The sequence below is a fragment of the Triturus cristatus genome, chromosome 12 (genome assembly GCF_964204655.1).
Source record: "Triturus cristatus chromosome 12, aTriCri1.1, whole genome shotgun sequence".
NCBI classification, from domain to species: Eukaryota; Metazoa; Chordata; class Amphibia; order Caudata; family Salamandridae; genus Triturus; species Triturus cristatus.
The window spans coordinates 227,085,449-227,157,537 of record NC_140595.1 but is presented as its reverse complement, the minus strand read 5'-3'; the positions used below and the strand labels follow the sequence as shown (position 1 = coordinate 227,157,537).

The following is a 72,089-nucleotide window of genomic DNA, read 5'->3' as shown; positions in this document are numbered from 1 at the left end:
TGCATTTATGGCTTCTGTCGATTTCTTTGCACCTGTCATTTCCTGTAGTCACCCAGCCACCACTGCTGGGTGAATCCATTTACCTGTGGTGTCCACTAATTTTCTTGTGTCTGTTTAATTTACTTGGGCTTCACCATCACTGCTTCTGGGTGGATGCTGGTGTCCCGTGAATTTGTGGTGTCCACCAATTCCCTTAAGTTACTTCTATGCCACTGCATGCTTGAGTCCTCACACAGTAAACTTTAATTGGCTGTATAATGCCCATTGTTGTTGGTTGACTCCCTGCCAATCCTGGACTGACCTCTCAGAATATATACCATGACTTGTTTTTTTACGGCCTATTGCAACATACCTCTCTTCTACCACTTCTGGGCGGAACAGTCAGAGCCTACTCAGTGGATGGTTGTATAAAGGCAACTCCATTGTTGCTCATTGGCAGACTCTGTAGAGCATGCACTTTAACAGTCTGTATCATGCCTAGTCCCATGGGTTGATTCCTGATACTCCTGAGTGGACTCTTCAGACCCTAAGCTACTGCTCTGGTAAAAAATACTCATATCATCAATCATGTAATGAGGTTTTGGAAGATTGCCATGCAGAGACTAAGTAAAGTGCAATTACGTTTATATAACTTCTCTTCAAGCTGCAGCACCTCTGTAAGAACTAACCAACCAGGACAACTATCTTGAATGCTCTAACATTTAGCTGTCGAAGTTCACGCCATGAGTTGAATAATAATTTCTCATTCACAGGTCCCTATGACCCCTGCAGAGAACATACAATGCACAGTTCAATAATACTGAACCCCATGGGTTTCTCCCAGGTACACACAAATGGGCTCTCGGGGCTTATCCTATGGCTAGTTGCAAAATGCTTGCCCCTCTGTTGTTACACAGTGGATTCACCAGAGAAAGGTTGGTTATATAACACATGTTCAGGTCAATGAAGTCCCATGTAAGGCTCAGCACACACAACAGTCGTGTGTGTGTAGAGTTGGCCATCTGTGACATGGAGTCAAATCCAGAGCTGAGTCCCATGGTCCAGAGGTGTACACTATGGGCGATATGTACAATGATGTGGCAGAGCGTGTAGTTAGCCTCCTTGGCTTAATGACACGCTCCGCCACTTCGGAAACGCAAGGCTGCACCATATTTACAAGAATATGGTGAAGCCTTGCGTTTACCCCTACGATGGCGCTAAGATCAACAACTTAGCGCCAATGCTGGCACCCTTGCACCAGAGTGCAGGGGTGTCTGTGTGCAGGGGAGTATTGGTTATGTGTAGGAAGGTGTCCCTTCCTGCACATAAATAATCCTAAAATGCAATTTTGTAACTTTCATGTGTGCTGCTTCATGCAGTACACATGAAAGTTACAATACGGCATTTAAAAAAAAGGTTTGGTCATGTATAAGAAGGGACACTTTCCTGTACATAAACAAACCATGGCATTTTGATTTTCCCATGTGTACTGCACAAGGCAGCACATATGGAAAAAGCAAAAACGAGGCGAAATGCATGCATTTTTCCTTGTTTCGCCAACTTAAGACCAGGAGTTTGCTGGTTTTAATTGTGGCGCTGCCTTCTATGTACGCCACCCTTGTGCATAGGAGGCAGCATCATATACAATGAGTGTTGCAATGGAACGCCCACCACAACACCCACTGCACGCCCCTCTCACATTAACCATAGTGTGAAAGGTTGCCTTATGTACAAGGCAGCGTTAAGCCAGGTATACATAAGGTGCAGCCCCTATTGCCACAACAACGTCCGTAAAAGTAACGTTGTGGTGGTGATAGGGGCTTGTACATATGCCCCTATGTGTGTCCTTTTTTCCGGAAAATGACTACGGTCATATCATAGGGCTGAAGAGGACTGCCACTGGTGGCAGAATGTTGATCTTAGCAGTAGGACAGGTCTTTTACTTGTCACTTGCACAGGGAGAATGGCCTACTAGCCTCTCCTGTTTAAACTGTCAGTGCCCTGCAACTGGGTCCTTTTCAACACTGGTATGGGATATGAATGTTGCATAGTTGTTTAACATGTTCATATATGGCAGAGTAAAAATAGCATATTAGATGTTGTGTTTAACTGCTGCAACAGGGAATCCATTTTTAATTGTTTGGGCAAGAGTGGTACACAAGATGAAGTTGAGAAGAGAATGCCAGATAGCAAAGTAGATTGCTGTGCCATTCCAAAGTATTATTGAGGTCCTATGTAGTGGACTAGATTCTGAGATGGTATGGATAGGAGACAGATGGCCTCTTTAAAGTGAAGGAACTGCCCTCTCCCTTTACCTGTCTCATTTTTCCCTAAAAGGTGTTTCCATTAACAGGTTAAGTGCTAGTTGAGACCAGAAGCTTTGCCTGCTTTGTACCTTTGTTTCGGTATACCCTGACAGGCCACCCCTTCTTCCTGCTAACAATATGAGACAAAAACTGTGGATGAATCAGTCTCGGAGGAATGTGAAAACACCAGGACCTTACTGAAACCAGTCCCAGAGCTAGACCACAGGAAACCACAAATTCCAAGGGGCAAATTCACTAAGAACTTGTGCTGTCCTTGAGTTATGCATGTTGTTGCAACACAATGCAAATCTTTAAATGGGATATACAAAGCCACTCAAGAATCTATTTGCGACGGTCTGCATGACTTTGTACAGAAATGTAACACAACTCAGTGGCTTGTAGTAGGCGCTCCATGGGTGGAGCATGGGAGTTCCTCTGCATCCACCAATTGAATTTGTCACAATCCTAGATTTACTAAAGGCAATAAACCAGGGAAAGCGTCAAAATGATGCACCTACCACAGAGAGGTGCAAGGAGGATAGAAATCTTTATTTCTCCTCAATACCTTCATAAAGAGAGGAAAGTGCCTCTATCCCTTCCTACACAAAAACAATACTGCCTGTAACGCATGTGCCATTGCAACATGGGGTAAGGATACTTGCATTGGTGCTAGGCATCACATAGTGCACAGTGCTATATGAGAGCGGAATTGCACCATATCATAGTGGATTTGGTTCATTTATGCACGCTCCCTTTCACAAATGAAATGCAACAAGTTGCCTTGTGGCATGGCATTGCATGAAATATTAGTAAATCTGCCACCCAAGTACGAAACTAAAGATTGAGTCAGGATTTCTCATCAGCCAAGTACAGTGGTCCCACTCATTGGGCACCCAGACATAACTTTGTAAACCAGGGGCCATATTACAGAATACAGCGTGCTCTCTTTGTTTGCGCCAGGTGCACCTTTCAAAAGCTGCTCCTTGTGCAAACAAGGAGAGTGCGCTGTATTTTATTTAATGCCCTGCCCCCAGGGAGAGTTTGATGTCATGCTGCCCTGGGGGAAGCACATTCAAGTGAGGTACAGAGTGGCTTTGAAGCAGCCACCCGTGTTCCACTGCAGGTGGAAACCCGCCTACACTTTTAAGAGGGATTAGAGATCTTCTTGCAGGCGGGTGCAGTGAGTCACTTTGCCCCCCCCCCCCCCAAGGACTGTGATCAGGGGGCGCACTGACAGCGCACCACCTTTTAGGTGGCGCACTCTCAGTGCACCTCCTGACAGCTTTTATGCCACTGCACCCATGTCTATAATATGGCACAGGCACAGAGGCAAAGGGAACACCCTTTGTTGATAGAGTTGGCATTATATGTGCGCCAGCTCTATCTGTACTACAGAAAGGGCTGCAAAAGCATCTGTAGCCCTTTCTATAATACCAAAGTGCCCTAGGGCAGCACAAAGCTGACGCACATGCCTGTTGCGCCCCATGGCCCTTTTCATAATATTGCCCCAGGCTTGAGTTCACTGTTTGCCAGCTCCCCTTGCCAAATTAAGACCTGAAACCTGGGAAAGATTTCATCTTGTCAGAAACTTTCAAGGGAAGGAGCCCATTGACTACCAGAGAGTCGATTAGAAGTTCCGGTGCATGAAAGGAATGCTGCCTAGAAGAGGAGGACTTGAGGACCTGGATAAGAAGCATAGAAGATGAGATCATTGCGCTCCATGGAAGGCCCTGCGTTACCAGTCTCTGAAGAGTGGTATTGTGCCCTTTTCCCTCCAGACCATGCCCAAAGCAGAGTGCCTTGCTCATCAAGAAGTTGGAGCATTTGTGTCAACGGGACACTCTATAGTATTACAACCCCACAGTTGGTGGTTTATCAAGCGATTTCCACATCACCTAGACAACTTTGCACCTAGAGGTTTTACTGCCGCAATCAGTGGTACATCAAGCCACCTCTTAAGCACCTCACCATCTGGACACCGAAAAAAGGCTTGTTATCATGGTTTGAAGCCATACTGAAAAATGACCTGTGCCTCTCACAGATTTGGTGCTGTGTATTGAACGTATGCGAAGTTGCTGGATCCTCTTGACCGAGTCACCAGGCTCTCTGCTTTGGGTGGTAGGTTTTAGATTGGATCTGAGGAAGCACCCCGATGGATAACCTACCTTCTCTGATCACTGAGAGCAGGGAATGATTGCTCCCCATATTCACTGAGCCATCTTATCTCTCCCATTCAGAGAGCATATGCCTACAAAGTAGCGACTGGAGCAGGATAGCAGCAACATCATCCAGGCAAGGGCAAAGTCAGTGCTAAACTTTCCTGGAGGCCAAGACTGGCAAGAAGAACAATGTAGCTCCCTCCTCTTCAGGCAAGAGTGAGCCAGGCTGCAGGAACTTCATTATAGGTACTATGCACAGATTGTGAAGAAAGGTTAGGGCAACTGGTAGTCTACCGGGGCACCACTTACCTAGAACACGCTTTTACTCAAAATGTTGGAGAGTTGCCTGAGAGAAAAGAGAGCATTCTTCACTGTTGCCATCCCCTTAGGACATTTAACTAAACTGCCCAGTACCACTGGGACCAATGAGGCCATATCTGTGTGTTTCCCAGAAGAGTGATTATTCCCCAGATAGCACTGTGCCCATTCAGATGGCTTTCTGTCCTTTTATGTACAGTAATGTATTGAGTGTGTTGAGTTAAAATACGTTACCCTCTCAAGACGAAGCACTGATTGGGCACGGATTTTGTGTCTAAGGTCATTTGCTTTACTGAGTTCTGAGTATCTATCCCACACCACCTCCATGATTAAGACTTGGACTGCTTGAATGTGTTACCCTGAAGGTAAAGGGGTGTACTTGTGAGAGACCTGTTTCTTGTGCTCAGTTTTGGGCCCAATAGTAAGGTAAAGCCACAGGACACAGATGGTAAAAGGCTTCTTTGATTGTTTCAGTTTGAGCCAAGTAACCTCAGGCTCTTGAAAAAGTTACCACAATGCCCATTCTCTTGGGTGCTGCCAGCCACTCATGATGGACTCTCCAAAGTATATACCGTGGCCGGTTTCATAATTTCCTGCTCCCATGAGCTGCTTGTTGTCACCCCTGGATGGACACATCGGAACAAGTGCCATACATTTTTGTGTAATGCACCCTTGTCACTTATGGGTGTACTCCTCAGAGCATATATGTGGTAGGTCATATAATGGTTGTTAATCTGTCACTCTGGGAATCTTATAAGAGCATATTCTATAGCTGGTTGTATAATGGGATATTCCTATGGATTGTTCTTTGTGACTCCTGATTGGACTCCTCACAACATACACCATGAATGGCTGTGCAGTTTGTATAATGTTCTATTCCCTTGGGCTGCTATCTGAAAACACATATAGGTAGACTCGTCTGAGCAAGTGCAATGGTTGGCTTTTATAATGGCCATTCCTCAGGGTCGTTCTCTGCAAAACCTGGGTAGATGCCTCAAGCATATTACCTACTGGCGGTCGCCAGTAGGTAGTTATAGTTAGGACCACGTTTCCATAGGAAAACCTCAACATTCTATTTTGAATAACTTTGGCGCCGGTCGACGAATCCTCGCGAATTTCTCAAAATAGGTGGGGCGCTACGCTCCGCTCCTACCCTGAAAGTCTCGGGGGGATCCGTCAAGCGGGGGCTGAGATAAAAGGGGGGTCCCAAAACGCGTTTTTCCCATGCATTTTTCCATAGGACCTTTAGAACGAGCTACAGCCCGAACGGCTGAACAGAATTACTCAAAATTTGGCAGAGAGGTAGTCCCTAGGTCAAGGAAGTGCCTTTTGTAGGTTTGGTGTAAATCTGTTCAGTAGATTCTGAGAAAATAGCCTTTAAATCAATATATATATCTGAGCCCGCTTACGGTACGCTTACCGTACGCTTACGGTAAGCGTACGGTGACGTGCGCGAGCGCGATTCTGATTGGCTCTTAGATCTTAGTAAACATTCGAATCGGCCGAAACCAGGAAGCGGCGGCCGCCATTTTGTGTATTTCACTCTGAAAAAAAAGAGTGAAAACAAGGAAAGGGGGCAATGAGGAGAGTTACAGACCCCCTAACAATTGTAAGGGGGTCAAAGAAGGACAGAAAAGTACAAAAAAAACATTTATTGATTTTAAAAAAAATCACGGGGTACGCGTACGGTAAGCTTACGGTAAGCGTACGGTAAAAAAAAAAAAAATAAATAAATGAAAAGCAGATTTAAGAGTTTAGAAATTAGGGAGCTCTAAAAAGAGCTGTTGTGTTTATGGAGTCATTTTTTTAGTGGTACCTACAAGTAAGTACCGATGCAGAGTCTAAGGTTCATGAGGAAGACTCTGTTCCCTTCATCATTGAAGTGTACACCATCTCCTCTATAAATGTCTTGCATGTCGTAACGCAAGTTGTTGTGGTAAATGGCACCCATACCATAGTCACGGAGGAAAGCAGAAACAGATTTGTTGACGTGCTTTCTTGCTTTGTCAATCTGAGGACAGAAATGATTGGACCAGTTCCATTTTTGCCTTTGGCATATGTTGGAAAACACAAAGGCAGTTTTAGGGAAAAGTGTAAACAGTTGTGCAAAGGTGTCCTTCATAAGCATTTCCAGACCTACCCCAGTCAAAGTGCCTAGGTCATTGCCACCACAGTGCACTATTATGAGGTCAGGGTGTTGGATTTGAATGAAGGATTTCACCAATGGCATCAATTGGTGCCACTTTAACCCTCTCTGACCAATCCATTTAATGTCTACATTTGGCAAAGCAAGGTCTCTCACCATATCTGTTTTCTCTGCAAACTTTTCACTCCAGAAGACATAGCTGTGCCCTACAATCCACACTGTGAACATCTTCAAAGGAGAACTGGATGCACTCAGGAGGTGTCTTTCAGTAGAATGGCAATATGAAAAGAAAGACAGTTTGGAAATGGAGGCATACATATTTTTTTTTATAAAAAAAAGAACTGATTGGCTGTTTCATACCATTCCAGAATAAAAACTAGGCTGTATGTGAAAATTAATAGAAGCATGTTTTGTATTGGTACAAAAAAATGTGTAACCAAAGAACAGTACTATGGATTTGCTGTTAGGTTTGAAAAGTCAAGCACTCTTGCTCTGTGGAATTGAAACATTGTGTGTCGAACTTCTGACCTAACTGCACACAGCAGTGTTCCATGAGCTGTTGCTATGGTAGCAGGCAGAAGTCAAGTTGGGGGAAGGGTACTAGGCAGAAGTCAAGTTGGGGGCAGGGTACTTTTGGAAAAGGGTTGGTTTTCAACCAATAGAAATGTGTCATTACATTTGAAAAAAAGGGGGAAGCACTGAGATTTGAAACTTACATGTATATGTGTGGAAAAATAGAGGGAAAGTTTGCCATTATCTGGTTCTGCTGAGAGGAGAGAGGTGAACACAACAGAGATCCTGGCTCTGATAATCTGCTGTTTGAGTGTCACATTTCTTTCACAACTAACTAATTTTAAAGGTGAGTTTACAGTTTGAGAGGGGATGTATGTGGTAACTTAAGAAATGAATAATAGAAATGGGAATTGTTTTTGTTGTAGTTACACATGGTGGTTTCATAATGTGTCAGTCTGTAAAAGTGATTTTCACTTGGCCTGAAAAAAAAAGAGCAGTAAGTGTGCTTTCAAATTGGCAAAAAAAATTCGTTTTGGCACTAATGTGAAAACATGACTCTGTGTGCATAGAAGAATTATAGGCAGAGATTTATTGCGTCTTGCTCTGGTGATTTCACAGTTGCAGTAGATGGAAAAGAGGAGCGAATTTTTGGGGGAAGAAGCAGAGGCTTAGCACACACCCATGTGCTTGCCATGTATAGTCATGCACAGTAATTAGAAGCGAGTGGGGTTTTCAGGTTTAAGTCTGTAATGCAAATACATTCAGCATCACTAAGGCTGGTTGCCCCTGCTGGAGTGTAGGCAGTCACAGAGAATACACACGGTGGTGGTCTGAAAAAAAAACAGCTTGGACATGTGCATTTAAATAAATTTAAAAAAAAGGTTTCAGAATGTGTCAGTCTGTAAAAGTGATTTCAAATTGTAAAAAGAGATTTTCACTTGGCCCGAAAAAAAAAAGAGCAGTAAGTGTGCTTTCAAATTGGCAAAGAAATTTCGTTTTGGCACTAATGTGAAAACATGACTCTGTGTGCATAGAAGAATTATAGGCAGAGATTTATTGCGTCTTGCTCTGGTGATTTCACAGTTGCAGTAGATGGAAAGGGGGAGCGATTTTTTGGGGGAAGAAGCAGAGGCTTAGCACACACCCATGTGCTTGCCATGTATAGTCATGCACAGTAATTAGAAGCGAGTGGGGTTTTCAGGTTTAAGTCTGTAATGCAAATACATTCAGCATCACTAAGGCTGGTTGCCCCTGCTGGAGTGTAGGCAGTCACAGAGAATACACACGGTGGTGGTCTGAAAAAAAAACAGCTTGGACATGTGCATTTAAATAAATTTAAAAAAAAGGATTCAGAATGTGTCAGTCTGTAAAAGTGATTTCAAATTGTAAAAAGAGATTTTCACTTGGCCCGAAAAAAAAAGAGCAGTAAGTGTGCTTTCAAATTGGCAAAGAAATTTCGTTTTGGCACTAATGTGAAAACATGACTCTGTGTGCATAGAAGAATTATAGGCAGAGATTTATTGCGTCTTGCTCTGGTGATTTCACAGTTGCAGTAGATGGAAAAGAGGAGCGAATTTTTGGGGGAAGAAGCAGAGGCTTAGCACACACCCATGTGCTTGCCATGTATAGTCATGCACAGTAATTAGAAGCGAGTGGGGTTTTCAGGTTTAAGTCTGTAATGCAAATACATTCAGCATCACTAAGGCTGGTTGCCCCTGCTGGAGTGTAGGCAGTCACAGAGAATACACACGGTGGTGGTCTGAAAAAAAACCAGCTTGGACATGTGGATTTAAATAAATTTAAAAAAAAGGATTCAGAATGTGTCAGTCTGTAAAAGTGATTTCAAATTGTAAAAAGAGATTTTCACTTGGCCCGAAAAAAAAAGAGCAGTAAGTGTGCTTTCAAATTGGCAAAGAAATTTCGTTTTGGCACTAATGTGAAAACATGACTCTGTGTGCATAGAAGAATTATAGGCAGAGATTTATTGCGTCTTGCTCTGGTGATTTCACAGTTGCAGTAGATGGAAAGGGGGAGCGAATTTTTGGGGGAAGAAGCAGAGGCTTAGCACACACCCATGTGCTTGCCATGTATAGTCATGCACAGTAATTAGAAGCGAGTGGGGTTTTCAGGTTTAAGTCTGTAATGCAAATACATTCAGCATCACTAAGGCTGGTTGCCCCTGCTGGAGTGTAGGCAGTCACAGAGAATACACACGGTGGTGGTCTGAAAAAAAAACAGCTTGGACATGTGCATTTAAATAAATTTAAAAAAAAGGTTTCAGAATGTGTCAGTCTGTAAAAGTGATTTCAAATTGTAAAAAGAGATTTTCACTTGGCCCGAAAAAAAAAGAGCAGTAAGTGTGCTTTCAAATTGGCAAAGAAATTTCGTTTTGGCACTAATGTGAAAACATGACTCTGTGTGCATAGAAGAATTATAGGCAGAGATTTATTGTGTCTTGCTCTGGTGATTTCACAGTTGCAGTAGATGGAAAAGAGGAGCGAATTTTTGAGGGAAGAAGCAGAGGCTTAGCACACACCCATGTGCTTGCCATGTATAGTCATGCACAGTAATTAGAAGCGAGTGGGGTTTTCAGGTTTAAGTCTGTAATGCAAATACATTCAGCATCACTAAGGCTGGTTGCCCCTGCTGGAGTGTAGGCAGTCACAGAGAATACACACGGTGGTGGTCTGAAAAAAAAACAGCTTGGACATGTGCATTTAAATAAATTTAAAAAAAAGGTTTCAGAATGTGTCAGTCTGTAAAAGTGATTTCAAATTGTAAAAAGAGATTTTCACTTGGCCCGAAAAAAAAAGAGCAGTAAGTGTGCTTTCAAATTGGCAAAGAAATTTCGTTTTGGCACTAATGTGAAAACATGACTCTGTGTGCATAGAAGAATTATAGGCAGAGATTTATTGTGTCTTGCTCTGGTGATTTCACAGTTGCAGTAGATGGAAAAGAGGAGCGAATTTTTGGGGGAAGAAGCAGAGGCTTAGCACACACCCATGTGCTTGCCATGTATAGTCATGCACAGTAATTAGAAGCGAGTGGGGTTTTCAGGTTTAAGTCTGTAATGCAAATACATTCAGCATCACTAAGGCTGGTTGCCCCTGCTGGAGTGTAGGCAGTCACAGAGAATACACATGGTGGTGGTCTGAAAAAACAGCTTGGTTTCATAATGTGACAGTTTGTAAAAGAGATTTTCACTTGCCCAAAAAAAAGAGCAGTTTGTGTGCATTCAAATTGGCAAAGAAATTTCGTTTTGTGACTATTGTGAAAAGAAATGTAGTAATATATTTAAATACAATAAAGGATTTTTTTTTTAGTTTTTTTCAGGTATTACTGAAGAACAGTGAACAAAATTTAAGATGCCTACAAAATCTCGAGTTCAAAAAACGCTAAAAAAAAAACTATATTTGAAGACAACTGGAGGACCAAAGTTAGTAGAAGATGCTGATGTTGGGAAAAAGAAAAAATCTTCTGGTAAGCAAAAAAAACAATTTCTAAACAAAATATTCAAAACAAAGAAAAATGTACAAAATGTCTGTTCTCGGAAAAATGTAACAAAACATAGTGAACAGCAAAAAATTGAGAATTTAGTTAATGCAAATATACCTTCTGCAATTGAAAAGTTTAACATAAACAGAAAAACAGCATTTAAAGAGATACGTAGAAAAATGTTTCAGAGAAGAGTTATGTCCAATTTGATAAAGGATATAAAGAAATATAAGCAAAAGGCTAAATATTACAAGAGAAAAAAAGAAATTGAAGCCATTGCAGCAAAAGCATTAGAATTAAAAAGGAAACTATTCATATTAATTTTGAATAGGATGCGTACATTAGATAAAATGGTTAATGTACTGAAATCACAAAGCAAAAGCAAAAGAGTAGTGAACAGAACAAACTTTTGTAAAGTGTTTTTAGGAAAGTGGATGCATAGTTCAAGTAGTGAACCTTTTTTTAATGAAGAGAGCTATTTTCAAAGTAATAGTTTGCTGCATGCAGTTGACACCAGAGGTCGTTCATACGAAGTAAAAAATGGTTGCATAATGGAGAAGGAGATAATGGTTCCAAGAGATGAGGTACAAGTGATGGCAGATGAGGCAATGGGGACACGTCCTAAAGCCCCAGTGTACACTTGGAATTGTAGTAGTATTTGCACTGTGCGTCAGGAATCTATTGACAGATTTCGAGAGTTTCTAAGAGAATATAGTAAAAAAAGTGTAAAACAAAAGATTAAGGTGCTTCAAAGTCTGGATCCATGCAGAGTGAGAGAGAATACTGGTTTGCAGGGTCATTCTCTTGCTTGTCTATCTAGAAAAGTGTGCAATAGTGTTTTCCATCATTTTAGGATGCTGGCTGTTCATCATACTGAAATGAGAAAGTTTGTGAGACGGTTGTATTTTGCCAAAAGTCCAGCAATAAAGTTAAATGAATTGAATAGGGCTCTGTTCCGAGGAACGGTATCAGATGTAGAGAAGGTTGTTGATGAAATTCAGTTTTGTTACTTTGGTCCTGAACAAAACAGTGCAGAGAAGGACACAGTAAATGAGGCAGAAGTGGAAGAGAATGTAGAACCTTGTGTAAGTAAGACATTTAATGATCACATAACAAAATTTGCAATAATCTCTAATGAAAGACCAAATGTTACTTGTATTTGTTGCCGCAGAACTCATTATAGAAAACAAACTAGGAATGTTGATCTCTACAGAAAGAGTGAAAATGAAGATAATTATAAGTGGATGGATTTTGCCACATATATATTTCTTGAAAATTGTTTTGAATTGGGTGAAGATCAGCGTATTTGTAAATACTGCTACAACAAGTTAGAGGAAAATAGAATGCCGACCAGAGCTGTACATAATAATTTAGAATTGGATGCTATTCCTGCTGAACTTTCTGAATTAAATACATATGAGTCTATACTCATTCAATGTGTTCATCCGTTCCAGACCATAGTACGTATGGAGCCCAAAACTGGTAAATTACCTCCTTCAGATTTACTGAGAGGTTTAAAAGGTAGAGTGGTGTATTTGCCCTTGGATTTGAAAAAAAATATGGAAACTATTGATGCGGATACTTTGGAAACTGAACCATTAATTATTCTGGTTAATGGTGTACCTACAAAGAATAAGAAGATTTGGCAGGAGCTGGTAGATGTGCGGAAAGTACAAAGAGCAAATTTGTATTTGAAAAAAAATAACAAATGGTATGAATCAATTTATATAGAAGAAGAAGAAGAAGAAGAAGATTTACAAGGAGACACAGAAACACCAACTGGACAAATTGAAAAAGTGGACAAGTCAAAGGAAGAAGAAATTTATGAACATTTTAGCATACATCCTCTCCATTCGAAAGAAGTTATGGGAGACAATATTGATCTCTTTCAGATGAAGAAAGCAAAAGGAAATCCCGTGAGTGTATGGGAGGAGAGCTTGGAAGCTCGATGTTTTCCCCAGCTGTTTCCTAAAGGAAAAGGAGGACGATACGATGAACGTCCAGAACAGATTCCAGCTTCAGAGTATCGAACTACAAGACTATATGCTGAAGATCCCAGATTTCGACAAAGTATTCCTTATTTGTTCCATCTTTTATTTGAAAGCGACTTGTCTGCACTGTCTTATGCAGTAAATCACATTTTAAAAAGTGGAGTACATTTACAAAATGTGTCTGCTAAGGATTTTATGGAGAAAGTGCAGCACCGAGATGATCATTTGGAAACACAACTGATCAATCTGATGGCTTGTCAGCGTGGGACAAATGAATATTGGTACCGACGCCATGGTGAACTAAAATGCATGTTACGCAATTTAGGAACACCAACATGGTTCCTTACCCTAAGCTGTGCCGAGTACGCTTGGGATGATTTACTGGATTTTCTACGAGAGGCCAATTCAAACATTAAAAACATCGAATACAAGACAGCAGGAGAACTGTGCTCATTGGATCCGGTTAATGTTTGCAGATATTTCAATCATAGATTTGAGGCTATGATGTCCTTCATCTGCAATAAAAAAAATCCACCCCTTGGAGAAGTAGTGGATTTCTTTTGGAGAAAAGAGTACCAGGCAAGAGGTGCTCCTCATATTCATATGCTGCTGTGGATCAAGGATGCCCCAAAGTTTGGAACAGATACTGATGAAGCAGTGTTATCTTACATTGAAGAATATGCAACATGTGCTATACCTAAAAGCACAGAAGAGAACAAGTTAAAGGAGCAAGTTCTACGTTTCCAAAGTCATCGGTGTGGAAAATACTGTCGACGGAAATACAAGAGCAAAGAAAAATACTACACTAAATGTCGATTTGGATTTCCTAGACCTGTTCTTACAAATGGAAGAGTCAACAGTTTTATGTCAGCTGTGAGACATACTATCACAAGAAAATCACCTAAGAATACCTACAACCTTAAAAGAAAAGAAGAATCAAAAAATATAAATGACTACAACCCAGTCATTTTATCCATGTGGAACGCTAACATGGATATACAGTATGTTGCTGACAATTCCATTGCTGTTGCTCGATATGTAACGTCTTACATTACGAAATCAGAAAAAACAGAATTGAAGGAAATGTGGGAAGAGATTTCTCACGAGAAGACTGTCAGTAAGAAGCTGTACAGTTTCAGTTTGAAGATGTTATCGCATCGAGAAATTGGATCCTACGAATGTTCAGATAGGTTATCTTCTGCAAGTCTCTACTCGAAGTCAAGAAGAATAATTTGGGCAAGTTTAGGCCTTGCAGCAATGAGAAATCGGGTACTGAAATCTGTTGGAGAAATTGAATATTTGGCTGAGAATGACCCAGAAAGTACAGACATATTGAAAACAAACATGTTGGACACATATTATCCCAAGAGAAGTCATCATCTGGAGAACATGTGTCTCTATGAAGTGTTACAGAACTACATTTATTCACGGAAAGCTGCAGAAGACATCAACAGTGGAAAATATAAAGTTGTTGGTGAAGAAGGATGTTTGGTGAAGCAAACCAAAGGAAGTTTGATAAATCACCGGAAGCTGAGTTGCGACACTACCGACAAGAAAGAATTTTACTACTTGGCTCTTTTACAGTTGTTTAAACCATGGCGTACAGAGGATGAACTACTGGGAGAATTCCAGAGCTATGAAGATTCTTTTAATGCTTGCAAAGACAGCATACAATGCAGTACATTCTCAACTTATCTGCAAATGTTAAATGAAGAAATTGAACAGGAAACTACAATTGCAGCAGAAATAGCTAGAGACAGTTCTCAGGACAGCCAAAGTTCAGGAACACACAGTCAAGATCCCCTAGGACAACCAATCGTTGAAAATGAAGCATCAATAGCCATGAATGAAGTGGAAACGGCTATGAATCAAGCTCAAGAAGAATTTATAGACTTAGAAAATTTGGAAAGACAACTGAATCAAGAGCAGCAACAAATTTATGAAGAGATCAAAAACAAAATTGATCACGGATTTCTACATATCAAAAAAGAGTGCTCATGCACATCATTTCATCCAATCAGGATGTATGTAAGCGGACAAGCTGGCACTGGAAAAAGTTTCCTAATTAAAGTCATCAGAAGCTACCTAAAGCAAAAAACGGATTCTACTTTGTCTTGTGTGGTTACTGCTCCAACTGGGTTAGCAGCATATAACATAAAAGGAATCACCTTACATCGTTTGCTAATGTTACCAGTGGAGCATGAGAACAAAATACAATTCAACAAGCTAACTGGAGAAGCATCCTTGGAAGTTTCACGAGTATTGAAGAAGATGCAAGTTCTCATTATTGATGAGGTGAGCATGGTATCAAACTTAATGCTTGCCTTTGTGCATTTAAGAATGCAGCAAATTTTGAAGACAGACTATGACGTGTTATTTGGTGGAAAACACGTCATAGTTTTTGGGGATCTTTTGCAACTTACTCCAGTTAAAGGACAACCAGTGTTTAATACTGTGACACATGAAGACACAAAGAAGTCATTGGGAAGCATTGGAAATACAAATATTTGGTCCTTCTTTGAGTACAAGGAACTTACAACTAATATGAGGCAAGCAAACGATGAAGAATATGGAAGTATTCTGAAAGATATCAGGATTGGACTACTCACAGATGTTGGGAAAAAAGCATTACAGAGTCGGCTGCTACATAATTTATTTCCAAAGGAAGAAATAGTTGCAGAGAAAATATACAAGAATATTGCAGAAAACAAAAGTGTCATCTGCTTAATGCCAACTCTACGTGAATGCTCAATATTTAATGAGGAGCTTTTGAAATTGGAAAAGGAAGACATCAGGAAATTGGAAGCAGTGGACAAAATTGAGGATGGAAGAATTACAGTCACAGTAACAGGCAAACTGAAAAATAAATTGGACTCACTAGAGAAGAACATCTCCAAAACAGCAGGATTAGAAAAAAATCTTTATGTTTGCATGAACTGTAGAGTGTTTTTAAGGAGAAATTTGGATGTTGAGAAAGGCTTAGTGAATGGAGCGATGGGAAGAGTTGTGGGTTTTATTAATTATCAGAAAAAAGAAGGAATTGAATGTTTACAGATAAAATTTGATCAGATAGAGGAAGTTAAAGACATTTGTCGTTGTTCAGTTCGTTTCATGCTTGTGAAAGACTTATATGTACGTAGGAAGCAGTTTCCGTTTTCACTAGCATATGCTGTAACTATCCACAAGTCTCAAGGATTGACTGTAGATTGTGCATTTGTGAACATTGGTTCAACTGTGTTCAAAGAAGGTATGGCATATGTAGCTTTGTCACGAGTCAAAACATTATCAGGTTTATTCATGATAGACTTTGATGACTCAAAAGTTAGTGCTGATACAAACTGTGTAAAGGAGTATAATAGATTAAGAAGAAGCTATGCTCCTCATTTAGGTCAGTATCCTGTGTTGGAGAAACGTGTAGTTTCTCGTAAAAGGAGAAATGAGAATATCTGTAATGAAGATATAGAGAAGAGGAAAAAAAAGAGGAGTGATGTAATTGCAAACAAAAAGAAAAAGGACAATGAAGAACAGGTTGTAGGATGTCATTTTGAAAATAGCTCTGGTGTCAACTGCTACGCTAATGTAGTGCTGAATGTTGCATTTTATCTGGAAAGTTTGCAAGAGCAGATAATAGTAAATCAGGGAAAAAGATTCTGTTCAGAGCTCAGTCTCCTTTTTCAAAAGCTGAGTAAAGATAAAACTCAAATAGAAAGTGCTACTGATATTAGAAAACTTTTAGATGTATGTTCAGGACGAACACAGTTTTCTCAAAATGAACAGCAAGATGCACACGAATTTTTGATGTATTTTCTTCAGGTAGTGGAAGAAGAAGGAGTTCCCATTGACATTTTTTTTGGTCTCTCTTATAAATGGGAACATAGTTGTGATAATTGTTATAATATATGTGGCTCTATTGTTGATAATGAAAGGTTTATTTATTTGACATTGCCAGAGAGTAAAACAGTCACTTTTGCAAAATTAGTTAAAGATGCTAATCATAGCATGAAATGTGGTGAGTGTAATTCTGACATGTTATCAACATTAATTTTAAGGGAATACGGACAGTATGTAATTTTAATGATGCAACGATGTAGAGCTGATGGATCAAAATTGGATACTTTAATAAAGAAGTTTACAGGACAGCAATTATCAATTTCAGGAAAAACTTTTGTAACTGTTGCAATAATTTTCCATGATGGACCTACTGTTACTTCTGGACATTACACAGTTTATCTAAAATGTGAAAAAGGCTGGACACTGTGTAATGATTCCCAATTGATTTTCAAACAACGTTTGCCTTTTGATTTAGCAAATTCCTATCTAATCTTCCTGAAACCTAAATTTTAGAGAGATTTGGCAAGATCTGGACAAAATAATTTTACCATTTTACTGGATTACCATTGCAATTTTGTAGAAAAAAGATTTTTAAAATTATCATTTGGCCTAAAGGAAAGATAACCAATTGTAATGTGGACTTTTTTAAATTTTAATGCAATTTTCAAAAACCAATAATTTAGAGATAATCGGTAACTTCTGCACATTTTAAATTATGGAATGCTATTGGACTGCCATTGGAAATTTTTTCAAAAATGATTTAAAAAATTACTATTTGGCCATGTGGAAAAGTAAGCAATTCTATTATGGACTAAATAAATTATTCAAAAAATTTTCGTGAACCAAAATGTTACAGAGAATTGGTGAGATCTGGACAGATTAAACTTTAGAATTTTAATGGTTTTCCCTTGGAAATTTATTCCAGGAAAAAAAAAAAAATACTATTTGGCCTAAAGGAAATAAAATCAGATGTATTTTGGAGTTATTTGAGATATAATATTGTGATTATACTTCTGAAACAAACATATCAGACGGTATTTTAAAGAAAAAAGTATTGTTTTTAGATGATATTTTTTTAGAATAATATGCATTTCTGTAATGATAAGTTTAAGTGAGAAGAGATTCTGGGCTTTTTTAATACAATCTTTGTGATTGTTAATTTTTTTTGCCCGCTGTAAAATGATGAATGCAATTGCTTTCACAATTAATAGTGAAATGCAATATATTCTGAAAACAGCAAAAATAAGGCAAAAATATTTTTGGGTAAAAAATGTAAATATGTGTACTGTATTATAAAATGGATAAAAAATATTAATACTTTTTTCTTTATTTTCAGATCGATATAGAAAATTTTCGGAAACTACAACCATTTTAAAAACTATTTTTTAAAAAAACAAATGAATAAATATTTTTTTGAGTGAGTATGGTAAGTTAAAAATAAAAATTGTAGTCTCTCAAGGACTTTGTAATGTGATAAATGATTTTTAGTGTTTTTTTTAAAAAAATAAAAAAAAGGTACGCTTACCGTACGCGTACGGTAAAAAAAAAAAAAAAAGTTTTAAAAAAAAAAGAAAAAAAAAGATGAAAGATAAGGTTGGCTCTTAAAAGAACCGTTGTGTTCATGCAGGGACAGAGGAAAGAAAGATTGGGAATATTAGACGGTACGACAAGTGTGCTGATCTATTTTACTGTTCACCAGGGAAACACTGGTCTCCCTATAAGTAATTAGATCGTGACAAGTGGCGCACCGTACTTCAACCCTCGCAAACCGAGGGTTAATTTCCAGAGGGCCAGCAAAAGGAGATTCTCCCCCCACAGATGAAGGGCTCACCTGACCTGCAGAAGAAGGAGTCTGCCCTGCAGGTGATGGTCCAGGCTGAGCTGCTGTGGATGTACTGGCTCGTCTTTCTGAAGAGTTACCTCCAAAAAGATGACCATGTGTCCTTCTGTGTACATCCTGGAGGTGTCTCTTCATGGTGTGATTCCCAAAGGAATACTTCCTGTTAGGATTACCTCTAGAAAGTACACGCTTACACAGCTTGCAAGTAACTAAGGGTGCATTCACCTTTTGCTGGCCTTCTGGAAAAGTAAAATAATCCCAAACATAAGAAGGCTTTACTTTCCTCGCTCTCTGCCTCAAGACAGTGCTGCTGGTGCTAGCCTCACTCTCAGAAGAGCTCTGCTGTTCTGCCATCGTATCCCAAAGACAAACCAGCTCCTTCTCCCAAGGGATCACAAGCAGAAATGAGGGGAATGGGTGTGGTGTAGGAGAGTTCTAGAACTGAAAGTACTTTCAACCAATCAAAAGTTGTGTTTCATGATCACATGACCTACCGTACGCTTACGGTACGCTTACGGCAAAAAGTACGCGTGCGCGTAAAAAAGACACGCGCTTGCGCGCATGCGCATAACAGTCACTCCCCGGCACTTCCGCGTAACGTGTGCGTATTGCGTAAGCGCGCACGCGTCCCACGCGCAGTACGCGCGGCTACGCAAAGTGCGTAACTATACGCAAGCAGCGTAGATAGATTACGGACGTTGCGTAAACCGTACGCTTACCGTGAGCTTACGGTACGCGTACTAAAAAAAAAAAAAAAAAAAAAAATCTGGAAATAAATTTTACATGTTTATTTTAAAAAATATATATAAAAAAAATATTTAAGGATTTTAAAAATTTAAGCATAGTCTTTATAAAAGATAAGAAAATTAAATTAAAAATATGTTTGAAAAAAATGAAGAATAAAAAAAAAAATAGCATTTAAAAAACCTTGCAAATTCACTGAAAAAACCATGGGTTTCACACACGTTATAGTTAGGAATTAGCATTTAAAAAACCTTGCAAATTCACTGAAAAAACCATGGGTTTCACACACGTTATAGTTAGGAATTAGCATTTAAAAAACCTTAGAAATTCACTGAAAAAACCATAGGTTTCACACACGTTATAGTTAGGAATTAGCATTTAAAAAACCTTAGAAATTCAGTGAAAAAACCATAGGTTTCACACATGTTATAGTTAGCTGGACATTTTACTCGTAAAAAACCAATGAAATTGCCCCGTTATAGTTAGTTCAGCTAACTATAACTCGCGCGCCCGCAATGCACTGCTGATGACGTCACATATTACATCACTCATGACATGGTCAGTGACATCACTCATGACATCACTGATGACATCTCAAATGACATCACTGATGACATCACTGATGACATCATCCTTGTGATAGAGTGGCAGACCTCCTCTCACCTTAATATAAGCTTTGATACACACATTCAAAAATAGAGACTAAAAATTTCAAAACAATGGACATACCAATACCAGTTACAACAACCTCTTCAGTAATTCTAAGATCCACATACACATCCACTCATTCACCAACAGTCCTATACAGTCACTCATACATGTACTCACTCATCATATGTACTCATACATCTATACATCCTGTTACACAATGCCACTCATCCATAGAGTTACTCACACACATAGTCACTCATGCTAATAAAGAATAAAACATACATTTACTTGCATATACAGTAATACACACACCACCTTACTTACTTCTACGGAAACTTACACATACTTAGTCTTTTAAACAATCACTTATAGAAACACATACTTATTCATACAGGAACTCTTTCAATCTCTCCCTCTCACATATACTCACATATATACACCAATAGTCACATATACTAGTTTAAAACATATGTAGTTACTCCTGAAGACACTATTGAGACAGTCATTCACTCACTAACACACCCATACACACACTCATCCACCCATACAGTCCTGCACACATGCTGTCTTCAACACATACAAACAGTGAGTCACTCATTCATGCATCTATGCACTACGTAATACCCCCCACCGTACCATACAGACACTCAGACTGATACTCAAAAAAACAACTAATAACCTATATAGACACCCATGTAGCTACTCACCAACCCATGCAGCCACTTATACACAAAGTGAGAGATACACTTAATCAGTCAGTAACACAATCAATTTTTCAAAAACAAATCATCCATTTAGACACTTATATACCCATTTATTCTTCCATCGACCTTGAGATATACATATATAAAACATATTTAATTTTCAGAAAAACACACATTCACTGGATGATGTCATCAGTGATGTCATTTGAGATGTCATCAGTGATGTCATGAGTGATGTCACTGACCATGTCATGAGTGATGTAATATGTGACGTCATCAGCAGTGCATTGCGGGCGCGCGAGTTATAGTTAGCTGAACTAACTATAACGGGGCAATTTCATTGGTTTTTTACGAGTAAAATGTCCAGCTAACTATAACATGTGTGAAACCTATGGTTTTTTCACTGAATTTCTAAGGTTTTTTAAATGCTAATTCCTAACTATAACGTGTGTGAAACCTATGGTTTTTTCAGTGAATTTCTAAGGTTTTTTAAATGCTAATTCCTAACTATAACGTGTGTGAAACCCATGGTTTTTTCAGTGAATATATATATATATATATATATATACGGAGGCTGGTCGTACACTGGTCATGCTGTCATCGCTGCACAGTGGAGTCACCAAATTATGTCTGGCTTGTTTATTAATAATTGTTATAGGTTGCTCTCTGCCCCTCCTGGGAGGACTTGTAAGGACATATAACATGGCTGGTTTTTCCTCTGTTTCTCCTTTTATGAACTCTGTCAGACTTCATTTGGTGGGTCATGGGAAAGGCACGGACCACTAAACCTCAACTGTGAGGATTTAGGACATTTTCCTCTGCTGTCCCATGGTCACTCCTACTACGGTTCTGGAGACTGGGCCAAGTACAACCCCTACAGCATATGATTCTCAGTGGAGCGCTGCTACAGGCTTCGCAGGGAAGCAGAGTAGGGGTGCTCGAGCACAGAGCTCAACATTCACAGTAACAATACAGTTGATGAATGTCCAGTCCAGGGCTGCTTCTTTAAGAAAAAAAGTACTTTAATATGCACTAGAATTAAATACTACACACCATTACAACAAAAAAGCAATTTAGTGTCATTGGAAGATATCAAGCAGTGCTGCACCTCTCTCCACTATCTCCACAGATCCTTTTCCCTGATCCAGGCTCATGCTTCCCCTCCCCCGGCCTAGGTGATCCTACCTTGTTTAAGGGAAGAGATATTAGTGTGATTATGGCTTAGGTCCAGTAATCACTCTTTAAGTTAATGTGCTTAGGGGCTTATTTACAATAATTTGACACAGGGCAGCGCTGCACGTCAATTTGCTGCGCTGTGTCAAAAGAAAAGGGAAGGAATGTGCCGTATGTATGAAATACGGTGCATTCCTGTCCTCTTCTACTACGCTGGCGCACAAATGGCTGCCAGGCACCAAAGCAGGTTCCCTTGCTCCATGGGGCAAGGGTGTCTGGGTCGAAATCAGGTAGTTTTTGTGGCAGATGGAACAACTTCCTTCACAAAAACAACCCTTACGCCACCCCTCGGGAGGCGTAGGCTTTCGACGCATTTCCAGGTTTACAGCTTGTTGTAAATCTGGGAATGTGCTAAATTTCATGGGTGTTACATGGAAACACCCATCGTAACACCCATAGCACTCCTCCCCATTGCAGTGTGAGGCAATGCAGCGACTTACGCAGCATTGCTTCACACTATATCTACGACGCCATGAAAAGTCACGTGGGGTGGCCTTATAGATATAATTGAGATGCCTGCGCCACCGGAGCATCACTAAAAGTGACACTTCGACAGTGCAGGCCTCTTGATAAATGAGGCCCCTAGTCTTTACTGCTCAGTCTCAGGTTTTAGTCTTAACACACATGGTGGATCAGTCCTCGTTGAATCAGTGCAGTCTCTCTACTCTCTTTTTTCCTCACTTGTACCCTTTCTCCTGAGAGGTGGTGTGCCATCTGGCTGCTTCATTTCTGCACCCCGCAACATCTACTGAGTCTGCACTCTGGTAGTGCCCGTGACACTCCTGGGTCATCACAGTCTCACTTGGACCTCTGATGGATGTCCCAGCAGTCAGGATTCTTAATGACAGTCGCAGATGCAGCCTCTTTCAGCTGTTCGCTATGTAGTCCTGCACGGGCCGAGAGATGCAGCCACCTACAGGCCGAATACTCTTAGCAGCTAAAGCCATGCATGGATCAATTACTTCTGAGCAGATCTAGCCACACATAGACCAGTAACTTCTGACACACGATAACAGCCACAACTGGGCTTCAGCAATTGCAGTTGTGCTCTTGGCCGGCTACTTTCCTCTCTCAACAGGCAGGTGGACTTCTGGGTGATTCAGAATCGACATAGCTCTTCCAGACTCGGGAGATGTCCCCTCACCTGAGTCATCTCTGGAAAACTGGCTGTCAGGCAGACACCAGTTCTGGCAGTACAGCAGTCCTCTGAGTACACTGAGGGGCACTCCCATCCTTGCCCACAGAGGAGTTGGAGGTGGAGCAACAAATAGGTTAGTGAGGTTCCACTTTTATAGTAAAATATCAGACAGGAGATATATATCCACTATCTGAGACTTCAAGACCTGTTTGAGGTGGTTCTTCTTTTACATGTCTCCAGGCAGCTCTCGAGACACAGCCTTTGTGTAGAGTGATGCTGTGATAAATTGGCCTGGTATATGCTGTCCACTAATTAAAGTGGGCACCTGTACCAGTCCAAACAACTCTTATGGTGATTTAAGAGGTCAAAGATAACCTGTGGAAAGCTATCCGAGTGGTAGCAGTGGAGAGCAGCCTTCAGGCTTAGTCTTGAAGGAATGTTAAGCAGCTTGTTATACCGGAATGCAATCTTAGAATATTGGTAAAATGAAAAGGAGAACCACACAGTAGTTATAAAAATATGTATTTACTAATAAAACACTCTCTAGTACAACAAAGTATTTTCTACATGAAGATAATCACAAAGCACACAATACTGTAGCACAGAAACAATAGTAAATAGCACTAATACACAGTGGGCTCCAGGGGGAGACCAAACCATAATTCTAAAATAGTGGTATAAGAACCACGACTCGAGTCAAGACAGTGTCAAGAGGATGTAGAATCGCTGGGACCACAAGGAACCACACAAGGTGAGTAAGTGGGGACCCCACGGAGGACGGGTGCAGTGTGTGAACACGACTGCGTGTTCCGTACAATTCTATGGCGGTTGAAGATTTAAAGTTTAAGGACCCTTCCCAGTGGACTTCGAAGAAACCCGTGGAAGTTATGAGGTTGGAGAGTCACCCCACCCGTGGATACCAAAGTACCAGAGTTGCCATTCCCAGGGAAGCCGGGTGCATAGGTCTGAAGTGGCATCGGAAACCGCTGTCGAACTCAGTGGAGGACTTTGAAGAAGAGCCACTGCTAGAAGGAAGAAAAGTGTCCAATGGAATCCAAAAGTGAATTCTTGTTGAAGAGTACCTGTTAGAAATTGGATTTGTGGTCGGCTAGGGCATGTGCCAAAGTCGGGCAGAAACCACCACTCTAGTCAGGATAAGGGAGTTACACTCCTAAAATAACCCCTGCTCACCCCCTTGGCAGCTTTGCAAGAGCAGTCAGAGTTAGAGGCAGTGTGTAAAGCATTTGCACATAACCAACAGTAATACAGTGTAAGCACTACAAAAGGACACCACACCAGTTTAGAAAAATAGCCAATATTTTTATATACTTAAGAGAAGACCAAAAACGATAAAGATCCACATTACAGTACTTAAAAATATTGAATTATCAAAAATACGCTTAAAAAATAGTTCCTTGATGTCGATTGCTCCGTCCGGGGCTATCACGGCGTCATGAGCAAACAAATCCAAACAGTTGTGGCTGACCGCGGTGTCGCAGGCCAGCTACGGTGTCGGGAAGACCTGCAAACAGTACCTTTTAGAAATGCAGGGATTCGGCGACCTTTCATTGAGCTTCCGAAAGCACGGCATCTGCAGGTGTCGGTTCAGGAGGTCGGTGCAATGCAGGAGTCATCGGGGCCCTCAAAGTCACACGAGTTGCAGATGGATCTCTCTGTTGGAGTCAGGGGTGCTGGCGTCGGTAGGCGTCGGGTGCTGCGGTGCAAAGTGCAGCAGTGCGGCGTGCGGTGCCCTCAGGTCGCGGTGCAAGCAGCGGCTCGGTGGCAGCATCATATGGTGTCATCAGTGAGACCAGGGTCACGCTGCGAGGTGAATGTGGTGCCCGTTGCGGTCCTGGCAGGTCATGGTGCAAGCAGCGTTGTCGTCGTTGCTGAAGCGCTGTCGTCGGCTGATGAACTGGAGTCGATGCCGCCGGCGTCAATAGGCCAAGGCTGCGGTGCAGGATGAGGGTGGTGCATTGTGTAACTTTACGAACGGTGCCCTCGAACCACGGTGCAAGCAGCATCATAGATTTCGGCGTGGAGCGTCCTCATCAGGGATAGTAAGGCGTCGTCGTCAAGCGAGGCGGTGCAGAGTGTGGTGCCCAGAGGTTCGTTGTGCGAGCAGCTGCTCGGTGGCGGTGTCAGTAGACGTCATCGGTGAGACCCGGGTCGCAGTGCCCTCTGCGGTGCCTTCAGGACAGGGAGTCGGCAGCAGCATCGTAGACGTCGTCGGGTTGCTTTTCTTCTGTTGCAGCACAAAACACACAGTCCCCAGTACTGAGGGCAGAAGAGCTTGAATTCATTGCTATTCCTGAGACCTCTTGAACAGGGGGCAAGCTCTACCTCAAGCCCTTGGAGAAACTCTCAAAGTAGATTGCAGAAAGTTCAGTCCAGTCCTTTCACTGCCCAAGACACAAGCCTTGATCTCTTAGGCAGAGAGTGTCTGTGCCCAACCAGAACCAGTTCTGCCTTCTCTGGTGTGACTTCCTGGCAGGAGGTGGAGACGGCATTGTCAGAGGGAGACCAGGCCCTTAGGGATGCAAGGAAATCTCCTCCCCCTTTCCCAATTGCAACCCAGGTCTATTCAGCCCTTTCCTGGCCCACCTAGACTATCTGGAGCCACTCCTGCTCCCCAGCCTTCTGTCATCCAAAACCCAGACAGGCAATCCACATTCCAGCAGAGGCACCCAGGATGACTGAGCAAGAAAATACTTACTTTCTAAAAGTGGTATTTTCAAACACAGAATGTAAAAATCACCTTCACTAAAAGATGCATCTTTAGATTCTAAATTCAGGCATACTAAACTTTATTTTCCCACCTAGTTCCCAGGGCCAGTTATGTTTATAAGATGTTATAAACAAACCTCCCATTCTATCCTAAGGGTAACAGGTAGCCTTGCTATAGTGAAAAACGAAATTGGCAGTAATTCACTATCAGGACATGCCACACACACCAGAGCATGTCCTACCTTTCACATACACTGCACCCTGCCCACAGGGGTACCTTGGGCCTACCTTAGGGGTGACTGACATGTAAGAAAAGGGAAGGTTAGGGTGCACTTCCCAAGTCGACGTAGCAGTACCAGACTGCGCACAGGCTCTGCAATGGCAGGCCAGAGTCACATTTATGGGCTGTTTGTGGGGGTGGCACAATCCAGTACAGGCCCTGGCACACGCAGTGCACTTTACTAGGGACTGACACAAATCAAATAGGCCAATCATGGAAACAACAATCCATAACACATTTTACCATAGGAGCACTTGTACTTTACTACTGATCAGCAGTGAGAAAAGTGCGCAGAAACACTAAGCCAGCACAAACAGAGTCAAAACCGGGAGGTCAGAAAGCAAAAACTCAGGGGGCACACACCAAAAGATGCCAAGTCTAACAGTACCTGAAAGCAGAGATCAGTAGACGAATGCCCACCAATGTTGGGTGCTTCAGGTGCATTGAGGAGGTTCTTGACTCTGCAGCCACCAGGACCAGGGGACATCGAGAATGACCAGGAGCCATATACGAGCTGTCCCTCAAAGGATGTTGAGTACTGAGGGGTTGGTGTCCGGCTGGAGCACCAACAAGCCTTGGAAACGGCAACCCACACAGGAGGTCAAAGAAGGTTATGGTTCAGACCAGCAAGGCTCAGGAGACTCACTAAACATAGGGGAGTCAGGGCAGGCTTGGAGCAACCAGGGGAGCACAAGAAAAGCAAAGTTGACCCTCAAATGGACCCACTGGCCAGAGGCACAGGAGTTGCGAGAGGACCTCAAACGATTTCACAAAGCAGCATCCCACGGAGCACTCGGTGTGGGATGTATGATTAAACAGCTACTACTCAAAGACCGAATGCCTAAACCACAAAGGCTAAACCACGAATAAGCCCAAACCACTACATTCTTAACCACTACTTCCTTAATCACGAAAAATAATCAATTCCCACATTAGACAAATATACTATGTTCTTAAAAAAAGCATGTTTTAAACACAGAAAAAAAGTAATTAAATTAAACATGTCTTTTATAATAAACAATTTTAAGTGAATAATGTTTAAATTAACAAATTATCAATGTAATAATCATTTTTTAGAAATATGGACGAACTTACAAACAGGCAGTAATAAACGTTTGAAAACAATAAAATATAAGTCCTTCATCTCTTTTTACATACAATATTATTTTAGTAATTGCAAAATACATTAGGATGGCCTTCCTGAGAACCTTCAGCTTCTGTCTCATTGGCCAGGGCCGGCAGTGGATTTGACACCAGCTCCCTCTGAAACTGAATATTCTTGAAAATTGTATTTCCATCTACTTTCCTATCTTCGTTGGTGCAGCCACCCACAGGCAGACAAGTAATTAATTACCGCCGGAATGGAGGTCGACTCCTTAACCACTCCTCTCCCTTTGCAACACTCTGAATGCCCTGTATTCTCAAGCTTCTCAATGGGGAATCTTCACTTCTCGCCACTTGGTTCCTGTGCTACAGCTCGCGTGTCCATGCTGTGAACCACTGCCACTTCCCTCCAAACCACGATGCAGCAAAACGAAGATGCACAACTTAACGGCATACAAAACTGGTAGGTACCATACTCATGCCCTTCCTAAATCGTGGATTGCAGTGCCATCTATTGGCCAATTTCATGAGGAGGTCGTTGTTTGTGTACATCGTGGTTTAGGAAGTCGTGGTTCATGGAAAGGTCATTGTTTAAGAATCGTTGTTTACTACACTCGTTAAAAATTCGTTATTAAGGCTGTTTCCCCTCGGTGTGAGGAGGCCTGAGTTCTTTGTAGGAAATGGTGCCAGAGGTTGGGGCTGCTCAGAGCCCAATGCACTTGCTCGGGAACTGCCAACAAGCATATGCACTTGCAAATGATCATGGTGCACAGGGGAATGGGTATTGCAGCCCCCAGGAGGGATTCTGGCCTCAAACTTGGTGAGGGGGCACCTCGGACCTCGAGGGATGTAGAATCTCACCTTCTGTGTTGCTGGAGACTTTGGAGTCCATAGGAGCTCAGTATCAGCAGACCAGCCAGTCCTGATGTGGTGCCTGCGGTTGCAGGGGAGTGACTGCTTCACTCCAAGGGAGATTTTCTCAGTTGTTCTTGATGCTCCACAGGTCCTGAACAGAGCCTGTATGGTGCACAGGCACAGACGATGTTTCAGACTGAGAGGGAGATGAAGTTGGGCCCAAGCGAAGTCCAGAGTGTCCAGACAGTCGAAGTTCAGTGGTGTCTGCTTCAGAATCTTGTCCACATGGAATCTAGGGTCCTACACCCAGGTGAGCCCTTTTGTACCCACGGGAGAGGGTTGGACAGATTCAGGGGATCCTCCCAGGGGATGGTCCGGACAGTGAGGAGGTTACTCCTGTGTCCAGTTTCATGCCAGAGTAGGAGCCAACAGCTCCCAGGACTCGTTTGAACTGGACTATGCGCAGACTTTCCTACAGATGTTTCTAAAAAAAAAGATAGTCCCTAGCCTGGAGCACCCACAACAAAGCGGTGGTATATTTCTGCACCTGAACTTCATCAACCAAAAATAAGGCGTTAATCAGGGAAAGACAAAATGGCAGGTGTTACATAAAGCTTTCCCTCATCTAGCACAAAAGAGTTTACAGTCCTTCTCCTCACCCCTACCATCCACCAAATGGCAATGTTCAGGAACACTAATCAGTAGCTCCTTGCCAAGCAAAAGGCCTAATCAAATTTCTAAAGGAGTTCCTTCTTTCTCTTTTCGGTATCTAAGTCCCCTCTCTCCACTTTCAGAGATGTCAGTAAAAAACTACCACTGCCTGGAAAAACAACCTCATCTCCATCTTGTATTAAGGCTAGAACTGAGGTATCCAAATGCCAAACTCTACAAGCCTCAATTCCTCCAGCTCACTCACACATACCCCATGCGTGTAACATGCAGGCTACACACACATACATACACAGCATACATGCATACATGCAAGATATCAGGGATGGGAAATGGGAGAGTGCATAGAAGCAGAACTTTCCATAAGTAGGCCAATAGGACTCCACTCCAGTGACACAAAACAAAATGTCTGGTCATAACTATGGATTCACAAAACATGGTATGCTGGCACCACTACTCTATTCCACGGTCAGTGAGGGTACGCTTTTTGTGCCCCTCCAGGTCACAGGACAAGTCAAGACTCTTACGTATGACAAGGAATAGGCCTTTATGTGTATTTATTTATTGTTCGGCTGACAGCCTCACAATATACGCGCCTACGAACCTGGTAGCTGACTTTGATGGTCGGGAAGACTACGGACATTACGCTGGCCTGAGGGGAACGGCTGCTCTGCCCCTGTCCTCTGCCTCTGCTCTGCCCCTTGCTGAGCCGTGAGGTGAACGGTAAACCTGCAACGTGCGATCTACATCTCCCAGACGCCCTGACAGCGCGCACACTACCCGCGTCATTGAGACGCCGCCTGGAGCCCTCAAAAGCGGCAAGGGCATACCGCAGCGCGGGACGCGCGCGGGCGTGCCCGGGCGCTGCCCGGGCGAAGCCCGGGCCAAGGGCGGGCCCATCCGCGCCCGTCGGAGCCAGAAGGAGACTGGGCTGGGCCACGCCCCTGTCATCTGCAACATGGGTAAGAGGAAGCTGGCTGCAACTCAGGTACAGGGGGGCTCAAATGCAAAAGTCCCTCGTAAATCCACCTCTATTATTACCTACCTGACTACAGCGGTGGGTGTGTTGAACAATGAAATCGAGGTTGTGGAAAGGGAGTTGGGTCTAACAGCTAGAGAGGGTGTGGACTCACTACAGGTTGAACTGCCATCTATACCATTGGAACCGGAGGTGATCGTAAATAATGGTCCTGGAACTGTCATTGCTCCCTCGGGGATTGCTGGTAGCGATATGGGGGAGCGGGACCGGCTCTTGGAAGTAGCTACTATTGACTTGGCAAAAGGATCCAAACATCAGGCAACCAAGACAGAGGGACCTCGTGCTTCACTTAAAATAAACGGTAAAAAACAAAAGGGGCCTAAACCAAATACAGTAAAACCTAGCCACGGCTTGGACGAAAATATACAAATGGCACTGCGGAATCTGGTCGAAGAGATTTTCTCGTCACGGTTTGAGGCTATTCTGACAAATGTTGCTAAGGATGTCATTGATACCATGAACAAGTGTGTGGCGGACCTACGGTGTAAGTGCGACCGACTAAATGTTATGATTGACTCATTTAAGTCTGACGCTAATCGTCTTTTATTGAATAGTCGGCGGTCCAATTCAGGTCCGAAAACACACCTTAACGCTGATTTGGTTGAAAGTCCCCTACAAAGGAACTGCCTCTTATCTACGGATAATATAAATCAAGAGCCACTAATGAACCATTTGGCTTCTAATGTACGAAATCCTGGTGTTGAATCACACTCGGCTGGGGACAAGAATTTTGGGATTCAACTCGCTGATAGTAAGAAGGTGGCATGCAACACGAATGTAGAGGCCTGTAACAAGAATATAGAGCAATTGGGGAAGTTGCTTTCTCCCAATTCATCCATAATTAATCTACCTCCAGAAGCTACCCCCTTGGTAGTAGTTTTAATGGGGGTCCCTCCTCTACCGGCTGGTGATGTTGAATCCACAGCCGCCCTATTGAGAAAAACTAAGCATTGGTGTGAGCATCATTCCTCAGGTTCAGTGGGGATTTCTGCCAATATTATTATGGCAAGGCGAGTTGGCTGGGTGGGTCATGGCCCCAAACGTGTTACTGGGGACTGCATTATTGTTAATTTTAATAACCAAAATATACCAGGAAGATTGCTATGGAATGCAACGGATCATCTTGGTGGGGCTATTAGAGTTGTGCCCCTGGGGTTTTTCTATCCACCCTCTAGGAGAATCCATGATCCTTTTTTTCCCTCCCATGTGGATAGGCCTGTCCCTCAAGATGGAGTTATTAGCCCACCTAAAGATAGAGTGAGTAAGGTAGTGTTACCACCAGCACAACATTCATCTCTATTACTCACTCCCAGGGATACAGGGCTGTTGTCCTCTAACAGATTTTTCCCCCTTTCTCAGTTGGGTCAAAATGATTGACCATTAGGGATAGGGGCGTCCAGAGACGACTTGATTCCTATGGTTCAAGATTCAGGTGTGATCAATGTAGATCCCATTCGTAATTGCAAAATTATTACGTGGAATATTGCTGGCCTTAATTCTAAGAAACATGATCCCATATGGCTGAACAACATAAAGCAATATGACATTATCGCCCTTCAGGAAACATGGGACATGGAGGACAATTTCTGGTTAGATGGATATAGAACCTTCTCCCTACCGCCACGTCCATCTAAGGCTGGTAGAGCGAAGGGTGGCTTGTTGTTCCTCTTGTCCCTTAACCTTACAGGTTCTCTATCAAGACTAGAGGTTGATTCATCTAATATATTGGCTCTAGAAGTAAACCGTCCCAATAATTTTAATCTGTTATTAATTAACTTCTATAATTCAAGTGAATGTATAGATAAGAATAAGCATTTGGGAATACTGAATGATTTTTTACATGAATATAGGAGAGATCATTCCACTAATTGTTTTATTTTGCTTTTGGGGGATTTTAATATACACTTATGTGAACATGCTTGCCACATAGTAGATAACTTGGTCTATACTATTTCAGAGACCCCGCACTTCGAGCACTCTCCTCGAGGTGTTGCCCTAGAAAAATTTTTGTCTGATTCAGATCTTTTCGAACCCTCTTTTGCTAACTCCTCTGATCGCTATCATACATTCAAGAATGGTGAGACCATTATCGATTACATTTTTCTGACTCACAATCTTCTTGAAAAGGTTATTTTTTATAATGCTATATCATCTTCCTTTAGCGATCATAACCCTGTTCTGCTGGAATTAGCTTCAGATTGCGGGTTTTTGGAATTGAGTAGGAGAACACTTGGCCCTAAAAACCTGGTAACCCGGGATCAAGATAGGAGGCTTAAGTGGATTAAAGTGATACCAACACTATTCTTTACTGATTTATGTGCGAATACCAGGGATCTCATATTATTATGTAATGATCTCCTAACTTCGAAGGATGTAACCTTGGAAGCCTTCGTGGGTATTTGCTCGCAGATTGCTAAAGATCTGACCACTAAATCCAAGGGATATGTCGAATTGTATGAAAAATGGTTTGACCAAAGTTGTTCGCAAGCACATAGTGCCTTAATCTCAGCATTGAAGGCCTCTCCGCAAGATAGGTCTTTGATAGCGAGCCGTAGGAAATTATATAAATTGGCGATCCATAAGAGAAAATCTGAAATTAAAGCAGACACGTGGGATGCCCTGCTATCAGTCGACGTCTTAAAAGATAGTGCCAAGTTCTGGTCAATTGTAAATGACCCCTTTTTTTCAGGCTTGGCTAATAGTGGCCAGGAAACTAATGTTACAGAAGCCCAATGGTTAAATCACTTTGAAGGGATCTATGGCTCTAATGACCCCAATAATTATGAGTTTAATAATTTTCTACAGCAAGGGAGGTCACCTCTTATTTTTGATATTGAGGATATAGAAAAGGCCATAAAGGACACAATGAGTAATAAAGCACCAGGCCCTGATCATGTCCCAGCGGATGTTTACAAACATAATCCTACATTTTGGGCAAAAATTCTGGCCAATGTCTTTAACGCTGTGGCTTTGATTGGGCCTCCTCCATCTTGGTGTCATTCGACAATTATTCCGGTTTTCAAAAAGGGCCAACGGAGTGACCCAAGGTGCTACAGACCTATATCCCTGATTGACTCGGTAGTGAAAATTCTTGGCAAAGTGATTCTTGGAAAGATCACAGCTTGGGCAGAAGATAACAAAATTATAACTAATCTACAATATGGTTTCCGTAAAGGTCGTGGCACTTTAGACCAATGTTTGAATTTGTTTATGTTAATGGGAAAATACACTATGGCCAAGGAGTGCACGTTGAACCTTGCTTTTATGGACTTGTCCTCAGCTTTTGACCTGGTCAACAGGTCAAAGCTGTGGACAATTCTATTGGAGATGGGTCTAGATCCACCTTTGGTCTACTTTTTAGTAGATCTTCATCGTAATCTTACCGCATCGATCAGGTTATCTCGGGATGGTAGTTGTTCCAAGCCCTTCAAATCTAGAAGAGGGGTAAGACAGGGATGCATTATGGCACCTCTGTTATTTACCCTTTATATTAATGCTCTGGACAAAACCCTGGTCAAAGCGTGTTTGGATATTCCGCGTGTAGGAGATACTTTAATTCCAGTTCTCCTATACGCGGATGACGCTGTCTTACTGGCTAGGACGTCGGTAGGTCTACAGTGCCTACTCGATGCTTTTGGTGAATTTATGTCGTCCCTGGACCTAATTGTAAATATAGGCAAATCACATGTCATGGTAATTGGCAGGAGAGCTAAAAAAACAAAAACCTTCACTTGTAATGGAGGACTAGTGTCGTACGTCCCCTCTTTCACCTATCTTGGGGTAGTTTTTGATGAAAAAAGTACTTGGGCCCCTCAACAAAAATTAAAAAAGAACGCGGTAACCAGATCAACTTCTGCTGTTCTTGGTTTTGCGAAACGTTTGGGGGCAAGACCAATGGAGGCCATTTTAAAAATATATTCCTCCAAGTGCTTGGCCATAGCGGGCTATGGCTCCGCGATCTGGGGATATAAACCCCAACCAGATCTTCAGGTGGCTGAAAATAGTTTTCTGCGGAAACTACTCTCATTACCCCAATCTGCCCCCATTTTCTCTTTGCATCAGGAATTAGGTTTGGGATATTTATCCGATACCCTGAGCATGGCTCCGTTACTCTGCTGGCTCAGAGTTTGGCTTAATCCAGACTTGAGTCTCAATCACGAGATACTTAGAGATTGTGTTAAATTGGATAGAGTTGATAAGATTAACTGGTTGGTATATGTTAAAACTATGTTCGCCAAATTGGGACGTCAGGAGTTATATGACCATCCGGAAAACATCAGGAAGGATGATTTGAAATGGGTAAAAAGCAATTTTATAAAACTAAAGACTATGGAAAGGGAAGGGATTGAAATACAAAAACCTTTGGTGAGGGCACATTCCCTATTAAAAACTACTTTGTTAATAGAACCCTATCTGCTTATAGTCACTAAACCATTTCATCGCTGGCTACTGACCAGACTGCGATTCAATCTACTACACCTTATTTTGGGGGATTATCCGACTTGGTCGAAACCCGAGGATGCTGGGTTATGCTCCTGTGATAATTACTCCATCCAAGATACTCTACATTTTGTATTATTTTGCAAACACTATACGGGGGCCCGCAAGAAGTTCTTGGTTCCCTTGCTTAGACAGAAGGGTTTCTTCCAGGCCAAACCTGCCCTACTATATTTACAAATGCTAGCCAATAATTATGAAACTTTTTGTATAGCGTCTTTTCTTGTGGCCGCAGTTAGGGTGAAGGGTAGGATGATAGCCAGTAGGACCTCGTCGATTGATTAAAAAATGGCATGCACTTATGGCACGGTTTTCCTTATGTGATCTTGTCTGTTTATGCACTATAGCTTCTGTATCATGAATTATTTTTAAAACTGGTTTTATGATGAATGTAATAGTGTTATTTATTGTATTTTGTATGTATATATGAATGTATATGTTGTGTGCACTTTTATGATTTTAATTAATCGAATAAAGTGGAATGAAATATAAAAAAAAAACATGCAATATAAGAACAACTCAATAAAAACATGAGCACACCAATCTATCAATAAATTCATTAAGAAAATGTAAGATACAAAGACAATAAAATGCAAGAAAAGTGTCTTTTCATTGAAGGCATACGACCTGAGAAAAAGAACATGTTTGAAATCTTCAGCTACAGTAAAGTGCAAGTGCAATGGGAATGGTACATGTTACCATCAGAGGCTGCCTCCTGGATAAAAAACATATACAACACTGATAGTTAAAAAACATAAAAACAGTTAGGAATTGTCTTTTTTTCAGTTGTAAACAGATTGTCCACACACCTAGGGAGTTAAAGTGCAGTGCATAGAAGTAGTGCAAAATGATTCAACTTATGCATAAAGTTATAATGTGTTCCATAGTAGAGACAACCACCTTCATAAACGTACCTACTTAAACATAATCCTAGAGAGGAGGGTAACTCTTTCAGGCAGGGCCACGTAACCCATAACTATGACGCTACAGAGGTAACCACATTCATATCATCTGGTGTAATACAAACCGCCATTGCTGGTTTATCACATCTGACCCCATAGTGTTTAAGGAGGGGAAAGAGCTACATATTTTTGACAAAACAGCATAAAATGGGTTAGATTATCCAGACCACCAACACTTCAATCACAGCAATCGGATCGGCCATCAAACATATGTATACGTATAAGGAAATCCCTGGTTAGAAGGCTCCCTAGCCGGAATCTTAAGTCCAATGTTCGCTTTAATTCAGGGTATAGCATGTCAAGGTATTCTGAACATGAAAGGCCATAGGTGTTATTGAGGTAATTACTCATAAACGATCCTGGCTTTAGCTCCCAGCATTTTTTTAACTGCATATATTTGTGGTACCGTTCTTTAATCAGAGCTGCAGTGTCCTGTCTAACACTTCCAGGAGCATCCCACAGAGATATCAACTGTAATTCCTTCAACATTAGGAATAGGCCTAGGGCTTACGGTAGGGCCAAAATCCAAAACCAGAATACCAAATACATAGAGTTGGTCACTCAAGGCACGGCAACGTGACTGTACATCATGCAGGGGACATTACCGTCTGATCAAATTCCAAAGCAAAAACTAATCTTAATGGACGATTGCACCTCCCAGGGACTGCACTAAGACTGCTGAGCACTTTCCAAAGTTCCATAATCAATTTAATATGAACTGCGTCGCACCAACCACTCCAAAGATTGTAGGTATCTACATGCGAGACCCCTTCTATAGTCTCACACTTTTCTCACTCTATATAATTTATTGTTTGAATATTACAAATCGTTACAATGGTGGACATACAACAATAAAACATACATCAAAAAATAAATACAGCCCTTAGTCCATTAATAGCATGTCACTGATCTAGGCTTAGCAACAGCTACACGGTTATGCAACATAGTATAAGCAGTTTCTGCCTTACACATAACTCAAAAAAACACTTTTAAAGTTGGCCACCCTGCTCTTGCCCATGTTCTGTCTGTCAATACACTAGCATTTTTCACTAAAGAGTCCTTGCCAAGAATAACACAAACATGCACGACAATGTTTTTGCCAGTTGTGAAAGCAAACTCTGTCACCAAGGTAGCCATTTTACAAACAACAAGATCTTTCTGCAGAACTGGTAGAAGCAGCTAGAAGAAAAAAAGCGGTATCCATTGAAGCCTGATAAAAATCTGAAAAACCATCTCCACGGCTGGAAGGCTTACCGTGTTAACCCTGCTTGTGCTGGTGCCAGCATACTTTATTTAATGAAAAATGTGCGTGACGCTATATCATAAAAAAAATTTCATACTGTGCAAAGGAGTTGTAGGAAAGTGGCTTCAGACTTCCTCAAGTCTCACTCTGTGGAGGTGGGTGATGACTCACTCTGTAATGTCAGGGGCAACACTACCGAAGGTGCAGCATGTGAAGTGACACCAGGGCCAATGATTTTAAAGGTCCTACAATCAATGTGGGTTAAACTGCATTGCAAAACCACTTCAAAGATGGTAGGTATCTGCATGTGCGGTCCCGTCTATAGTTTTACTTTTCTCATTCATCTATGGGGAGGTGCAGCTATATGCTTGGGGCATATTTATCATTAAGTTGCATCGCCTTTGCACCATACAAGGGGGCGCAAGTGCGATGGAACTACTTACTCAGATTTATCAAGCCACGCAAGGCAACCTTGTGTGGCCCTGCATAGCATGATAAATCTAGAGTAACGCATAGCAGTGCAAATCTCTCCATTGCGTTACTTTGCCCCAGGGAGGGGTTCCATGGGTGGAACGTGGGTGTTCCCACACATCCACCCATGCGTTTTGGTGCATTCCCAGATTTACCATTACTGCAGACTTGGGAATGCATCAAAATGCTACTTCTCCCCAGATGAGGCTTAGTGAGGAGAAATATCTTTATTCCCCCTTTATATTCCTCTCTATGGGGCACATTTACAAGCCCCTTGCGCCACTGTTGTGTCACTTTTTGTGATGCATCAGCATCGCAAACCACCAAATCATATTTATGAGGCCGTGCAAAGCTACTTTGTGTGGTTTGGTATGGCCTCATAGATATGGAGTACGGTAAGGCAGCACAAATCTCTGCATTGCCTTACTTTGCGCTTGGGGGGCGTTGCATGGGCATTGCGATGAGTGTTCTCACGGAAGACCCATGGATTTTGACCCATCCCCAGATTTACAAGACCATGTAAACCTGGGAAGCGCCAAAACCTTAAGCCTCCACAGCGAAGTTCTGTGCTGCCATACAAAGAGAAAACACCTCTATGGATTGTTTTATTGCAGGAAGGTGTGCCTTCCTGCACAAAAACAATCCTGCGTGCAATGCAGGCACCTTTGTACCATGATGCAAGGGTGTCTGCGTTGGCACTAGGCAGCCAAAACGGCCCCAATGCAGGGGGAAAGGGCATTGCTGCCCTTTCACTTAGTCGCAGGGCAGCACTGCAAGGTGATTTCCTGTGCTTCCCTATACTAAACCTTCATAAATATGCCCCTAGGTGTGCTGCATTCTGAAAGAGTAAAATGCCTCTGAGGATTGTTTTTGTGCAGGAAGATGCCCCTTCCTTCGCAAACAAAATCCTTCTTATAACGCAGACACCCTTGCACCACAGCGCAAGGGTGCCTGCATGGTTGCTAGGCAGCACATTGTGCACCAGTGCAAGGAAAGGACAGGAATAGAACGTATAATGTTGAATGCAGCGCGTTCCTGCCCTTTCACGCAGAGCAGCAGGTGGCTTGCTGCGTTGCGCTGCGCAAAAGGTTGATAAATGTTTCCCTAGATGCAACACGGTATAATCAGTTTCTGCCATACACATAGCCATACTGCACTAAAGCATTTTCATTCCACCCATACTCTAGCTTCTCATATTCAATTATTCAATGTCCTCTCACTCCTTTTCGATTCAAACTCAGGCACAGGCGCTGCAGCGAAACACGGCAAGAGCACAGTTCTGGTCCTTACACACAACCCATGTCGGACATTCTTCTATACCAGTGATACTCAAAGTACGGCCCGGGGGGCGCTTGCGGCCCTCTTGACCTTTATATGCGCCCCCCCGTGTATAGCAGCACAAGCTGTGGTTTAGTTGCAGAGCACTAATATTTTTTAAAAAATGTTAAATACATGGGCAAGCATTTATTAACCTGCAAATAAAGGCTTGCTCATTTATTTAGCATGTTGTTCGACCTCCTTACACAGTCTCAGACCCTTTCCTGCCACCATGCTGGCATCAGTGCGGCCCTCGGTCACACTACAGACCGTACTTTGTGGCCCCCTCAGCCAATGTTTGTGAGTACCCATGTTCTATACCTTGCACTCTGATCGAATAGCGTGCAACCACTCATCCACAAATGCGCCTCTGCAGCTCATCGGAGGTATAAGGCACTATATAAATAACGTTACAGTACTATACAAATGTACTAGGGAAGCTGTCCCCCAATAATGCAACAAAAAAAGCTGAGATTTGTGTTTTACAGCCAAGAGCTTTCAAGTTCCAGCTTTTAACTACCTTTTCTCTTCTATTCAGTGAAACCCACATCTCTGTCTGTTTCTTCTTCGGGACAGGTTAACGTGAGGTTAAGGAGGCTCGAAACAAATACAGTTTAAAACCTACAAGTAAGCGAGCCTTGGGAATATCTTGGGAACACAAATGCCCCTTGTGCAGTAAACATGATTAAAGGATTTGCGTGTATGTGGAGACCCTAATCCTCGCGCGCGAGCTCGAGGGGCACCGGGTGTGGGGTGTGCGCGGCCCCTTGCGTGGCTCTCGGCCGAATGCCAGGATAACATCACACACTCGTGAATCACGCACAATGTCTGCCTTTCACATGGCTCCCTCTTTCATCATTGCGGGGCCCGTTGCCAAGAACAGCACAAACATGCCCAACAATGTAATGCCGGACGATTTGTTTTCGCCAGTCGCGAAAGCAAACTCTGTCACCAAGGAAGCCGTTCCACAAACGGCAAGATCTCCTGACATACTGCAGAGCTCGAACGAGCAGCTACACGAAGAAGTATTGGGCCTGACATCTGAGATACACTCCCACGGCTGAGGGGTTGGTTGTGGTAACCAAGTGGGTGCAGCTGCACAAAAGGAGTTCGCTGGGGGCATCGGTTCAACCAGTGGCGGAGCACGGAATGATGCCCCACCTCCGATCGAGTCTCACAGAAATTCATTGGCCTTTGAGTGAATGAGACCCCTAAAGCATCGGGGTGTCCCAGGTGGGTTGCCAGGGCTTTAAGTGAACCGGGCCCTGTCGGTGCTCAGCACCGGCGGTTCTGTAAGCAGGTGCTGAGACGGGTCCCTATCGAGCTCTCCATACCTGCCCTCACCCTCCGGGTGATAAAAACATCTTAACTCAGCAGCAGCACCCTTCACTACCTCTGATGTAACTTTAGAGACTCACTCGTTAAAGTTCTTTCAAAGCATCATCATGTCAGAACAGAAGCATTTTCAATATTTTATACAAAAAAAGCCATAGTTGTTGCTTAGTTAACTAACAACCATTGACAAAGCCAATAGGCCTGACTTGTAGGTGTTAAACAACAAGTGGTTCTGTCGGGTAGAAGGTACGTTACTTAATGGTGCTCATAATGCACTTGTGGAAGCTGGTAGCAACCTTTGTATAGCGCCTGTGGAGTAAAACAATTCTCTTTGAAGAAATGGAAACAGAAATCTAAATGCTTTGTACTGTTTCTTTTTATCAGAATTAATTCATTCATAGATAATCACAGTAAAGAGCGGCTGTCAACATAAGATCAATAGTTACATGGATATGTGGTGATCTTGTGACATAGGTGCTCAGTGCTCAACAAGGGTACAATATATACAAGGTGGTTGAGGTTTTTATGTACAGGTGAGGGATAGGCCAGATGATGCTTTCACACCAAAGACTCTTTTCTTTCCTTGTGTGGAGTCTTGGTTAGTCTGGGCCTTGAGTAAGCGTCGACGTTTCAACCCTAAGTGTGCCGCAGTTGGTCGTCACGCAGGGTCTTCATCAGGACAATGTGTCGGAAAGGGGACAGTGACAGCCCTAGGTGGGCCGGACGTGTCTCAGCCAAGGTCGGGGGACACTCGAGGAAATTTCAATGTCGGGTCCAAGCGATTATTGCTCTGCGTTTCGACGATATTCGGTAAGGGAGGTTGGGCAGACGGGCCGAAGTTCCGTCTGTCTGCTGTATACAGTCATGTATGCAGAAGACAAGATACCCCAGAGGACCCTCACCCAGCAATACCAAAGAAGTGCAGGGTGACTAAGGTGTCTAGAAAGAGAACCCTACATGTACTCCCCCTGTCTCCAGGTCTGTGGAGATGGCAGCCCGACACTGTTGTCAAGCAGGGCAGTAACACGGAGAGCAGCTGGCCTGTTTGCCCATGCCCCGCTTTTTGCCGGGCCCCATTACCCACTGCTATGTTTATTCATATCACGAAAGCAGGCCTGGCCAGTAGAAATAAACGTATCTTTGGCAGTAAATTCATGGCGAGGCAAATAACAACCACCACCACTAGATGCCGCCATATACTTACGATGCTTCGAAGTTTGCTCAGAGGCCCTGTATGTTGTTACGGAGCCTGCCCTGCTGCGTACCTTCTGACAGGCCTGAGGCGCAGAGATGGAACAACCTTTCAAGAACTATAACTTATGCTGTAGAAGACTTGCTGGATCAGGTGCACAGGCGGCTGAGGCGTAGATATGAGTGTGACTCCAAGGGCTAGCGGAAGTGGTAAGAACGGAAGCGGAAGGGCTACAGTGCAGATCCAACCCAAACCCGCCTGCAGCAGCCGAGGTCTCGCTTCAGAACGGGGACAAAAGGCTCTTCTTGTCTATTTGATGGCGTTCAGAACCCTTTGGTAAAGAACATTCCCGTTATTCATATATCTATAAATCTTTATGTTGTGCTGTGTGGGCCACAGTGAGGTCACGTGTCTGTTCTTGGCTGGTGTGAACCCGGAGAGGAGAACTGAGGTGGGCGATGAGAGGCCATGAGGTACGGAAGAGCCTAAAATATTAGTAGAGCTACAAACCCGACAGACAGCAGAATTAGTGCTGACTGGAGAACACCTGGCCCTGATGGAAGACATTGAGTTGACCCCTGGCACCACTCCAGATGCTCACAACTGGTACATTTGACTGGATACCGGAGGCCCCTGAGCCTGTGAGGAGCCTGGATTGGCGGGAAACCACCGCAGTGACGGCTGTGGGATGTCCGTCGTGAGCGGCGCCCTTGAGTTACAGCATCTGGCTGCCGCTGCCTGGTGGGTCTCGTCGGCTGGCACCTAGACTGGGCGTCTGCTTTCAATGAATGTGCAGGATTCATTGTCTGCCAGGGAGAGCGGGAAAGAGCCGACACCCGTGAAACCAATGTGGGCACGAGAGAAGGTGACCAGCTTCCGCTCACAACATCTGCCGAGAGCCTTCAGTTGCTGCCCCCGCCGTGTGGGGCTCGAGAGGCGCTGCTCAGCGTTTCTTCTCCAGCATATCTTCTTTTACGTACCTATGCCGACAGCACAGTATTCCTGTTAGTAGCATAGGCAGTGTTTCATTGGCCCTCATGGACGCTGTTCGAATGTTAAAATAAGACAATAATGAGGCTTCAGTGGGCCCCAGGGCCACTGCACCGGTTGTACAAATCTTGGAAGCTACGCCCCTGGATACATTTTGTGAGCGTGTGAATTGCTTCCGGTTTGTGATGAGTCACCCCCCTGCCCTGAACTTGCACAAAACAAACAGCCAAAGGAGACACTTGAGCAAAGACAAGTATGTCAGGAATGCCAAGACGTGCTTGAGACACGCGGCCGTGCCAAAAAATCACCGGTAACTTCAGCAACTCAATTTTAACCAACCAGGAATTCAATTAAAATACAAACAGAAACATGTCTCCAGTAGTCATATGCTAGTAATAACAACAAGCATCTGCAATGCAACAGGTCTCGCATTTGCAAGAGTTTAAGCTATTTCATTGTAAATGGGGGACCCTTAATCACAGAAAACCTTACCTGGACGCCGCCACTTGCCGACTGGGTGAGCTGGGAGAACGCTGATCCGCCTTGTGGCCTCCCCGTGTCCCTGGAGGGATTGACCGCCTTATTGCCATTTAACATCTTGCAGCACCCGCTTCGCGGGTGCCGCTGCGCGGCATTTGGCGTGGGGTCGAGGCTGCAGGGGTGCCGGAGAGCGCCCGGAACGAGGACGGAATATCTGCGGGAGGTATCAGAGGGCGCGTGCTGCAGGGACTCTCTAGACCAGGAGTCCCTGCGCTGCACAGGTGTGCACGGCCGCGCCCCCAGCAAGACACGCCCCCGGCCGACCAAACTTTAAATTGTGAACATTCCCCAAGTGCTGTGGGACCCTTAATCACAGAAAACCTTACCTGGACGCCACCACTTGCCGACTGGGTGAGCTGGGAGAACGCTGATCCGCCTTGTGGCCTCCCCGTGTCCCTGGAGGGATTGACCGCCTTATTGCCATTTAACATCTTGCAGCACCCGCTTCGCGGGTGCCGCTGCGCGGCATTTGGCGTGGGGTCGAGGCTGCAGGGGTGCCGGAGAGCGCCCGGAACGAGGACGGAATATCTGCGGGAGGTACCAGAGGGCGCGTGCTGCAGGGACTCTCTAGACCAGGAGTCCCTGCGCTGCACAGGAGTGCACGGCCGCGCCCCCGGCTGCAACGCCTCCTTTAAGAACAGCGCTTTTCCGCTCAGCGGGACGCCGAGCGAAGCCCGGGCAAAGGGCGGGCCCTCTGTGGCCCTCAGAGGCCAGAGGAGGCTGGACTGGGCCACAAACCCTGGACGGTTACACTTAGCCCCTTAGTGTCCTCACTGATAGGAAATATAGGCCATGAACTGCCGCGAAACCAGAAGTATGGCCGCTGTAGGAGCTAAAAAACTTACCGGAACCTTGGATGATTTTATCACCCGCACTCATGCGCTAATTGACGAGGGTATAACATTAATGGATAGGAGAGTGTCCCAAGACCTGGCCATGGCCAAACGATCCTCCTTGGGTCTTATAGCACAGGCACAGACACCCAACACTGATTCTCGGACAGATATACAGGTCCTAGTACATAGCGCTGGAGAGACTGGGGATCTTGACGCTTTAAACACCTTACAGGATCTGGAGGCTTCTCCCAACCTTCTTTTCCTATCAGAATGTGGAGTGCAACAAAGTGAGTCAAATACCTCTAACAATATATCCGTTACAAAAGAAAGGGGTCGGACAGAAGGGGCTATCCCTAAGCAAACTCGAAAAACCAATAAACCATCTATTCATAAAGGAAAGAAGGTTCGAATTCCCCCTAACCCCCCTAATATGGATAAATTGCCAGTAGCTTTACCCAGTCCCACAGAGGGATCGCATGTTATTAAGAGTGGCTTACCCCTGAGCCTCCCTGACGATACTATTATCGATCATAGCCTGGAGGAAATCCTGGAGTTGACCGGGGATGCGGGCAACTCAGTAAAATCTCCATTACAGGAGGGCTATGGTTCAAGCATGAGTAATACCACTATTTTTAATATGTTAAAAGTACTGCTGGAACCCTTAGAGGCTAGACTACGCTGTCTGGAAACTGTCCTAAAAAACATACATAAGGACATAAGTGCCCCTAGTTTCACCCTGAATAATAGAACTGCCCAGGTTACTATTCCAGCTAAAAAGGTCAATAAGCCTTCGGTGGCTGTTAACAAATCGCTGGAGACTACAAAAATGACCCCCAAGAATTCCAGTAACGCTATAAACCAGGATGGCATCACTATAAAAGCCCCCAGAGCTGACCAAACTCAGAAAACAGATCAATCTCTGACAACAACCAAGAGCAATTCAACCGCTCAGGCTACATTAAGTGATCGCTTATCACAGCCTCTAAATTTTGATGCACCCGACAGAGCCAAGGGCATGGCCCGTAGAAACATCCATCTTCCCCCTGATGCCTGCCCTTACGTGATTATTCTCACTGGCGTCACTGAAATCTCTTCGCCAGAAGTTGAATCGTATCAGGCTCTCAAAAATAAAGTATGTTATTGGCTATCTAAAAATTATCCTCTCCCGCCAAACATACCGTGCAACATTTTAATGATTGAGAGAGCTCCGTGGGTGGGAGGCAACAGAAAAAACCTACAAGGGGACTGTGTAGTGGTCACTTTCGAGAATACTGAGGTTGTAGAGTTCATTTGTAGTAGTGGATCCCCTAGATTCCAGACGAGCACGGTGGTTGCTAGACCTCTGTCTTATTTCTATCTCCCACAAAATCAAGCTGACAATCGATGGAGTTGGTTAAAAGGACCCCATGACAGTAAATTTAGACAAAGATCCAATCCCCCCTGGGAGATACAACCCCATGTGTGGGAGGAGGGGTGGAATGCGGGATGGAACCAGGTAAGGAGTAGAAGAGGTAGACCGCGTCAAGGCGGCCCTCTTGTTGGTTCACATTACAGCCAACCCTATCATTACCAACAGTTTACAAATGGTCTAGATAATCCCTTGCATTTTCCAATAGCCAATCGTTTTGAATGTCTGTCAGCCACAGATTGGGTTGACTGACAAACACAGAGCTCGGAATTTGGTCGGAGCTTCCAGATTATTCCTACTCAACCAATTAAGGCTGTTGCTATGGAGGATTCGATTAAACTAAACCTTTCTTATACCCCTGACACAGACCCAGCGGAGGGTGATCGCCGGGGTGCGCTCACCCCTTCTAATGCAGATTCATCATATTGCAAATTTCTCACCTGGAACGTGGCAGGTTTAAATGTAAAGGCTTTAGACCCCATATGGCAAGGGTTTGTAAAACAATATGACGTCTTGGCAATCCAAGAAACATGGGATACCACTAGAAGTTTCTCATTGGATGGTTTCTGTAGTTTTTCAACCCCAGCAGTCCCAGGAGCGAGAGGGAGAGCAAAGGGTGGCTTACTCACACTATGTTCTCTGAACCTGATGTTATGGCAGCGTATGAGGAAATATGTACAAGGATCTCTAAGAACTTGGAGCTAAGGCCAGGCGCTCTAAGGAACAAGAAGATTTTTAAATGGTTTAACAAGGATTGTTTGCTAAAACACAGTGCCCTGTTGAAAGCATTAAAACATAAACCCAGAGATAGGCCCTTAGTGACTAATCTAAGGAAGGAATACAAAATTGCAGTCACTAATCGCAAAAACCAAATCAAGGAGGAAGCTTGGGATAGTTTACTATCCATTGATGTACTGAGAGATAGCAAAAAGTTTTGGGCCTTGGTGAACCAGCCTTTTTTTTCCGAGGATGGGAAAACTGATATGGACTGCGTGATCGAAGATGGAAGATGGCTAGGCCACTTTAAACAGATTTATGAATCCACAGCATTAACGCCACCAGTCAGTACCCATGCTACACCTCACCTGAAGTTTAACATCACTGAGGTTGAGAGGGCGATTAAAGATACAAGTAAACACAAGGCCCCGGGTCCGGATGGGGTCCCCGCAGATCTCTACATCCAGTATCCGCAATTTTGGTCAAAAATACTAACCAATGTGTTTAATGCGATACCTGCAGCTGGTTTTCCCTCCTCCTGGTCTACCTCTATTATTGTGCCTATTTTCAAGAAAGGGAATAGGGGGGACCCTGCCTGCTATAGACCAATCTCCCTGTTGGACTCTGCCGTTAAGATTCTGGGCAGAGTTATTTTGCAAAGAATGGGGGATTGGCTAGTGGAGAGCGGGACCCTATCGGATCTACAGTACGGTTTCAGAGCACATAGAGGGACCATGGACCAATGTTTAAACCTTCACCTTATTATTAGCAAATACACTGTGGCGAAGGGTGGGCTTCTTTATTTGGGATTTATGGATTTATCTTCTGCTTTCGACTTGGTAAATCGCTCAAAACTTTGGATTATTTTGCGAGACTTGGGTTTGGATAGCACCTTGGTTAACTTTTTGCACGACCTCCACCAAAATCTGTCCGCCTCGGTCAGGGTCACAAGGGAAGGAAGATGCACGGCGAAGTTTAGGTCAGGAAGAGGGGTCAGACAAGGCTGCATTCTGGCCCCTCTCCTCTTTACACTATATATTAATTCCTTGGGGAAATCCCTGAATTCAGCTACCTTGGACATACCGCATATGGGGGGGCTACCTATTCCGGTACTGCTATACGCGGACGATGCCGTTCTTGTAGCTCGGACTGGTACGGGCCTGCAAAGATTATTAGATCATTTTGGTGGTTTCATGGAAGCCTTGGACCTAAAGATCAACACTACTAAATCCCATGTTATGGTTACAGGCTCACGGAGGAAAAACATGAAGATTAGGGCCTTTAGCTGTAACAACTCTCCAATCTCGAGGGTACCCTTTTTTTGTTATTTAGGAGTCACTTTTGATGAGAAAGGAACTTGGGGAGCCCAACTAAAGTTAAAGGAGAATGGTGTAAGCAGATCTACCACAGCTCTTATGCATTTTGCTAAAAGATTGGGTTCGAGACCCATGGAAGCCATGACTCGTATTTATAGAGCCAAATGTGTGGCAATTGCATCATATGGGGCAGATATATGGGGCCACGTTTCAGCCCCAGGCATTCAAATCGTAGAAAACAACTTTATACGAGCCTTGTTATCACTCCCGAAATCATCCCCCACATATTCAATACATAACGAAACAGGCTTGGGTTATGTCACTGATCTCTTAAAAATGTCCCCACTGTTATGTTGGATTAAAACTTGGACAAACGAGGAGATTACATTGAACCACTGCATTCTCAAAGATTGCATGTCTTTGGACAAAGCAGACAGCATACCGTGGCTAGCGTATGTTAGAGCGGCATGCGCTAGGTTAGGACGCCCGGATATGTACTCTTTTCCACAGAACCTTAAAAAAGAAGATGTAAGGTGGGTCAAGCAGCACTTTCGAAATATGTTGGAAGCTGAGAGGGAAACGGTTGAGCTTTGTAAACCAATGGTAAGATCACTTTACCAACTTTCGTCGTCTTTGGCCATGGAACCTTATTTAAAATATGTTACTAAACCATATCATCGTTTTCTACTCATAAGGTTCAGGTTCAACCTGATACACCTTGTGCTTGGCTCGTATACAAAGTGGGGCATCCCAGAAGATTCCCCACCCTGCACCTGCGATTCTTTCTCTACACAGGATACTCTGCACCTAGTGATGCTTTGTGAACATTATTTGGTGGCCCGTAAAAAAATTCTTTTCCCCATCCTGAAAGACTTAAATTTTGCGCAGGTACGGCCGGCTCTATTATATTTACAGATGTTGAACTCGGTACAGGTCACATATGGCGTAGCGTGTTTTTTGGTAGCAGCCACTAGACCAAAGAAAATCAGTCTGGCCACAAAGATCAATCACCAAACCTGACATTTGCAAATATGGTACTCCGTATATCTCTGATATGTTTCTTTTATTTAGGATTTGCAATCACTTTTTAAACTGTTTTATTGAATTTTTAAACCTTGTTTTATGTATTTTGTACTGCTTTTATGGTTTTTAGTAACCGAATAAAGTTCTTTGACTGACTGACAATACCTTTTATGTTTTAAAAACCAGCACATAAATAAAAGGCATTGTCCTTTACAATGCCCCAATAGTTCAAAGTCAAGCAAATACGAGACCTATTGCAATGCAATAGGTCTCGCATTTGCAAGTGTTTGAGGCACCGAGCACATGCTTAAAAGTATCCAGAGCCCTCTGCAAACACCCCGTCACAAACTAAGGATAGTGCAAAGTGTTTATCCAGTAAGTATACTGAACGTCGTGGAAATCAATATACAAACTGAGTCATAATCGGTATATTAGAATACAGACGTGAACACGCTCAGCAGACATCTGCAAACACTTACAAATACAGAGCCGCGTGCACATGTAAAATACTGACTTCCCCTCACACTGGCCACGCCCAGCAGACCCCCGAGTACACTGTCCCTAGTACAATACCCCTGTGTACATTCAATATAAGCCTGTATACAGACACATATTTAATTTAGTTTATGGACTGTTTGAGTACTCACTGTAGATCACCCATGTAGTATACACATTCGCCTGTGTACTCTACATAGATATACAGCCAAACACACAATATACACAGCAGCCTTACATTTAACGCACAGATCCGCTTGCACACTCAACACGCAGGCTCTGTGCACACTCGTTATACAGACGCCCGTGCATAAACTGCATATACTGCGTACGGTGCGCATTTATAACAGGAGTCGCCTCCCTATTTAGTAAACATATCATACTTATAAATAAGTATTGTCAAAATCACCATTGAAACTCAATGTTTGCGCACATACATGCATATGGTGTACAAACGCAAAGATGCCTTCGTACACAGAAGAAGGCGCATACTCTGCACAGGGGTCCCTATCTTGTGACAGGCAGCAAAAGAAACGGGAACAAGCATTGGCATAGCCAATAGGTCTCGCCTTTGGGACCTTATAAGTGTTTAGCCATGCAACACTTGATGTTGTTGCACCAACGATATTGTGCTGGATAACTAAACACTTATAAGGTCCCAAAGGCAAGACCTATTGGCTATGCCAATGCTTGTTATCAAAGGGTGGAGAGGTGTCACTTCCTTTCTCTCACTGGGGCCGGTCCATTAACATATGCATATTGTGCGGGGGCAGGGGGCCGGAACAAAAGTGGCCTCACTTGTATTCTGGGGTGTTTCATCAGTGTAAGTTAATCCGTGCATTTTTTTTACCCCCCTCTTTTTTTTTTAATAAATCTTCGCCGTAGCAGTGTTTTGCAAAGGCAATATGCAAATGTGGGGCACTTTTTTTAGCGTGCCCAGGCCAATTTTTAATCCGAATCCAACCCTGATACTACTGGTTAATATACACAAACTGGCAAGTATGTTGGTGTTCACCAACTATTGTACAGGGACAGCCACTCTGGAATGCCTACAAACCGACTCTAAAGTCAGATTTGTTAGCATGGAAATTCCACTATACTGGCTGCATTTGTGTGAGGAAGTCCCATTTACGAGCAAAAATCCCAGCATCACTGGTGCTATGAAATGAACGAGCTGTACCCCTCACAAGTTTTACTTATTGTGCCAAAAGCTTTGTGGATCGGGCCCTGAGTCACAGCTGTGTGTTAAATTCCAGAAATGACTGAGGGCGGCTTCAGCCTCCTCTCTCCTTCTGTCAAACAGGGTCCGCAAACTGGGTTACCTCAACAGGTTGATAATCAGGAACACATTTCTCTTTTCCTTTTAATCGATAAGAAGCAAAGCGTTGACACAAATGCAGATTTCTTTGGTGGAGCCATAAGATTCTTTTTTTCGCTTTTTCATTGCAGAGGAAATCCAGGGCTGGATAAACAGGTCATTTAAAAGGGGACATTTGTAGGATGAATTTATGATGTATGACCTGTAGATTTCTATTTGCATTTCCGGTTCACTGATCAAGTTTCATAACCCATTGGTTTATTTACTTTTTGGTGTTTCTGTTTGCTACTATCCCGATACAATTTATGGCAATAGTGTTAAATATAGATTGTTTTTGTGCAACAAAGGCTACAATTAACATGCGAGTTCACTGCCTCGTGGTTTACAGAGTTTACTGTAGCATGGTGAAACGGTAACCCTAATGGCTATTTTATTCCTGTTACTTGTGGACTGCACACCTAAATCCGAATCAAGTACTTCATGTTAGCAACATCAGCATTCAGGTGGCATGGCGAATAATCTGCTAGTTCTAAAAGAGTTCATAGAAATATAACATTTGATAACCGGTAGAACTGCCAGGGTCCCATTGCCCAATTTCTAGGCTTGCCTCGCGTCAGATGTTGTCCGTAGAATCCACGTTAAGTATTGTTTTCTCAATAAATGTGCTTCCCTTTGTCCATCCTAACACTAACACGTATTAAATGTATTTGCCGTTATTTTTGTCCTTGTGTGTTTCAGTGGGTATCTTTTCTCTGCATTTCCAAAGTTTTTTCGAAAATGTTTTCGAAAGTTACTTCAGGTCATATGATGACATTTAGTACAAACAATGTGCTGCTGGAACAAAAACAAGCGCGCGTGAAACGCGGGCACCGAAAGTTAAAGTGATCGCGATTGCGATGCACTTAATTACCCGACGGAGAAAAGACAGATGGCGGCTGTGCGCGTTCACACGCACATGCACTCAAGCTTGAGGCCAGCAAAAAGCCTCTGGTAGCACTTTGAAAACCCCCTTGCTAAAAGACGAGCAAGCAGCACATGTGCTGCTCTAGGCTCGACCTAAAAAACCACGCACGCACAGTTCCCATCCAGCGGTGTCTGCTCTCCCTTCAGAAGGAATTCCGGCAAAGACTTGGGTTGACTGCGTGCTATGAGGGTAGAGGGAGGGGAGGTGAGATCCTACGGAGGGAGTGAGCCAGACAGAGCTGGGGGGACCGAGCTACAGCCTTCGGTGGAGGGAAAGAGCCACGCGCGCTACATCCTGTGCCTCACGCCCTTTTGTTGTTGTGGAATCGACATGGAGGGGGGCTGTGAGGCAGCGTCGGCTGACCCGGATAGAGCGGGATCCTAGGGTGCGCATATTAAAAGCCGAACCAAAGCAAGGCGCGCGGATGCTATTATTAAAGCGTCCTGCGCTGCAAAAATAAATATATATCTTTTTTGTTAAGGTAACCCGCATTAAAAAAAAAACACACGGGCGCCATTGTGAGCCCCACATTTAAAAAAGAAGGTGCCATTACCATTGTGCCGCTTGTTTCCAGTCCAGGGAAGACATGGTTTGGCAGTTTGGGCTGGACTGTTCCCATGAGGCACAGGGTCAAGACTGATTTGCATATAACTGTGTCTGAACTGGGGTGGTAAAGTGAGCTAAAGAATGATGATGGATTCAACCCAGATCTGTGACTGGGGGTGAGTGTCTGAAAAGTTTCAGCACTCTGTCCATCATCTCCTTGTGTTTGCTCATGTAAAGCACCCAATATTTTTCAGTCAGGTTGAGGTGGTACTATATAAAAATGCAAAATAAAAAATAGTACTTCAATTTACAGCGGGAGCAGTGGACGGACACTAATTAAGTTAAATCAATCTGTAGTTCGTCCATGCTCCACACAAACACAATGAAGTCACGTAGTAAGTGACGCCTTGCAAGTGCTGCGAATTAGAAGGCAGCAAAGACTAGTGAGTAAGATGCCAATGAATGGTAAGTAATGGGCAGGCTTAAAGCCCCTTTTTAGAGAGTCTTTTTTAGATACAATAGGTCATTTTCAAGTGACAGTACATCTGTGCTGTCTGCAGGCTCGACTTAACTAACATCGGCACCAGCGTCAAGGTAGCACACTGAAACAAATACCCTAGGGTCGCAGACTTCGTGCTATACTGCTATACAAGCACCACTGCCTTTGGAAAGCAGCACAGTATTATGTCAACGTAAAGCACATTTTGAAGTTCCAAACTTCATGCTATAGGGCTGCACAAGTGCACCGACTTTCCAAAACATTCAAGTATGATGTTAACATAGAGGCCATTTTAAAGTTTGGGATAAGACCCATACACTTCAATGGCGTAACGCAAAATGATGAGGCCCCCCTGCAGAATGTGATGAGGGGCCCGATACTCCCATATCTCACAGATATTCATTGGCCTTTTGACTGATTAGGGCTCCTTGAAAGTTTGTACCCTTCCTGCGCCGCAGGGGCAGCAGCAGCCTGTGCAACGCCCCTGATAGACTCTAATAGAACTTGATTGTTCCTTAAAACACATTGGTTACCAGCACAAAGAAGCTAGATCAATCTCTCTCCACAATGTCCCGTGGCAGCTGACACAATTAAGAGGTGGTGAGGCGGGTGACATGGGGCAGGGGTAACGTGGGAGGGGTAATAATTAAAAAAGAAAAAAAACTACTATCTGAACCTGCCGGCCGCCTCCAGTGTCGTGCCTCTGTGAACTTCCTTGTCCCAGCAGGCACTGGGGCAGCGTCACAGACTCCCATCCGATCACCCAAGCTGCTCTCATGCTTGAGAGCAGGATTGGCCCAAGCCGGCTGAGAAGACGCTCCGCCCAGGAAGTCTGTGGGGTTTCTCCAGCCCTTGGAGAAACCTAAGAGCGCATGTGTGTTTGGTCTGCCTGAGACGGCTGTCCAAACACACATGTGCGCTTAGAAGTGCACATAGCACATCTCCTCCCCATTCCCATACCCAGCCCGCCCCTCCCTGCACAAGCTGGCTCAGAGCTGGCAAGTGAAAAATAAATCAATAGTAAAGTATTGTTTTATTTTTCATTTGCTGGCTCTGAGCCAGTGGGACAACGCTCCTCCGCCATTGCAGCGGAGCCACCCCTGTGTCTGCTACTATGTGGTGACAGGTACATCTGTTATGTGGAGTCTGTTCTTTGCAACACCTGCTATTTCATGGTGACAGGCCCAATATGGACATTTCTAGCTGTAATATGAACTGTATTTTACCAGAGCTTTTCAATAGAGTGTTTAAGGCATGAGTGACAGCAACTCCCACACAATTGCTAACATTTTGCTAAGGGTATATCTCATCTTGCAGTTTTAGATTCATGGTATGAAGCATCTTCCCACATCTATAATGGAAAGAATTACAGCACCGCCTCCATTTTTTGGCAACTCTTGGGACAAGGCAATTGAATTGGGAACAGTGGTAATAGGCGTTTGAAGCGTACCTTGACGACATTGATGGGGACATTTCACATGAAAGAAGAAAAAAGCTTTACTTATTTACAACCTAGGCGCGGAAGGTAGAAGTCTGTTGAAAACTGCCATTAGAGGTGGGTAAGGTACAGGTGAAGAGGGGAATACTACCAAAAATGTTGACGCATATGTCTCACTCTTGAAAACTCTGGACAAAACGTTTAATCCCATAAAAATGATGTGATTGAGTGACATCCGTTTTTACAAAAGTGCCTATTCCTGGAGGAACCAACTGAATTACTCTCTGGCTCGTTTGAGAATACTAGCAGCTTGATGCAATTATTGTGATCTCAAGGATGAGATCATGAAAGATTACTATCGACAGATGATCCTGACCTAGAGACTGCATTGAAGTTAGCCAGAAGGATTCAACATTACGAGACCTGTATGAGGGAAATCACCAACAGAGGGCATTGAAGTGAAAGAGGTAAGACAAGTATATAAACAGGTGGATAAACAAAATGCAAAGCCAATTATGGTGAAAACACAGGTGGGGTATGAGAATTCTTCACCCAAAGTGATGCATGAAAATGTCAAGCGTGTACGCTTCCACTGTGGTAGTAATTCACATATGGGGAATGCCATGCAATGCCCAGCCCAAAAGTGAACATACTTCATGTGAGGAAGAACAAGAGAGGTCTGGGAGAAATGTTTTTTTGTTGCAGTACCTCCCTTACACTTTTTGCCTATTTTTGATGAAACTTTGACTGAGTTGTACTGGATCCCTGCTAACCAGGTCCCTAGCACCAGTGTTCCTTCCCTAAAACTGACCCACAATTGGCACAACTTCAGCAACCCCTATAAGTCCATATCAAATGGTACCCCTGGTACCTAGGGGATTGAAAAGGGTTCGCTATGGCTGCGGGACAAATTGTGCCATCCTAGGAACCCCTCACCAAGACCATGCAAACTGCCATTGCAGGCAGCGTGTCTTGGTGCAGAGAAAGCTAAAGAGTCGACATGCACACAGCCCTGTGTGCCATGCCCACAGACACTGCATGAGGTATAGGTAAGTCACCCCTACTGCAGGCCTTATAGCCCTAAGGCAGGGTGCATTATGACCCTACAATAGCTGAGCCATTCCTGGATATTGTAAGTGCAGAGGGAAGCCATAGAGAGTACATGGGCTGGATACTTGTCATCACATGTTTCATAGCTCCATGATGGCTTCACTGTACCCTAAGATGTTTGGTACTAAACATCTCGTCTTCGTAAATACTCGCTGATGCAAGTGTTGGATTAATTAATAAATGCACACAGGAGACCCATTAGAGGACCACAGGAAAACCTACCAAGCACTGGTTTGGTCTCTGACTAGTCTTAGCCAGCCTGCCTCCACCAGACATGCTTCTGACCTTATGGGGTGAGGGCATCTCTCTTCGAGGCCAGGAACAAAGCCTGCTTTGGGCAGAGGTGCCTCACTCCTCCCGCAGGACCGGATGGCTTTCCAAGGCGGGTAGCTTCAAAGGCGATGCTGCCTTTGAAAAGTAACCCAGGCTGTTCCAGCTACCGGAGGATGCCAACCCCCTTTCCTGCTCCACATTTGGCAGGACAGGCGAGAAAATTAGGTAAATAAGGAGGTGGGTCCCCATTCAGCCAGCACCACCCTTAAGGTGGGGTAGGCGATGTGGACACCACTTTTCATTTCTCTCTATCTTGGTTTGAGGAGGAATTAGCTAATTAGGGTCTAGCTAGTGCTCCTTCCCACAGGAAGTGGTCACTTAGAGGGTGTAGACACCCTAAAGGTAGGTAGCCCATTGGCTACTACCTGTCTCCCCCTTTAGTACACCTAAATTGATTGACGTATCTGCTCTGCACCCGGCCCTCCCAGCCTTGGTGATGACGGTCCAGCTATGCTCCTGTGGTCTTGAGGTTTCATGCGACCTGCTCCCTCGAGTGGGACCCCTCAGACTTACTTAAGTACCTTTGTGCAGTGTGATTCCAAGTGGCCCTCTTCTTCGTCGTGCACCAGCTACTAACGACCTCAGCACCCTGAAGAAAAACACTCTTTTGTGAAGTATATGTAATTGAGCAGGTAGCCAATGTAGTGGCAGATTCTGGGATGTAATTTCCCCCTATCGGAGATAAACAAATCTGCAATTTTGGTGCAACTTGAGGAGTTAGAAATCATTGTTTTTGCATATGGAGGCAGGAGGTTAGAAGTCACTGGAAAGTTTGAGGCTGAGTTAACATTTGGGGATAATGTGGCTAAAGGTGTGGTGTTTATGGCCTAAAATTGATTCAATTTACAGAGTAAGGTGAAGATCAAACCTTGCTGATAGACAGTAAGGCTCAGATAATAGACCAATTTAGGCTTCTTCTGCCCGCGTGCCACCTCTCTCTTTCTTTGCTCCCCATCCATGCACACTACTTGTGAACCTCCACACCTGCACAAAGATCAGGTGAAAGGGCTGAGAGGCTATGAAGATGCCCTGGTGGTAGGTGAGTGAGCTCCATTCTAACCCTTTTCCAGGGACGGCTTCTCCGCTAAGGCGGAGGAGCGTCGCCCCACTGTGAGTAGTTAAAAAAGGAAAAACAAATTGATAATAGCGCACGTTATTATAATTTCATTTTTCCGTGGCTCATCTGGTTAGGGGCGGGCTGTAATAGGAAAAGGTGTGGAGTGGTAGGCGCTCACTTAAGTGCGCAGGACTGTTCGGCCAGCCCTCTCGGGCCGACCAAAACAGTCCTGAGCACTTTGCATGTTCTACATCCAGGCTGTACTACAGCCTGGGTGAAGAACATGCCCAGGCCCCCAGTCCCCCTCTGTGCACCAAACCATGGTGCTCAAACCACTTACGACACTGCTCAGCAGCGTCGTGATTGGCTACGGGAGTCTGGAAGCCTGGATGCTTCTTGTTCCTGGTTCCTGCCCCTGAAAGCGGGCGAAGAGGACTGAGAGGTGGCAGCCGGCCTGCAGGTAAGTGTTTTTTTAATGATTTATTTTCTTTTGTTTACCTCTGCCCTGCCGCCGCTCCACCCCCCTTAATTTGCGGCTGCCACTGCCCATTTCCATATGTGAAGAAGGCCTTAGAGCATGGCCTTCCTGCACCGCGCAGTATCCATTTTTCTGCAGGCTCTTTCATGTTTTTCGCCCTCTTATGTGTCACAGGCAGGAAACACTCCAACCTTTTGCCCCTTCCCTAGATCCTCAACTACAAATAAGAAGCTGCTAAGGGAATGACTAGGGATGCAGTTCTCACCCTTTTCTTTCATGTAGACCCTCAGAAGTCTCCTATTTGTTACTGAGAGGCCCAATGAAAATGTCTCTGTCATGTCCTTTCCTTGTTTCCTCTTGGGCCAGCATGGACAGCACCATGATTAGCAAGGGGTAAGCTAAGGGTAGCAGTTGCGACTCCCAAACGATGTCCATGTCTGCCTGGTGGTATAAATGAGGCGTGCATTACTGCTTTGTGCTGGTCTTACCTTTCCTCCCGCAACCTTACATTCTCATAACACATCCTACTCTTCCCCACTCTCTCTGTTCCCCGTCTCCTCGACTGCCCCCTTGCTGCTCTTACATGCAGCTCAACAGAACCACAAAGTGTTAGCACTGTGCCGGCCACCACTACACTACAATGACACAGAAGGTACCTGCTGCATGTTCTGCCTTCCACCCAGACCTGAAATGGCTAGAAGAAACCTCTCACCTAGCCATGCGAAGAGGTGTTGGTAGTAATCTCTTGCCCTGTTCAACACTCTCTTCAGTGCACTGTGGCTACTCATTGCACAACTAAAAATACTTGGGCCCATATTTGTCAACAGTGCACCAGCGCTAGGAATGGACAGGAATGCACTGAATAATGTTATATGGTTGCTGGGAATGGTGTTTGTGATAGGGCTAGGCTTTTTATTGGAAGTAGCAATTAGGGCTTCCTGTGTCATTTATTGCTGGGACCAGGGTTGTTACTAGGGCTAGGGCCTCTATTGGACATAGGGTTTTGAGCCTGATTGGGTGCTTGGACTAGGGCTATGTTTGGCTGTAATGTATTGGTCTCCTATTGGTTCTAGATTTTAGGGCTAGTGTTGTGATTGGATAGTGTTAGGGCTAGGGTTCCCATTGGCTGAAGGGGTCACCTGATTACTAGGGCTATAAAAGGCCAGGCTTAGGGCATCTCAGCCTGGGCGTCGAGGCGAAGGGCGGAGAGGACAAGGGAAGTTGCCTGCTTGAGCCTGTTAAGGGCGGAGAGGACAAGGGCAGTTGCCTGTTTGAGCCTGTTCGAGACTGGCCGGGACCAGGGCCAGAAATGCTGCCCATTTTCTCATTCAGTAGTACCTACCATCCACATCCAAAGCAACACACTCACCACACCAAATGTACACCACACACTTACTGCAAACCAACACTATGCACAAATCCATTTCTCAGCACCCACTACAAAACCACACAAACTACACCCATACACCCTTCTATCCCAGCTACCACCTATTCCGCCATCACCTACAAACAATACACAACTCTATCCTATACCACAAACCAATCCATTCATCACTAACACAACCCCATTCCACACCATACTTAACTACATCCCATCCAGACACACACACCCTGCTCTAATTACTCCTAACAGACCACTTTTTATAACTAACAAACATATAATCAGACATCCATCATTTGTCCAACCAACACCCTCCTCTTCCTTCTACCATAATAACACAAACGCACAACACATTCACTGCGTGGCACCACACTTTTTAACTCTTGCAACAAATCAGTCTAAGACAAACACTCTTACCTCTACTTCATTCCCTCCTACACAAAACATACACTCTACTCATAAACACATCACCACCCCCTCTACCTTACAACCTCTTCTCACAAACAATACCATACAAACAACTCCATTGCATGAAACAACTACACCAGCACCTCTTTTTACTACTTCTCAAAAACAAAACATATCACGCACACCAACACAACAAGATCTTCCAAGCGCAACATCTCATAATACTTACCTCAACAAAATACAAACATACACCCACCTTTTAAACCACACAAAGGAACAAACACCAATGCCAAGCTTTCTCTCTTCCACCACACCTAACACAGATACAGCAACACAGCAACTCTCTTCCGAACGCCTCTCATCCATTGGACAGTTTAGAACCTTACTACATGACCCACATGCTGCACCACCACCCCTGACTCCTACACCTTCCGCTCTAAACGCACGCAAACAAAATAAGTTAAGTGCCACACCTTGCCACACCTCACAACTTCGTTTCCCCATGTCTACTGTACAACAATGTTACACCACGAAAACAACACAGCACACCAACTCACTCTCAAACACAGTCTCCACCACCTACACACGCAGACCCATCAAAATGCCTTCTTAGCATGCTGGATGAGGAACATGATATAGAACAGCTACACGATTCCTATCCTAACACAGCTAATACCAGCAGTAAAAACACACCTGCTACAAACCCACATAATACTAATCACTCTTCTAAACAGTCTCACTATCACCAAAGCCCATTCTCTAAACTGTCTACTAATAAATGCTCGATCCCTCTCTAAAAACAAACATCACATCTACGACCTTCTCACCGATACAAAACCAGACATACTATTCGTAACTGAATCATGGTTGGGAGATGATGTGGCTCCAGTCCTGCATGAAGCCGTTCCTCTATGCTATTAAACAATCACCCAAAATCGTATAGGCAAAAAAGGAGGTGGTCTAGCTGTTGTGTTCAGGCAAACATTACATTTCACTAAAGTTGACGACATCACCATAAAGAAATGTGAGGCTCTTCTCACCAGATGCAACCCTACACTGTCTTCCTCCTGTAACTTCCTGCTCCTTTACAGACCTCCACCTAGCAAGGCGACATTCCCAGACGCACTTCTAGACACAGTTTCAAACCTGATAACAATACACTCCAACCTATGCGTTCTGGGTGACTTCAACATTTGGTTTGACAAACCCAATATGACCCATCCAAAAACAATAATCACTGGCCTGGACGCACTAAACCTGCATCAGATTGTCCACAAACCCACACACATCGCTAGACATGTCCTTGATGTCATTGTTGCTAATATCGAACTAGTTACCTTTCAAACTATAACTCCAGTCACATGGTCAGACCCCCACTTGCTTGCTTTCCAACGTAAAAAAAAAAACACTAAGCGACTCACCTAAAACTACCTTACATCCATCCACCTATCGACCGTGGAACAAACTCAATTTGAAACACTTAGAAACACAACTAACGTCCAGTACAAATCTGGAAACAATAAATTTTGTTAAAAAACTATATGAGTGGCTACAGGAAGCTTTTGACATCCTGATACCACTCAAAACCATACAACAGAACAAAAGAAAACAAGCATAGCCAATAGGTCTCGCCTTTGGGACCTTATAAGTGTTTAGCAATGCAACAGTTGCATAACTAATTACTTATAAGGTCCCAAAAGCGAGACCTATTGGCTATGCCAAGAGGCCGTGCGGCCGCGAAAGTGATCGCGATCAAACATCAGTGCGGCCGCGAAAGTGAAAGTACTCGCGGTAAAGCGCGGCGCGTGTGCCCGCGCACATGCACTGTAGCTCTAGGCTGGCCTGGTAGCACTTTTTGGAGCCCTCTCAATAAGTCTCGCCAGACCAGCGCATGCGCTGGGTCAGGCGAGACCTAAAAAGCGCCTTGGAGAAACATAGAGATAAAAGACATAAAACAACAAATTAGAAAGCTGCAACGTACCAGGCCCAAAACAAACGCCAAACAAGACAAACTTCACCTACAGAAAATTAGCAGATTATACAAGTCAGCTATCAAAAAAGCTAAGAAAAGGTACTATTCAGACAGAATTCAAAATGCTAAATGTGCAAATAAAGAATTCTATAAAATACTCAATGAATTTTGCAAACCAAATTGCTTAGAAGGAACTCGTCCTGTTACTCAAGATTTCACAGACAAACTCTCAAATCATTACACTGACAAAGTAGACACGTTGGACTTAAAACAGAGACAAAGCACTAACCCTTTGACAAAACAACAATCCAAGAATACTCTAACCCAGCCTCCCCGTTCCTTCCAACACATCTCACACGATTAATTTATGGACCTGGTCAAAGCAAGCAGGCCTGTCCACCACAAACTTTCAAGACAATTCTTTTAACAACCTCTGGTGCCATTCCAGTAAGAAGAATCATCAGGGATTCCTTAACTACTGGAATATTTCCAGAAGAACTCAAAAAGTCATACATACGCCCTTTACTGAAGAAAACAAACTTGGACCCTCTGAACCATGACAACTACAGACCCATTACAAATGGACCTTTCCTGGGCAAACTGATAGAAAGAGCAGGGTTCGCCCAGATGTCACAATTCATTGAAGAGAATGACTTATTTTCAGACTTCCAAACAGGTTTCTGTCCGAGAAGAGGCACAGAATCTGCCCTCCTTGCCGTCTGGGATGACCTGAAGAACACAATAGACCACAACGAGGTTGCTGCACTTCTCCTCTTGGACTTCTCGGCTGCCTTTGACACGGTTGACGATGACACCCTGAAGCAAAGACTCTATGAAGCTGGCATAGAGGGGACTGCTCTAGACTGGATCGCGTCCTATCTTCAAAACAGAACTAATGTCATCCATACCCCACCTTTTTCATCCAAACCATACTCAACAAACGCAGGGGTCCCTCAAGGCTATATTATCTCGGCCATGCTTTTCAACATCTACATGAAGTCATTACCGGTACTGATCAATCAATTTCACCTCACATGCTATAACTATGCAAATGACACACAAATACTCCTTCAACTGGAATGCCCAAAGACATTGTAAACTCCCCAATTTTCAGTTGTCTCAGAGCTGTGGATCAGTGGATGACTTGGAGCCACCTCAAATGGAATGCTTCCAAAACGGAAATACTCATGTGTGGCGATTGGAAACATTATGACCCGCTTGCCGCCTGGCCTGATGAACTGGGATTACCACCTAAAGTATCAAAGGAAGTAAGAAACCTCGGAATGACCATGGACTCAGAGCTATCGATGAATGCCCCAGTGGACAAACTAGCAAGATCAAGCTTTGTCACTATAAAAACGCTGTGATGAATTTTCCCTTATTTGGGATTTCCACACACGGTCCAAGCTACCATCTCCTTTGTTCTGTCCAAACTCGATTACGCCAATAGCCTCTACCACGGATCATCATTAATGACCATCAAAAGACTACAAGGAATTTAGAACTCGGCTGCCAGACTACCCTTGCATATCAAACCGCGAGACCACATCTCTCCTGCCTTGAAAGCCCTGCATTGGTTACCGGTTGCCAGAAGATCCACGTTCAAGCTGCTTTATATCACCCACAAAGCAATACATGGAATGGCCACTCTACATCAGGAATAAAATCACCAAACACATTCAACAAAGGAACCTCCACTCTAAAATGGCACCTCGCTTCAAAATCCCAAGATACAAGAAAAAAACCACGGGTAGCACATAGTTCTCTGTTCAAGCAGACAAACTATGGAACTCTTTACCCCCCAACATAAAATCAACGGACAGCCACCTTATCTTCAGAAAACTACTCTTCCCCACATGAGTACCATACGCAAACAGAAATTTACAGCATATTCCTCTGTATATAATCATTTATTTTTACTAAAGATATGTACCTATCTTTGTGTATTGCTTTGTATAAACATGTAGACTAATTATATTTAAAAAAAAAACAATTTAATGTACAATAACACTTGAAAACCAGAGTTTATCTGGTGCATCTTCGGTCTACATGTACTTCTTCCATTGTGCATCTATGTACCTTCCATGTACTTGGATCTGTGTGTTTGTTACTTTCCTCCTGAAAAGCATATCCAATGCACTACCCTATTTCTCATCATGTACCTCTATCAATATCTTTAATCTACATATACCTACCTCCTTTATGCATCTATATACTTTCAATGTACTTATGGATTTTTATATTTATCACTTTCTTCTAATTCAGCATATCCAATGCACTACCCTATTTCTCACCCTATACTTCTCTCTATATATCTTCTAACCCAACTTTCTGACTCATCTCAAACGTCTTTCTACTACTCTTTCCAATGCATTACCCTATCACAATATACATCTATCAATAAATCCTCTACACCCATTCTTTAATTTAAACCCAAACCCCATATCACTACTATGATCCCCAAAATAACCCTTTCTAGACTCTCCCTTACTCTACCCCTCCTTGCATCACACCTCTTTTACTATACCAATCTCTAAAACAAATCTTTCTAAACTCTTCCCTCTGACTCTTCCCCTCCACAACCCCTTTTTACTCATCCAAAGCCTCCTCCTACTGCTATGACTTCCAAAAAACATGTTCATTTGTCAAATTTCATATTTCACTATACTAATTCACCACTAATCCTTTATGGGTCCCAGAGTAGCGTGCTACTCACCAAAAAAGCGCTTCAACACCTCATCAGAGGTAAGCAGGCATTATATAAAAGCAAACCTTTTTCCCTCTTCTAGCCCTCCGCTACTTTTCTCTATCCAACTGAATAACACATCCACCACTCAAACTACTTTCATATCTCACTATACTCATTTTCAACACTAATCCTTTATGGGTTCCAGAGTAGCGTGCTACTCGCCAATAAAGCGCTTCAACACCCCATCAGGGTTTACATGCGCTATATAAATGCAAACCCTTTCCCTTTTCTACCCCTCCCCAACCCATCTCAATCCAAATAACTGACTAACATATCCACCACTCAAATTACTTTCATATTTCAGTATACTAATTCAACACTAATCCTTATGGGTTCCAGAGTAGCGTGCTACTCACCAAAAAAAGCGCTTCAAACCCCATCAGGGGTAGCAAGTGCTATATAAATACAAACCTCTTTTCCTCTACTATCCCACCGCTACCCTTCGCTATCCAAATAACGAAATAACATATCCACCACTCTAATTGCTTCATATTTCACTATAATAATTTTCAACACTAATCCTTTATAGGTTCCGAAATAGCGTGCTACTCACCAGAAAAGCGCTTCAACACCCCTTCAGGGGTAACAAGCGCTATATGAATGCAAACTTTTCTCCCCCTTCTATCCCACCGCTATCCTTCTCACTCCAAATAACTGACTAATATCCACCACTCAAATTACTTTCATATTTCACCATACTAAATCACCACTAATCCTTTATGGGTTTCCGGAGTAGTGTGCTACTGCCCCCCCCAAAAAAAGGCGCTTCAACACCCCATCAGGGGTAACAAGCGCTATATAGATATAAAAAAAAATTCCTCTTCTATCCTTCCGCTATCCTTCCGAATCCAAATAACTGACTAACCTATCCAACACTTTAATTACTTTCATAGTTCACTGTACTAATTCAACAATGATCCATTATGGGTCCTGGAGTAGCTTGCTACTCACTGAAAAAGCGCCTTGATGCCTCGTCAGGGGTAGTAAGCGCTATATAAATGCAATTACAATACAATACAATATACGGTGCATTTCTATAGTGGCATAACCGAAGTCCACTGCAGTCTCCGAGCTCCAGGGGGTCCCTTCAGCACATCACCCTGTACTGATAGCTCCAGACTGAGTCTGTAGTTTGCAGGGGGGGGCTAAAGTTTTGTTACACTAGTTCATTCCTGCCCTTATCCTTTCACGCGGCGCAGCAAGGTGTCTTCCTGCGTTGCGCTGCATGAAAGATTAATAAATCTGCCCCTTGGTTTGAGGAGACGAGGATGGTGACATGATTGAGGGAAGAAGTTCTAGCACTCACTTTCTCAGAGAGTTTGGGCAGAAGTGAAATCTTCATGAAGAAAAAAATCTATGAGCCATATGTATCAAGGTATTTTGAGGTCGCAAACGCTGTGAATCGCAAAAAAACAGTGTTATTTGCAAAATTACGATTACCTAAATTACGAGGCACACAATATGCAAAAAATATTTGCGAAAGTTGCAAAAAGGGTTACGTAAATTGCGAAAATCGCAAAAAGCGATCTCGCAAATTTCAAATTCGCAATCCAGTGTATGAAAAAATCGCAAATAGCGAATCCTCAAAAATCGCTATTTTGCACATGAATTTTACCACCAACTCAAAGCAGGAGGTAACCATGTGCAACCTATTTAAACAGGCCCAATGCCATAGGGCCTCTCCACAAGGGCAGCCCTCTATGTGATAGCCAGGAGGATGCAGATTCAAGCAGCAGCACAGAGAAGAAGGCGACAGCAACAAATCTTCAGAGTGCGCATCACTCTGTTCCAGCAGACTGAGATAGAGATACATGAGAAGTATAGGCTGGACGCAGCAACCATACTGGACTTGATTGCTGAGCTAAAACCAATGCTAAAACACCCAACCCGCAGGACCCAAACCATCCCACCACATGTGCAGGTCCTGTGTTCACTGCACTTACTGGCATCTGGGAACTTCCAGGGCGTGATAGCGACTACAGGAGGGATCTCCCAGAGTTGCCTGTCGCGCTTCTTCCATGCATTTTTGGATGCAATGGTACAGAGGCTACATCATCACATCACATTCCCTGCGACACAACAAGCATTGCAGCAAACCAAACAGGACTTCTACCAGATTGCGCAATTTCCCCATGTCATTGGCTGCATAGATGGTACTCATGTAGCCCTCTCACCCTCCTCAAACAATGAGTATGTATTCAGAAAACGGAAATCATACCATTCCCTTAACATACAGGTCATCATCAGCAACGCAAAACATATCATAACTGATATCGTAGCTAAATACCCTGGCAGTACACATGATTTCCTCATTTTTAGGCACAGTGGGATATACACAAGTCTCACTGGGGGCGGATTTGATGAGGGCTACCTGCTAGGTAAATGCATGTCAAGCACCCATACATACAGTTAAGGGCTGAGGTGAGAGGACAGTGAGTAACGGTATGTCTTTTATCCCGTAGGTGACAGTGCATATGCAGTGCGTGAATTCATCCTAACATCGTACTTCAATCCAGCCAATCCAAGAGAGCGAAGGTACAATTGCGCACATAAGTCCACGTGCTGTGTAATAGAGCGGACATTTTGGATCTTGAAGAGCAGGTTCCGCTGTCTGCATAAAATGGAGGAGCACTACAATATAGCCCTGAAACCTGCTGCAAGATTGTGGCCACATATGCCATGCTGCACAACATTGCTACGAGAAAAGGCATACCTGTGGAACTCAGCGATACAGATTCAGAAGAGGATGAGGAACCAGGTCCACGTTGCAGACCAGCAGGTGGTGTCGGGGCAGCTGCGGGCCGACTGAGATGTGATGAAATAACACAAAACTATTTGTAGGTGAGTAATGATGACACAAAGCATAATATTATTTTTGAATGACTGTGTTTTATTTAACCTTTAGCTTCAGGTAAATATCAGTCACACAGCCTACATACACACTTCATGTGTGGCACAAACTATTGCACATGTCATGTCTACAGTGCATGGATGAAGGGTGAAAAAAAAGTCCATATGCTATGGGTTACTTCACCCATTGGCTTTCTGATGTGGTGACAGTTTATTTTTTGGGTGCACGTCCTGCTGTTGCACGCTCAGGGTTCTGACTGCTCTCCCTTGAGGCATCCGAAGGTGTTCCCTGCCTCACACTGCGCCGTCTGGGTTCGGCAATTGGTGGGGTGATGCATTTCTGCCAGAGAGCTCCTCACTGTCCCCTGAGCCCAGGAGACCTGTGCCACCTATGGTAGCTGTCTGCAGCTGGTCTACTGCATTCGTCACCTGCACCAACCCTTTCGCCACATCCTGGCGGCAGTGTGCCATTTCGACCTGCATGGTCACTGTGCAGCTTGACAGCACGGAAGTGGCATTGGAAAAGCGGTTGACCGCCTTGCTATAAGTGTCCAGATGGGAGTAGAAACGTTGTTTCCCACTGCGTCTCTCTTCATAGTGGCACAGAGTTCTTTTATAGCTCCCGTCATTTCCCTGATGCTGTATGCACAGGTCTTATGTCCCTCATCTATTTTGACATTCAGCTCTCTGATGCCCTCCTTCATGTCAGTCAGGTTATGGTTCACATGCACCAGCTGCCTGTGTATTGACTTAACGTTTCGTGTTTGCAGGTGCTGTACCTTCACCATGGTGCCTTCCAGGCTGGAAAACACCGTAGGATCCTCTGCAGCGTCTGCGCTGGTGTGTGTCCTTGGCCTGCGTCTCCTGCATGTTTCTTCTGTACGGTGTATTGATCTGCACTTCCTACATAGGATGTGTCCCCCTTGGGCACAACGGAAATCCTATAAACATAGGTTCTTCTGTTTATAATAAAGGTACAAGTTTATATCAAATGAATGTCGATTCATGTATTTTATTGTTCATACATTATATCTTCATTTTCAATTTGTTTTGTAACTCGCAGTGTACGGACTATTTTATCCATCCAATGCATTTTGGGTTTTTTTTACCCTTCATCAGGGATTAGTCCTAGGATAAACGTAAAAGTCATGAGGAATATTCTTACTCTACATTGTTTATGTCTAAGTGTATCATTTTAATGGTGTAACATGCTGGGTGAATGAACAGTTAGTAATGTGGATTTAAATGGTCGAGATTGGCGTGAGATTTGCTGTTATACATACAGTCATGTGTTTATTGGAACAAACGGTTATGCATATGCTCGTTAGCCTGTGACATTTTAAATAAAGTTTTGTGTATACGAGGGAAATGAGTGGTGTTGTTAGGTTGCGTGCAAATGGAAATGCTTTCGTATTTGACCGTATTTAATATGACTAAGGCTCCTCCCTTGTCAGCTTTTTGACATACAATTTTGGGGTTGTTTGCAATGTTTTTGATGATACCAAGTTCTTTTTGTGTGAGATTAGTCTTTGTTCTGTTGTGAACAAGGTTGAGTTTTGATAGGTCTTGTTTAACTAAGTTGCAAACAACCCCAAAATTGTATGTCAAAAAGCTGAAAAGGGAGGAGCCTTAGTCATATTAAATACGGTCAAATACGAAACAGAAGTGATCAAACACCTTTCGGATGAAGCTACATACATCAAAATGGATATAAATCCCACAGATAGTTTCCAGACTACGTTGAAAGAACTCATCAATAATGCCTTTGACAACGGAGCAATTAATGACAGAACTAAAAGATTCCTCATTAAAGAACATCCCACAAGCCCAACCATCTATATGGTTCCCAAGATACACAAGGATTTAATACACCCACCGTTCAGAACAATAGTATCAACCAAAGGAAGTTTACACGAACCCGTCGGACAATTTATAGACCGATATTTACAACCCTTGGTGTTCAAAATGCAAACATTTGTGAAGGATACAACAGATTTTCTAAATGAACTACATAACATCAAAATTGACAAAGATGAAGCTATCTTTATGTGTAACATAGACGTGAAGTCACTGTATACTTCAATACTGCACAAACTAGGGATATAGGCTGTGGAACAAGCACTTCTGCACTCGGAGATAAGCTCAGAAATGCAAGTTTTTCTAATAGAACTATTACATTTCACTCTGTTTCAAAGTTATTTTACCTGGAAAAATCAATGGTTTTTACATACAACAGGTACTTCCATGGGCAATTGCGCCGCACCGGCGTACGCGAATTTGTTCATGGATAAATTCGAACAAGACCATATCTTAACCAAGAATCCATGAAACAGATATAGCAAACTATTTTTGAGATACATCGACGATATATTCATCATATGGAATGGCCCAGAACCTATACTAACTGAAGCACTGAATAACTTGAACCTCATCAATGAAAGAATACAATTCACTCATTATGTACAAAACAAACAAATAACATTTTTGGACGTTCAAATAACCTCAGTCAATAACACATTCATAACAGACATATACAGGAAACCCATCGACCGAAATAATACACTACATTATGCCAGTTTCCATCAGGAGTCTCTAAAACAACATCTGCCCTATGTGCAAATGTTACGAGCCAAACAAATTGTTTCAAATTCACAAACAACAACCATCAGGTTTAAAGAAATAATGGAACGATATGAACAGAGGGCTTACCCAAACAAAGTATTACAGGATGCTGAACAAAGATGCCAACAAAAAAACAGACAAGATTTATTACGGAGATCAACATCACAAAACAAGATTGTATAGTGATGGTGTCTAAATTTTCTACGGCTAGCCCAAAATTCGGATCATAAAACGCCATTGGCCGATGTTAACCTTGGAACCAGACTTTAAAGACCTATTTAAACATTTACCAACTTTTGCCTACACCAGGAACAAAAATCTGGGGGAAATGTTAAAGCATAAAAAGACAGACAAACTTTCAAAGGAACCATTGCTTGCAATAACTGCAACAATATCATCACAGGAGCAATTGTAACACACCCTAGAAAAGGTCAAAACATTAAACTCAGACTCACAGCTATGTGTGACACCATGAACGTAGTTTACCTCTTAAAATGTCCATGCGGCATTGTTTACGTAGGCAAAACCGAGAGAAAAATTAAAACTAGAATCAATGAGCATAAATCCAACATACGCACAAAGCATTCGAAATCAGTTGTGGCTAACCATTTTCTTCAAAACAACCACAACATTAGCCAACTAAAATTCTTAATCCTGGAAGTGGTACTGAAACAAGAAGGTCGAGATAACAAAAAATATTTACTTCAACGCGAAAATTATTGGATAAAAAGACTTGAAAGCATACATCCATTCGGAATGAACGAACGCATTGAATTAGCATGTTATTTATAATGATGTATTGATTTTCTTTGAATGTATTGATGATTTAACCATGTTGCTCACATTAACTAAGAATGTTTATTGTTTTTCCAACACATTCTAAGATGGCTGCCTCAACACAGTACCTTTTTCCCACTCATAGTCTCTCTTCTTTTTTTTACACTTTAAGATGGCTCACAAACTTATTCCTGTTTCTATCACTATTACTCAGAGCAGATTTAAACCACACTGAGACCGCCACACAACTAATACACACCGGTAAAGCAGCGCGAGACATGACCGCGACATAGTGAGGTATGTAAAACCACGCAATAAAGAAATTTTGATTTAACATTTTTTTTTACAGAAAACTGAAAACCTAATCGCGAGCACCAATTTTTTGTTTAATTAAATGAAAATCACGGGCGCAACTACCAGCTCACTATTACATATCGTCCTCTCTAACCTTATAAACGCTCACGAATCTTCGCTGTAATAACATAACAACCGCTCGAATTAATTTCGCCCGCCGATTATTATATTCAACCATTTCCGTTTGCACTACTCATTTCCCTCGTATACACAAAACTTTATTTAAAATGTCACAGGCTAACGAGCATATGCATAACCGTTTGTTCCACTAAACACATGACTGTATGTATAACAGCAAATCTCACGCCAATCTCGACCATTTAAATCCACATTACTAACTGTTCATTCACCCAGCATGTTACACCATTAAAATGATACACTTAGACATAAACAATGTAGAGTAAGAAAATATAGTCTTCATGACTTTTACGTTTATCCTAGTATAATCCCTGATGAAGGGTAAAAAAAAACCCAAAATGCATTGGATGGATAAAATAGTCCGTACACTATGAGTTACAAAACAAATTGAAAATGAAGATATAATGTATGAACAATAAAATACATGAATCGACATTCATTTGATATAAACTCGTCTTCCTTTATTATAAACAGAAGAACCTATGTTTATAGGATTTCCGTAGTGCCCAAGGGGGACACATCCTATGTAGGAAGTGCAGATCAATACTTGTTGCAAGACTTCATGAATGAAGACGCCGCCCCGGGTGCACACATAGGCATTGACAACTGAACAGAATCCTTAACACACCAGCGTAGTAGCGCGTATTCCAACCCTACAATCTTCTGTACGGTGCACAGGGGGCTGATCATGGACCTATTGTGCACGCTGTTCCTGCTTTGGCTGGGCCTCAACCCCTATGGACTCTGGTTCTCCCTCCAACAGTGGGATTGGAGGCACAATCTGACGGTGTTTCCGTGGGACAGGTGTTGGCAGTGTTGTCTGCTCTGTGTCCTCTTGCCCTGCCTGGTCCTCGGTTTGTGTCCCAAACAGCAACTCATGGCTATGGACCATCTCCTCAATCAGAACCTCCTGCTCCCTCTCACTGAATTTGTGCTTCCTTTTCCTCCCAGCCTCCTCCTTATCCTTCTCCTGTGGATCCATTAGATTTTGGTGATGTTGCAATCCAAAGTGGTTTGCTTCTCGTCCCAGCCTCTCACACAGCCTCTGGCAATCAGGAACAGCATGGGCAGGCACACTTCCTGGGTGTGATGTCATCAAGCTGCACCTGAATAGCAGATTCTCTAAAATTGCGATTTCTTATTTGCGAATTCACTTATAAGGAATCGCTAATATGGAATTTGCATAAGAAATCTGCGAATTTTAAGGAATCACTAAATTTTTGCGACATTTTATTTACATCGAGGTTTGCGATTCTCAATTTGCGATTCGCTAAAAATCACGAATTCAGAATCGCAAATGGCTTTTTTGATACATATGCCCCTGTATGAAAAAAAAGCTTTGAGAAAAGTAAATCGCAATTGCACATTTAAACCAACCCCCAGCCCGCAAAAACACATAGGGGGATATTCTCAAGAACGTGTGATAACCATCGCAACTTAACGCACCCTTCAACATTGCAGTCTATCGCTGGAAATTTACGCCGTGTTCACCAAGTATTCACAACATGGCGGTACCATGCAATAGTCATCAGATCAATGCCACGCCGCAAAAATGCGAAATACTAACGCAAAAAAAGCCGCCATGAGGCCAATCGCGATACAAAAAGGAGCGAAAACCAGCAGCAGGCCTACAAATCTCACGCGTCTGGCGGGAAAATGCACTATAAAAGCTACAAAAACAACACACCAGAAAACAATCCAAAGTTGCTTAGCAACATGGATGCACCCTGACTGAGTGCAGAGGCCAACGTGAAGCCCACAAGCCCTACAGACCACCAGTAAGGAACAACGGGGTCGGGGAAGGCCAAGGAGAAGAGGGAAAGGAAGACAGGGTGCAGTCCGCAGGAAAACAAGATCAGCGTCACGGAGGTGACAGAACACTACCAGCAACTGACCCACAATTAGACTACCTTGAATGCAGCCGGAGTGTCCAGGAGGCCAATGGAGGAGCCCAAGAGGCACTGGCATGATGTTTAAACCTAAACCAGGCACAAAGCTGCTGCCAACAGGAAGGCAGCAATGGCGACAGGAGGTGGGACTCCTGCGCCACAGGAGGAGCTGGAGGAAATGGAGGCCAGTCATCAGTGTGGAGATGGTGCAAGGAAGTGGGAGTATGGACACAGCTCGAGAGGACCTCACACAACAACAACAGGGTGAGTAACGACCAGGGACTGGGGGGATGGGGGAGATGTGCACAATGGCACACATGCACATGTAAGTAGAGCACACTGCACACCCACAATGACCCAGGATCATGTCCCTCATCCTCGTGGCACACTGTAGCACACACACATAGCAATCACAGCACATCCCATGACAATGTGGCACAAAGTGCAACACCGACACTGCAGAACAGGGGACACAACTGGGTCCGCTCATGCGCAGAAACAGGCCAATCACATTTGACAGAGCAGGGAACTGTGAGATGCATATGTACGGGTACAACCTCACATTCGTCATGTAGTCCAAATATCCACTGTCCCCCCTCAAATTGCCAGCACCGCCCAAACAGTCACAATGTACATTGTCACACAGTCTGCATGTCAACAAGAACAATGCGCCAACATAAATGTCAACACAATGTCAAAATGCATCTCCCCTTCATATTGCAGAGGGACAAAAAACACCTCCAGCAGGTCAGCCCAGACAACCCATCAGTGAAGCCGGAGACGACCACCACACCTTCGACACCGACGCCCTACAACAGCTCATGGAGATCTCAGGCAACCCACCCCCAGGAGCAGGACAGCCAAGCTACATAGAGGAGACCCCAGCCCCTGCACAGACCACACAGCAGGAAGCACCCGCCACCACGGCTGGCTCCCAACACTTCACCGAGGCACACATCGCATTCCAATGCTAGGTGTCAGAATGCCAAAAGGAGGTGGCCGAACAGGTGCAGGTGGGGTCAGAGCTCATTGAAGCTGAACTACATCACATACGGGGTGTCGAAGTCCCATCAGGGACCACCTACACCCGACAAAGGAGACCCACACTGCGACAGAGACACATGCATTTGCACATTTCCTGT

At 43.5% G+C, this 72,089-nt stretch overlaps 1 long non-coding RNA gene across 1 annotated transcript; it reads left to right on the top strand.

Annotated features, from left to right (window-relative positions):
* The first annotated feature begins 39,282 nt into the window (after positions 1–39,282).
* LOC146775763 (uncharacterized) lies at positions 39,283–65,990 on the top strand. The gene is made up of 3 exons (XR_014971962.1): positions 39,283–39,445; positions 64,780–65,158; positions 65,938–65,990. It is a non-coding gene; the product is annotated as an uncharacterized LOC146775763 (long non-coding RNA).
* Positions 65,991–72,089: the final 6,099 nt, after the last annotated feature.